The sequence below is a fragment of the Oncorhynchus gorbuscha genome, linkage group LG24, assembly GCF_021184085.1.
Source record: "Oncorhynchus gorbuscha isolate QuinsamMale2020 ecotype Even-year linkage group LG24, OgorEven_v1.0, whole genome shotgun sequence".
Taxonomy (NCBI): Eukaryota; Metazoa; Chordata; class Actinopteri; order Salmoniformes; family Salmonidae; genus Oncorhynchus; species Oncorhynchus gorbuscha.
The window spans coordinates 16,466,153-16,538,241 of NC_060196.1; the positions used below are offsets into that span (position 1 = coordinate 16,466,153).

At 43.5% G+C, this 72,089-nt stretch overlaps 2 protein-coding genes across 2 annotated transcripts; one reads left to right on the forward strand and one right to left on the reverse strand.

Moving 5' to 3' along the window:
• Positions 1 to 3,142: 3,142 nt before the first annotated feature.
• On the forward strand, positions 3,143 to 4,237 carry LOC124013329 (5-hydroxytryptamine receptor 4-like). The gene has a single exon (XM_046327603.1). It carries the CDS (start codon positions 3,143 to 3,145, stop codon positions 4,235 to 4,237), a length of 1,095 nt encoding a protein of 364 aa, XP_046183559.1.
• A 16,987-nt stretch (positions 4,238 to 21,224) lies between these two features.
• LOC124011982 (alpha-1D adrenergic receptor-like) lies at positions 21,225 to 58,872 on the reverse strand. The gene is made up of 2 exons (XM_046325283.1): positions 57,411 to 58,872; positions 21,225 to 23,129 (listed from the first exon to the last, which is right to left on the reverse strand). Exons 1-2 carry the CDS (start codon positions 58,360 to 58,362, stop codon positions 22,519 to 22,521), a joined length of 1,563 nt encoding a protein of 520 aa, XP_046181239.1. The 5' UTR covers positions 58,363 to 58,872; the 3' UTR covers positions 21,225 to 22,518.
• Between the last annotated feature and the right edge of the window lie 13,217 nt (positions 58,873 to 72,089).

Here is a 72,089-nt window from a genome sequence, read left to right on the forward strand (position 1 = left end):
ATAACATAACATATTTCTGTAATCACATCGACCCGAGATCCATCGTGGCCCTTGATCCATTGAACCAATGTCCAAAACTCCCAAAAACCCATCATGCACTGGAAAGAGCCAACACATCGAGTTTAGTGGAGATTAAACTCTCTGAAAAATGTGGAGTCTGGGACAATCCAAATCGAACTGCTTGTCCCATTAATTGTCCCACAGACATTGTCTGTCTGCATAGTAAAGGGCACCCTACACTCTTTATAGTGGTGTGGGGCCCTAGTCAAATGTGTGCACTATATAGGGAATATATTGACATTTGAGACGAGACATTCTGTGTCAGGCCGAGAATAATAATAATAATAATATATGCCATTTAGCAGACGCTTTTATCCAAAGCGACTTACAGTCAAGTGTGCATACATTCTACGTATGGGTGGTCCCGGGAATTGAACTTTGATTAGATTCTGTTTCATTGCAGAGCCGATATAAGTAGGTTATGTGGAGTTGCTTGTTTTTAAGTATAAATACGGAAAGGTGAGAACTATCTGGTAGAATCAGGTCAACTGTCATAAGATGAGAGGAATGGTGTTCCTTCCTGCTATTTGCTCTCTCGTAAAAGCGTGAATTCTGCCCATGAGAATGATGACAACGATGAGGACTAAGATGACCAGAATATGAATGACAGTGTTGTTGATGATAATGATGGTAGTAGCGGCAAGAATATTCACAAGTATCGTGACCGTGGTAAAGATGATGAGGATGACGAAGGCCTTTGTTTTGACATGTCAGTGTGACTGACAGGAGCAGGGGATATTGCTTCACGCGGCCCCCTTCCCTTTCCCCTCATTACAGCACTACAGTCCCTTTGGTGTTAATTAAAAAGCTATTCTTACTGAACCAGAACCGTTTCTCTATGCTTCCTCTGCTTTAGTCTCCCAAACAATGAACACCTCCAGCTGCTGCTTTCCTACCGCAGTCACTCGATGAGTTGCGTACCAAACGCCCATCTGAGTAATATTACGTTCACTGTGCATGATAATGCCTAGCAGATTAGACATTATCACTGCAACAGCAAAGCAGTGCTCACCCTGCTTTCAATCAGCCCCTTTCAGGAGTATAGTGGACACATTAGAACAGTTTCTGGACAGATGCTATTCTGATATGGACACCATACTTGACCACTAACAAGGTGGTATTCCAACCAGCCAGATAGGAAATCCCCAGAACACCCTGCAAGCATCAGTTATGTTCAGGAGAGAAAGGAGTATACTGCTTTGTGCCATGGTTAAATGGGTCACTCAAAGGGTTCAGTTGAAAGGTGTACAATGTTATGAATGTCTATCTGTCACAGTGTGTGATTATGTTTCCTGCTGGACAGTTCCATTCCAACAGAACTGATGACAGCTGTATCCACAGGGGAATATTCTTGCAGGTTCCACTGGGGAAAAGGGAGCCTAGGGAAGGTCAAACAAAGTGCTTTCTTTTGCATTGTGCTTGACAGTTTTCCAAAATGGCCGCCTTCGAGTCTTACATAGGCATCATCCCAGCAAACATGACCCCATTGGCCCCATGTGGGTAGATGAGCAAGGTGAGCATGGGCTAGCACACACCAAGTCCACACCAGCCAAGCTCGAGCTAGCCCCCTGCAATCCAACACCAGCCCAACGGGCTAGCCCACACCAGCCCAACAGGGGCTAGCCCACACCAGTCCAACAGGGGCTAGCCCACACCAAGCCCAACAGGGGCTAGCCCACACCAGCCCAACAGGGGCTAGCCCACACCAAGCCCAACAGTGGCTAGCCCACACCAGCCCAACAGGGGCTAGCCCACACCAGTCCAACAGGGGCTAGCCCACACCAGCCCAACAGGGGCTAGCCCACACCAAGCCCAACAGGGGCTAGCCCACACCAGCCCAACAGGGGCTAGCCCACACCAGTCCAACAGGGGCTAGCCCACACCAGCCCAACAGGGGCTAGCCCACACCAGCCCAACGGGCTAGCCCACACCAGTCCAACAGGGGCTAGCCCACACCAAGCCCAGCTAAAGGCGGGGACTCTTTAGAATAATTGGTGGGGGTGGTTTGAACACAGTTCTTTTTGAGAGTGTCATTCCAGTTTAAGTGTTCTGTTGTGTGACGGATACATTTTTAAAATTCTTGTACACTGCCCATGATGAAGTCATCTTACTTAAAAAAAACTTAAGTGCATATGGTTAGAGTGGAGGACTAGCAACCGAGAGGTTGCAAGTTCAAATCCCTGAGCTGACATGGTACAAATCTGTCGTTCTGTCCTGAACAGGCAGTTAACCCACTGTTCCTAGGCCGTCATTGAAAATAAGAATTTGTTCTTGATTGACTTGCCTAGTTAAATAAAGGTTTAAAAAAATATATATATATATGAGAAACTTATAGGTAGACTCAGCAAAATGACTTTGCCACAAGCAGCACTGCAGATATTGAGATGAGTGAGATTCAAGACTTCGCTCTCTGTGCGTGTATCTGTCCATGTGCATGGGCTCGCTTCATGCTGTTCATACCGTGGTAGCCATGGCACCAAAACAGAAGAGAAAGTTGTGCCTCGCGCTTTGACGCTCTTAGTTGTTGCGGAAAATGACCCACTGAATTGATGTATTTAATTAAGTTGTATAAAAAAAGAATGAATAATTCCTATTAAATAGCAAAGGCGCATTACATCATGCCAGTGTGAGCATGTTTACTGGGATGTGTCTCGCTGTTTGATTGTTTCGAATAAGATTTGCCAACATCGTTCATTTTTCATTTCCTTTGTGCTGGGGAGGCTGAGAGAGAGAGAGAGAGAGAGAGAGAGAAGAGAGAGAGAGAGAGAGTTGGTTTTCCTCAGATAGATCACCAGGGAGATTGCCGTCCAGATAGGAACCCGGCGCCAGTACTTTTAGCTTCTTCTGCCAGGCTAAAAACACACAATTTAAGGTTTAACTATCGATGAAGTGCCTCGGAGAGGGATGGATTTAGCAGAACCAACATAATTCTGGGTGGTTTGTTTGTGTTGATAAGATTGTTTGAGCATACGGAATGCTCACAGGGGCAGTACTTTCTGTTTTGTCTGACTATACTGCTAAATCATGCCAAAACGTTCACATCATAGATGTTGTGTGTATTTTGACAGAACAAGACCAAGCCATGGATAATACCAGTTTGGGATGGCCCGAGGATCTGGATGGTGATGCCAACCTTTCTTCTCTCCATGGCAACCTGAAGAACTTCTGTGCTACGTCGTCGAGGCACCAGGCATCCCGGGTAATCCTGTATGCCTTCTTTACGGCAGGCATCTTGTGCACGGTGGTGGGCAACTTCCTGGTGGTCTTGGCCATCGCTTACTACAAGCAGCTGCAGTCGCCCACCAACTCGTTCGTCATGTCCTTGGCGGTGGCCGACTGCCTGGTGGGGTTGGTGGTCATGCCCTACAGCATGGTGCGTACCGTGGAGGGCTGCTGGCTCTTCGGCGCCCTCTTCTGCCGGGTCCACTCCAGCCTGGACGTCATGCTGTGCACCGCATCCATCTTCCACCTCAGCTGCATTGCCTTCGACCGCTACTATGCCGTGTGTAACCCCTTGGTCTACCACCTGAAAATGTCCCAGGGCCGGGTAGCCTTCCTGATCGTGGTCTGTTGGGCCGTCCCGTTACTCATCTCCTTCGGTCCCATCATGCTGGGCCTCCACAAGGCCGGGGTGAACATGGTGCCCATGCCGCCCGAGGACGCCTGCGTCTTCCTGGTCAACCGCGTCTACGCCGTCATGGCCTCCCTGGTGGCCTTCTACTTGCCCATGGGTGTCATGCTGGCGGCCTACTGGAAGATCTACAAGGCGGCCAAGCGGCAGGCCATGCAGATCAGCGCCATGGAGAGCCAGTTTTCGGCCGGGGTGGGCAAGGACTCCAGCAAGAAGCAGAGGCACCGCAACGCCATGAGGAGGGAGAGGAAGGCAGCTAAGACCCTAGGGATCATCATGGGGGTCTTTCTACTCTTCTGGCTTCCCTTCTTCACCGTCAACATCGTGGATCCCTTCATCGACTACAGCACAGCGGTGGAGGTGTGGGAGTTTTTCCTGTGGCTGGGGTACGTTAACTCGTCGCTTAACCCGTTCTTGTATGGGTTCTTCAATAGATCCTTCCGTAGGGCGTTTATGATGATTATGGGATGTCGGATATGTCTGTCGAGCTCCTCACCGGGTATGGACTTATCAAAAGAGAGCAACGAACGCAAGGTCAACCAATAGGAGACTAGAAATGTAACACTCCACACCTGGACGTGGCATCGACCTATCACACGCCAAGAAAGAGGGCAACGGGACACACAGACAACCAATAGGAGATTGGAGACTTTTAAAATGCTTCAATACCGGTTAATTGTGTATAGGTAGAGGACAATTTAAGGGATGAAGTTGTTATTGTTATATTAGAGAGAATTAAGCCCCTGACTGATGAAGGAATTGACATTTAAAACAATATGTGCATTTCTGAGGGACAAAACTGAAATAAACACAAGATTGAACTGCAAAACACTCAAATGACAGGGTGCAAATAAACATTGTATTTTGGTAGCAGTTATACATTAAAAAAAGAGAAATAAATTATATTTAAGAAAGAAAGAAGTGAATTACTCTTCAGCAAATGTTGTTCTAGTTTGTAAATAAATACAATGTCTGGCTCTTCTTTTGTATTTCTGAAAACCTCAGCAATCCAAAATATATTGTCATGTCTGCTTGTCTGAATTGGTTACTCGATTAAGTGTTTGGGTTTTCTATGATGATTGACGTCATTATAATATATAATGATGTACATAACCAAGGTTATTGTAGTTTTTGATATTTTTCTTGTATTTCTATTAGTTTTTTGATTTTTATTTCGAATTCAGTTTAGTTTCAGTTAGCTGTGGTGATTTGGTCAAGTGTGAAATGATCTATCTAGAAACAATTGATCCTTGACTGAATGCTCAACTTGATTATCATCCAAAAATAACTTTACAAATGAAAAAGATACACTTACAGTTTTACCACAGATTTCCACAGTAGTTTCTTTTGTGTAACACAGCTTTGGGCCGACCAGTTTTTTTTTGGTTCCCTCCCACGTTTCCATTAGCTCAAAAATCCTCAGTGGGAATCTGTGTTAAAATGTATTTGTAAAATACTTTTGGGCTGATATGAAAGTAGAATTTCTGATGTTTCCATATTGAACGCAGTGATTATCAACTTGTAGGCACGGCGTCTGTACAGTTGTACATGTAGGCCCCTCTGTGTTCAATTGTTCAAATTAGAACCCTATGACTGTATATCCCTGGGTTCTTGAGAGCTAAGGTTAGGCGAAGTTTAAATTATAAAGTCAATCTTAATGTAACCTTGTCCCCAGGCTATTGCTCACAGCGCATATAAGCCTGGTACAATAACGATTCAAAGTTACCCTTAGTGGGGCTGACCATAGAATTCTATGGGATTGACCTTGAGTAAAGTATCATCAAATCACACAACTGCGAGGCATGGCTTTGTGCTTGTGCTAGTGTAAGGTGGAGGGCTAGGGGGAAAGTGTTGTGGGAGATGATTGGTTGCTAACGAAGGCCAAATTTGACATGTTGGTTCACCAGTCTCTTCGCACATTTGGGATTTATCTTAATGTGACTTGGATTTGAAAGGAATAGCGCCGAGACTGGTGCAAAAAAATATGGTGATTTTCATATAAGAATAATTCAAGTTAGCCACCTAGAGGTTTTTTGATCTTTTAGTAGGTGATCGCTAGTGACAGTGATGCACAAGCTAGGCATTTTTGAAACATCGCCATCTCCTGGCCACATTAACCCGCCAGATTCAGTTGCTTGAAAATGATCAAAAAAGCTTGAAAACCCCATTTAGAGTTTTGGCCAAATTCGAACTAAAACTAAAAATAAACATAATTCATGTTGGGTTTTATTTTATTTTAAATCAAAGGGGTTTGACAATCTGGACCCTCTCTTTCTAAAATTATCCGCAGCCATTGTTGCAAACCCTATTACCAGTCTGTTCAACCTCTCTTTTGTATCGTCCGACATCCCTAAAGATTGGAAATCTGCCGCGGTCATCCCCCTCTTCAAAGGGGGAGACACTCGAGACACAAACTGTTTCAGACCTATATCCATCATGCCCTGCCTTTCTAAAGTCTTCGAAAGCCAAGTTAATAAACAGATCACTGATCATTTCGAATCCCACCGTACCTTTTTCGCTGTGCAATCCGGTTTCTGAGCCGGTCACGGGTGCACCTCAGCCACGCTCAAGGTATTAAACGATAGCATAACCGCCATCGATAAAAGACAGTACTGTGCAGCCATCTTTATCAACCTGGCCACGGCTTTCGACTCTGTCAATCACCGTATTCTTATCGGCAGACTCAACAGCCTTGGTTTCTCAAATTACTGCTTCGCCTGGTTCACCAACTACTTCTCAAATAGAATTCAGTGTGTCAATACGGAGGGCCCGTTGTACCTCATAGGACCTCTGGCAGTCTCTATGGGGTACCACAGGGTTCAATCCTCGGGCCAACCCTTTTCTCTGAATATATAAACAATGCCGCTCTTGCTGCGGGTGATTCACTGATCCACCTCTACGCAGACGGCACCATTCGGTATACATCTGGCCCTTCTTTGGTCACTGTGTTAACAAACCTCCAACGAGTTTCAATGCCATACAACCCTCCTTCCGTGGCCTCCAACTGCTCTTAAACGCTAGTAAAACTAAATGCATGCTTTTCAAACAATCGCTGCCCGCACCCGTCCGCCCTTCTAGCATCACTATTCTGGACGGTTCTGAGTTAGAATATGTGGAGAACTACAAATACCTAGGTGTCTGGCTAGACTGTAAACTCTCCTTCCAGACTCATATTAAACAAATCCAATCCAAAATGAAATCTAGAATCGGCTTCCTATTTCACAAAAAATCCTCCTTCACTCACGTCGCCAAACATATCCTCGTAAAGCTGACTATCCTACCGATCCTCGACTTTGGCGATGTCATTTACAAAATAGCCTCCAACACTCTACTCAGTAAACTGGATGTAGTCTATCACAGTGCCATCCATTTTGTCACCATTGCCCCATATACCACCCACCACTGCGACCTGTATGCTCTCGTCGGCTGGCCCTCGCTACATATTCATCGCCAGACCCACTGGCTCCTGGTCATCTTTCAGTCTTGGCTAGGTAAAGCTCTGCCTTATCTTAATTAGCTCACTGGTCACCATAACAACACCCACCCGTAGCACGCGCTCCAGCAGGTATATCTCACTGGTCATCCCCAAAGCCAATACCCACTTTGGCCACATTTCCTTCCAGTTCTCTGCTGCCAATGACTGGAACGAATTGCAAAAATAGCTTATGTTGACTTATATCTCCCTCACTAACTTTAAATATCAGCTATCTGAGCAGCTAACCGATCGCTGCAGCCCATCTGTAAATAGCCTATCCAATCTACCTACCCCATATTGTTTTTATTAACTTTTCTGCTCTTTTGCACACCAGTATTTCTACTTGCACATCATCATCTGCACATCTATCACTCCAGTGTTAATTATCTGAATTGTAATTACTTCGCTACTATGGCCTATTTATTGCCTTACCTCCTCACGCCATTTGCACACACTGTATATAGATTTTTTTCTATTGTGTTATTGACTATACATTTATTCCATGTGTAACTCTGTGTTGTTCTTTGTCTCGCACTGCTTTGCTTTATCTTGGGCAGGTTGCAGTTGTAAATGAGAACTTGTTCTCAACTGGCCTACCTGGTTAAATGAAGGTGAAATAAAAAAATACACTTAAAAAATGTTTGTTTTTTTGGAGTCAAAGATAATAGTATAGTATAGTTTTAGTTTATTCAAAGAGGTTTGTTAATTATTTTATTTCAGTTTACTAAGTATTTTTTTCATGATTGGTTTTCGTATCAGTTTTTATTTACTATAATAACCTTGTACACAACTCTGATGAAAGTTTTAATATAGTCACCTTATAATGAGGATACTGTCCACACTCTGTTTGCATAGAGTTCTTCTCACTACCGACTATCGTGTTGATTAGAGAAGAGAGAAGCACACAGAAGTAATTTGGCGCAACTTAGTTTATAATAAGAGGATTGTCTCTCTATGACTTGGCCATGAATGTGCGATGTGTCCCCTGCCAAGTGTGGACCCATTACTAACTAGTTTCAAATTGATTGCTGTAATAAAGCAGTATGCACAGACACACACACATGCACTCACACATGCACACACACACGGTATAAACACTTGGGTTTAGATTGCCTCTCAGGACATATTTGTTCGAGGAAATAGCCGGGGCGAAAATAGAATCTGAAATATGGTTATGTTTTGATTAAATGGTGCTTATGAAATGATTACTCCCTGTGACTGGATAGACAGGGTCAAGCACTGGCACCAGCCAGGCTGGCCGTGCCAAATAAGAATAATAAGGGAGAGGATGGACTTCAGGTCCATGCCAAGGAGAGAGAAGGAGAGTGGGAGAAGAGGAGAAAAGGAGAGGGTGTAAGTGAATAACAATGTGAAGAATGAAAAGAGGGAATAGAACGAGATGAGAAAGGAAATTCCACCTGTGTACTTCTATGTACTTTGTCCAAAAACACATCTCCCAAACGTTCTCTCTATTCTAACAAAGTGAGTCTCCACTTTCTTTTAGAGACCAGATGAACCACAACTAAATCAGATCCTGACCAACATTGGAAACAGCCAAGAAAAAAAGATATCCTTCAAGCAGAATACTGAGTGATATAATTTTTGGAACATTTCGTTGAATTTTACAGGATATATATTTATGGCAGAACCAGGGGGAGTGGAGAGACAGATTGTGACTTGAAGCATAGCTTTGTCATGCTGAGTGCTTTCTGTTTACGCCCAGAGAGATTCACATCTCACACACACCTCAGGTGGATTAGTCATCTGGAGGTGCAACAGGAAGAACCCATGCACACACATGCACACACACATGCACACAGGCACATCACACACACATATTTCAGATTTGCTTCTCAATCCTTCATCTGTGGCAAAGAGTCTTGAGATCTGGCTTGTGTGAGGGAGACGAGAAGAATAGGAATACATATTTCCCATGTTAACAAATACACAACCTGACGTGTAACTGCATATGGTTTACCTTCTCACTAGAAAATGATCAAAACGTTCCATGATTCTAATGTTTCTTCCCATAACTTGCCCTGAAAAGGACCCTACCCTATTTCATCGCAGCGGGAAGCCTTTGAGAGGCGTTAAAACACGTGTCCTCCTGGACTTCCCAATCTGCCCTCGCTTGGATGATTATTGTGATAACAACAGTTCTCCCTGCATGGGATTGGTGATTTGGAAGAGGAAAAGGAAAATGAAACTTCTCTCCCTGTGAAAGGTTATATAGGCTGTTTGATGAGTCTGGCTGATATGTTCTGATAGAGGATCATTTGTTATGGCTGTTTTAGTCTGCAAGAAACATCAAAACAAGCTCTGATGGGGGATGAACCTCCTAGACTGGGTAATAGTTGATGTTATAACACAGTAGGTTACCACCCTACAGCTGTGTTGCACCAGTTAAATTAGTCAGTAAAGTCACATGTAAATCGTACTAAATCCTTAGGGATTACTAGTGAGATTATAATGAGTGGTTTACTGCATTTGGTTACACCATGGACATGCACAGTGCATTTGGAAAGTATTCAGACCCCTTGACTTTTTCCACATGTTTGTTTATGTTACAACCTTAATCTAAAATGTATTAAATTGTCCCCCCCCCTCATCAATCTACACACAATGCCCCATAACTTTTTAGAAATGTTTGCTAATTTACAAAAAATATATATATTTTAATTTAATTTCACTAGGCAAGTCAGTTAAGAACAATTTCTTATTTACAATGACAGCCTATCCCTAGCCGACTCCAAATCACAGCTGGATGTGATTCGGCCTGGATATATCACATTTACATAAGTATTCAGACCCTTTACTTACTCAGTACTTTGTTGAATCACCTTTGGCAGCGATTACAGTCTTGGGTCTTCTTGGGTATGACGCTACAAGCTTGGCACACCTGTATTTGGAGTGTTGCTGCACAGCTATTTTCAGGTCTCTCCAGAGATGTTCGATCAGGTTCAAGTCTGAGCTCTGGGCCACTCAAGGACATTCAGAGACTTGTCCAAAGCCACTCATGCGTTGTCTTGGCTGTGCACTTAGGGTCATTGACCTGTTGGAAGGTGAACCATCACCCCCACACTCAGGTCCTGAGCGCTCCGGAGCAGGTTTTCATCAAGGATTTCTCTGTACTTTATTCCGTGTATCTTTCCCTCAATTCTAACTAGTCTCCCAGACCCTGTCACTGAAAAACATCCCCACAGCATGATGCTGCCACCACCATGCTTCACCGTAGGGATGGTGCCAGGTTTCCTCCAGACGCTGTTCAGTCCAAAGAGTTCAATCTTGGTTGCATCAGACCAATGATTAGTGTTTCTCATGGTCTGAGAGTCCTTTAGGTGCATTTTGGCAAACTCCATGTGCCTTTTACTGAGGAGTGGCTTCCGTCTGGCCACTCTCCATAAAGGCCTGATTGGTGGAGTGCTGCAGAGATGGTTGTCTTTCTGGAAGGTTCTCCCATTTCCACAGAAATTCTGGAACTCTATCAGAGTGACCATCAGGTTCTTGGTCACATCCCTGACCAAAGCCCTTCTCCCCCGATTGCTCAGTTTGGCCTGGCGACCAACTCAAGGAAGATACTTGATGGTTCCAAACTTCATCCATTTAAGAATGATGGAGGGCGCTGTGTTCTTGGGGACCTTAAATGCTGCAGAAATGTTTTGGTACCCTTCCCCAGATCTGTGCCTCGACATAATCCTGTCTCTGCGCTCTGAGGAAAATTCCTTCGACCTCATGGCTTGGTTTTTGCTCTGACATGCAATGTCAACTGTGTGACCTTATATAGCAAAGGGTATGGAATATTTATGTAAATACAGTACTTCTGTTTTTTTTGTAATACATTTGCACAAGTGTCTAACACCTCTCTTTCGCTTTTCCAATATGGGGTATTGTGTGTAGATTGATGACGATTATTATTTTTTTTAATCCATTTTAGAATAAGGCTGTAATGTAACAAAATGTGGGAAAAGGGAAGGGGTCTGAATACTTTCCGAATGCACAATGTCGTAACTACAGTAGTAATGTATTATTAGTGTTAGTTGTAGTTAGTGTTAGTAATGTAGGCAATTGTTTATTAAAAATAGTATGCCGTTGTGATAACGTAGCCAATCAGTAATCAGAAGAAGACTCCTATTACCATGGTTACCAGGCAGCTAGCAAGCTATCTAGTTAGCTAGTTCAGCTAGCTAGCTGACATTTATAACCAGTCAGGGAAAAATTGGAGAACAGATGGTTTGAAAACAGAATTATGTCATTCTTTCAAGGCTGTGTGTGTGATTCAGTGTGGGACAAACTAAAATGTGTGTGTGCGTGTGTGCATTAGTGTGTGCATGCCTGTGTGCACATGCGTGCAACAAAAGGCTGCACCCTCAGCTACAGTACCACACCTCCCACTAGACAAACAAGCCACAGCTGAGACGGATCAGGGTTTGGCCGTTAGCCGGTCAATACCTTCCAGGTGTGCAGATCTCACTCGACTAGCTAGGCAGAGCAGTCCAGTGAACGTCAGTCTATGGTGAGCAGAAGTTCTTGATTCTCACTGTTGTGCTTTGCTAATGTTACTTGCTACTAATACGCTTTTTGTTTTGATGTTTAAAAGTGGAACTCTGTAGAGCTCCGACAGAGCTAGGTTTTGTTTTGCTTTGTTCAAAATGTTTGCTAACTCAGGTGGATGTCCAACTTTTTCCAAAGCAGTGGTCCAAAGAACTGCAGACTGCCTTGAAAGGCCAAGTTTCAGCTGGGGGTTAAAATTCTATTCAAAAGCCTTCTTGTTTGCACCGCGCTCCTTTTTCCTGTGGCTTATCCCCTTACTTTCCTTGGAGCCCCTGCCTATGCTTGACCACCAGACAGTGGCAAAACCCTTGCACTGTCACAGGCCATTGATTTGGATACAAAGTAACACTGGCAATCCTGTCGTCATTCCTGCAGAGATATTCACCTACATATGAAGTATGGCATGGCAACTTACAAAAAAAAGATTGTAGTTTTGAATCTGCAGTAATATTGCAGTCGACTGTGGTATTTTGGACACAGTAATTGCAGCATACTGCAGTTATACTGCACTCCAACAGTTAGAGTGCAGTGTACTGCAGTTACAGTATACTGCAGTCTGACTGCAATTAAGGGATGCGGTGATGGAGCTGACAGAGCTAAAGCGGTGGCAGAGCTAAAGCTGTGTTTGTCAGACCATGAGACATCCCGAAAATTGGTCTTCTCACAAAACCGTCTGTAGTCTCCGAACGGTTTGGCTTACAAACTATTATGACCCCTCTATGGAGAGATGAGACTCTCACAAACACAATGGTTTTTGGTCTACGACTTCCACAATGTCAGAAGACTCGCTAACTTCTGTTTGTAGTGTCTAAACCTCTTGGGCTACACACTAATATCAACCCTCTGTGCAACGGTGAGACTGTCAGGAACATGTACGGTACCAGTCATAAAATTGGACACACCTGCTCATTCAAGGGTCTTTCTTTATGTTTACTATTTTCTACATGTTAGAATAATTGTTCATACATCAAAACTATGAAATAACACATACGGAATCATGTAGTAACCAAAAAGTGTTAAACAAATCAAAATACATTTTTAGATTTGAGTCTTCAAAGTAGCCACCTTTGCCTTGATGACAGCTTTGCACACTCTTGGCATTCTCTCAACCAGCTTCACCTAGAATGCTTTTCCAACTGTCTTGAAGAAGTTCCCACATATGCTTAGCACTTGTTGGCTGCTTTTCCTTCACTTTTCTGTCCAACTCATCCCAAACCATCTCAATTGGGTTGAGGTTGGGTGGTAGTGGAGACCAGGTCATCTGATGCAATACTCCATCACTCTCCTTGTTGGTCAAATAGCCCTTACACAGCCTGGAGGTGTGTTGGGTCATTGTCCTGTTGAAAAACAAATGATAGTCCCACTAAGCCCAAACCAGATGGGATGGTGTATTGCTGCAGATTGCTGTGTTAGCCATGCTGGTTAAGTGTGCCTTGAATTCTAAATAAATCACTGACTTTGTCACCAGAAGAACACCCCCACACATCACACCTCCTCCTCCATGCTTCACGATGGGAACCACACATGCAGAGATTATACGCTCACCTCCTCTGCGTCTCGCAAAGACACGGCGGTTGGAACCAAAAATCTCCAATTTGGACTCATGGCCTGAAATCTGAGGTGCAGTTAACTCTAATGAACTTATCCTCTGCAGCAGAGGTAACTTTGGGTCTTCCTTTCCCGTGGCAGTCCTCATGAGAGCCACTTTCATCATAGCGCCTGATGGTTTTTGCGACCGTACTTGAAGAAACTTTCAAAGTCATTTTTTTCTGGATTGACTGATCTTCATGTCTTAAAGTAATGATGGACTGTCGTTTCTCTTTGCTTATTTGAGCTGTTCTTGCCATAATATAGACTTGGTCTTTTACCAAATAGGGCTATCTTCTGTATGCCACCCCTACCTTGTCACGACACAACTGATTGGCTTAAACACTTTTTTGGTTACTACATGATTCCGTATGGGTTATTTAATTGTTTTGATGTCTTCACTATTAATCCACAATGTAGAAAATAGTAAAAACAGAGGCACTTCAGAACACACTTCCTTTAGATCATTTTTTGGAACTATCTGTTGTTCCATGTAGTGAATATGTTATTCAATACGTTTGTATGGGCTAATAGCAGTAGGGACAAAAATACTTTTACATCCAATAATGTGTTGATGTTTTTTTATACTTCCTTGGTATGACCTCCTTAAAATAATTCCATATAGAAGAACCTTGTATTCATACTTACCTTTATGAAGGTGCGTAACGGGCTTTGCAGGTGTGGTTCCCTTGCTCGCTCTGAATAAATATAATTCAACCACTGAAAACCCTCCCATTTGCTGGACAACTCATTTTCTCATTCAGCAGGGTTTTCAGTACATTTATCTTAAGCCATCCCTTTAAAAACAGTGTACCTTTCATTTGAATTTGGTTGATAGACTAGAATACATCAAGACAACGGGCTCAGACGATAGGGCTCATTGAAAGAAAGACTTCTAAATATATGCATATTCATCTCCGTTTCAACACCAACAGGTAGATTTAAAAAATAATCTGATGTAGATAGTTTAGGCACATTTTGGGGTTAGAGAAGTATGTATGGAAAGCTTTTTACGCAGAAAATATATTACCCATGGTAATGTAGGACAATTCGTGTACATATAATTATAATATGGAGAATAGCGAACAATAGTAGGCTATTACTCTCCTCTATTGCCTGCACTAACCATGGAACAGTGTGATGACACAGCCAAGTATTGGGCCATGTGTCAGGTTCAAACTGTTGCTGCTTAGTCTGTGCTCATCTCCATAACATTTTAATTAGCCTACATTTCTTTATTTCATTTTAAGCACTGTTCCTCAGCAACAACCACATGTCCGCGACAGTGTATACAGAGGAAACAAATGAAGGTAAATGAAACATTACTAGGCCTACTGACGGTCAGTACTGATAGTGGCATATATTTAACATGATAGATATAGGAAACGGAGAATGTCGGGGTAGCCTATAATTAACACATTCCAGACTTAACATGCAGGAATGGGCAAAGGCTGTACAATTTAAATTCTACCTAATGGCACAGCATTTCATAGACTTTGAAACGCTTTGCTGCCATGTGACTTGTTTCACATTTGTCTCCAGAGATTATTAGGTAAAATATGGCTTATCCAAATGGATAACTCATTTACCTAGCTCTTATCAATAGTTATCATCAAGTTGTGCATGGGGAATGCTGCTATTTCTATCATTTAAAAAAATGAAGTAGATGATTTTTCCACTTGGTACCCGGTCGATTCATGAGACCTTATTCATGGTTTCCTCTCGTGTAAAGGTAGGGGAATTATGATGGAATTAAGTCAAGGTATCTGTAGACATACCTCCACCACACCTTCATTTCTTACATCTCCACCCAGAACAAATAGCAGGTGAATATCATGCTCTTCTCATGCTTACAGTATGTTCAAGGTCAGGATACACACAGAGAAAAGTGCAAAAAAAGGGGAATTAACGTTCAATTTACGCGCTAAAAACATTCACTGTCTTTGTGATATGCAACTCCGGTGTAGATTTGGCCTTGTGTTGTAGGTTATTGTCCTGATGAAAGGTGAATTCCTCTCCCAGTGTCTGGGGACAACCAGATTGAAGCAGGTTTTCCGCTAGGATTTATCCTGTGCTGAGCTCCGTTTCTTTTCATCCTACACTCCGCAGTCTCTGTCGATGTCAAGCAAACTGTTACGAAACCCATTTACTAGCCCACGGATATCGTTGCACTCGCTTTGTCTAGGGTTCCGAGGCCTAGTTACATGGCCTTTAACCTGAATGAATGTGTGCATTTTTGTGAGAAATCAGTATTTGAGGACTGTGTTGCAATTCACAGAGTTAGGGCCAGCTCCGTCTTGACCTCTTGGTCGGACAGTTCAGGCTTATGATGATTTTTTTCAGAGGATGACAAAACATAAATACAAATAAATAAAGGTACGCCAAAACTCAAAAACACTTTGACAGATTATTTTAATTGGAAACACCTGATGTGCTTATCAAGCAGGCTCAGCATTTAGACAAGATTGCTGCTGCCCCCTGGGGGAATGGAGTGTGGAAGTGTGTTTGTCTATGTCCTAACACTAACCTTCCCCCCCATATCATAACACTACCCGTACCTTGATGCATCTAACCGCCATGCTTGGAGGCAGTTACTCAGTGATGCGTTGTGTAGAATCTGCCCCAAACATAAGGCTTTACATTTATGTTGAAACGTGTATTTCTTTGCCATGTTTGTGTTGTTGTTGCCGTATTACTTTAGTGCCTTGTTTGTGTTGTTGTTGCCGTATTACTTTAGTGCCTTGTTTGTGTTGTTGTTGCCGTATTACTTTAGTGCCATGTTTGTGTTGTTGTTGCCTTATTACTTTAGTGCCTTGTTTGTGTTGTTGTTGCTGTATTACTTTAGTGCCTTGTTTGTGTTGTTGTTGCCGTATTACTTTAGTGCCTTGTTTGTGTTGTTGTTGCCGTATTACTTTAGTGCCTTGTTTGTGTTGTTGTTGCCGTATTACTTTAGTGCCTTGTTTGTGTTGTTGTTGCCGTATTACTTTAGTGCCTTGTTTGCATATAGGATGCATGTTTTGGAATGTTGATATTCTGTGTATTTGTATTGTTCTTTTCACTCTGTCACTTAGATCATTCTTGTGGTGTAACTACAATGCTGTTGATCCATCCTCAGTATTCTCCCTTCGCAGCCGTTGAACTCTGGAGCTGTTTCAACATCACCATTGGCCTCATGGTGACATCCCTGAGCAGTTTCCCTCCTGTCCTTGCAACTCGGTTCAGAAGGATGGCTGTTTATTGTGTCTGGGTGGTTTAATGCATCATCCACAGCATAGTTATTAACTTGACTATTCTTTAAGAGATATTCAATGTCTGATTTGTTATTGTTACCCATATACCTACCAATCACTGCCCTTATTGAGGCTTTCGAAAAGGTCCCTGGTCTTTGTAGTTGAATCTGTGCTTGAAATTCAATACTGACTGAAGGACCTTACAGATGATGTACGTATTGGGGACAGAGGAAGGGGTAGTCATGCTAAACTCATGTCAAACTCCAAAGTTGACTCCTGGTCTAATTTAGGCTTGCCTAAACAAAAGGGGAGAAGACTTCTGCAAGAACTCTATTTTAGTCATTTCATTTGTATTCATTTGTTGACATCGTATACTTATCTTTTCACTTTCACATGAAGGAGTATTGTGTGTGTCAATGAAGAAAATCATGATAAATCTGTTTCAACCTTGGTCATGCAACAATGTGAAACATTCCAAGGGGGGTGAATACTTATGATGCCGACTGACCCCCCCCCCTCCCCCCACGCGTAGCAAGTAGTCTGCGTACGCACACACACACAAACACACTCTCTCTCTGCCCCCCCCCCCACCCCTCTCTCTGCAACATTGAGAGAATCTTGAATGGCTGCATCACTGGTTGGTATGGCAACCGCACCACCCTTGGGCGGCCCAGTACATCACTGGGGCCGAATTTCCTGCAATCCAGGACCTCAATATCCAACCTGGTCTCATAGACTAGACGTAACGTAGTTAACGTTAATCTGGGACACTCAAATGATTATGATATGTTACGTTTGGTATGGACAGAAAGTTACTTAATTAACCCTTTAACCTTACTCCTAATCTTAACCCCTAACCCCGAGCCGAGCTAACATTAGCCACCTAGCTAATGTTAGCCACAACAAATTGCAAGTTGTAACATATCATTAATTTAACAAATTTGTAACACATTGTACATATTGCAAATTCATAACATATCACACAAATTGTAAATCGTGACATATCATATGAAATGGATGATGGACATCTGAAAATTAATAAATACCAGTGTCTCGGATTTACAAAAAGAGTAATACGAAATGATCTAAGACCAGGTTGCCATCCCAGGCGGTGTGAAAGGAAGACCCGGGAAATTGTTAAAGACTCCAGCCACCGAAGCCATAGACCAGGGATGGGCAACTTTGATGGGGATGGGGGCCACAAAAAATTGGAACTCATCATGAGGGGCTGCAGTTGCTTGCTGGTCTGGGTACCCACATCCATAGCCGTGGGCTAATTGACTAACTATCGGTGCCTGACATAACAAGAAAAAAACTGCACAACCAAATTTCTAAATTGCACCTTGTTCTATTATTCTAACTCACAACAGTAAGCCGAGACCTCGACTGAGTTCCCTCCCCCCAAAATAAAAAAATTAAGTGAATTGCGATACCCGAGTAACAAGTCTGACACCAAATGCTACTTCTATCCCTAAGTTTTAAAACGACAAAATGGCTATACAGACTATCTGCATTGACCCTTCTATTTTATTTTTGCACTGACTCTATACTCACTCACTCACTCACTCACTCACTCACTCACTCACTCACTCACTCACTCACTCACTCACTCACTCACTCACTCACTCACTCACTCACTCACTCACTCACTCACTCAACACTCACACACATACAACACACACACACATACATACATACATACATACATACATACATACATACATACATACATACATACATACATACATACATACATACATACATACATACATACATACATACATACATACATACATACATACATACATACATACATACATACAATCATCATATACTGTATGCTGCTGCTACTCTGTTTATCATATACTATATCATATCCTGATGACTAGTCACATCTGGCCCTACCACTCCAGTATTCCTGCACATTGTATATATGGTCCTGGAACTGACCCTGGAACTGACCCTGGAACTGACCCTGGAACTGACCCTGGAACTGACCCTGGCACTGACCCTGGAACTGACCCTGGAACTGACCCTGGCACTGACCCTGGAACTGACCCTGGCACTGACCCTGGCACTGACCCTGGCACTGACCCTGGAACTGACCCTGGAACTGACCCTTTATAATGCTCACTTTACTTTCTCATGTTCTTCTTTTATGTTCTGCTTTACTTTTTTTATATAGTACTACTGATATCGATTACGTCATTGTTGGGAAAGCAAGAAAGGCATTTCACTATTCTAGTGCACATGACAATTAACCTTTGAAACTCTCTCTCGCTCTCTTCTCTCTCTCTCTCTGTCTCTCTCTCTACAGCCTCTTAGCTGAAGTCTTTGTCTGGAGTAATTGCTTGTATGGCCATTTTGTTATTGTCAGCTCGGCAGAGATTTTGGCTGGGCCCCTCACTCAGCGGCTGACTCATACAGTACTTAAGGCACCCCAGCCCCCAATAAGCCCAGTAGGGTTCTGGTCAAAAGTTTTGCACTATATAAGGAATAGGGTGCTGTTTGGGACACAAATCTATAATTTATGTCTAGTGCTTTTCTTTGTCTTAATATTTATGGGGAGGGGTTACAAAACATTATGAACACCTGCTCTATCCATGACAGAGACTGATCAGGTGAATACAGGTGAAAGATATGATCCCTTATTGATGTCACTTATCAAATCTACTTCGATCAGTGTAGATCAGGGCTGTCAAACTCATTCCATGGAGGTCCTAGTGTCTGCAGGTTTTTGATTTTTCCTTTCAATTAAGACCTAGACAACCAACTCTATATTAGGAAGGTGTTCTTAATGTATAGGGTGTAGTGTCTTAGTACAGTATTAGTGTATAACACACAGAGACAAGGAACATCTTTTCTGCCCTCATCTGTGGTAGTTATACTACTCGGGTAGTGCTACTATTACTCTATTGGTGTCAGAGAAGCTATCTTTGATGTGATCATGGAAATTTGAAGTGAATTGTGATTGTGAGGGATTGCAGCTGGTAGGGCATTGCAGTAAATGGTAAATAGCAGTTTCCAATAGTGACACCTGCTGGGAATGACAGGTACAGTACAATAATAGTTCAAATGCATATTTGGTGTGCAGTGGCGACCCGTCATTCAGGACTGGTGGGGTAGAGCCCCACATGTTTTGAGCCCCACATTTTTAGCAAAAATAAATGAAATATATTAACAAAACAATTGGGGGCTTGCCTGTTAAGGCATGTTATTTTAGCATTCATACGTGTCACATATCAGTTTGCAAATCATTTAAAATATATATAATTCAGCTAACAGAGCTGCATACACACCTGGTCTCGTTTTTGTTTTCTAGAGTAAGGCACCTCCAAAATGCAGGGGCTTCAGCCTAGCTCACTGCTTTCTGTGGTGGTGGGGCAAGTCAGCAGAAAATAGGAGCTCTGCGCCGTGATTGTCGCGGTGTTCTGTCACTCACAGGGACAGTACGTCATCGGCAAGTTTAAGTCCTTAGTAAGTGTAGACATCCGACATTTCAGCCCTTTGGGTCCGGCCATAGAGTTATATTACAAGTGTCCTTACAAGAAGGCTCAAGGTCATTGGCCACAGATACAATGATGTCAACTCACGTTATATGTACAATAGCTCTGATAGTACTGATCATGTCAACATCTTACTTTTAATGTCTTAGTGAGCAGTCATCATCATGAATCAAGACCACAATCTACTGGCAAATCCCTTTTTAACCCTTGTCATATGAAGAGAAATAATGAAGAGAATTTATAGATAAAAGGTGTTCATAAAGATTACCCTACAAGTTGGAAATCGCAAATTCAACAATGGGTCGTTTGGAAGGAATCAGAGGCTAACTGCAAGCATTGCAAAGCAACCACTAACGTTAGCCTGCTATTCAATGGAGTAGTGTGGCTTTTTTTCCCCCGAGTTCCCACCATTAGTCCAGAAAATGCCAGACTTTGATGACAAAATTTGCCCACAAAGGACCACTGCGCCACCTTCACAAGGTGAGTCCAAAAATGTATTGTATGCTGCTGTATAAATGATGTAATATGCAAGGGAGATATATATATATATATACTGTAGCTAAGAAAGTAATACTAAGTGCACAATGGGCTACTAACAGCTTACTACACATGTGCCTCACCCTAATAATTTGGTCTATTGACACCAACGCTGTATTGTAAACACATCGTAAATATCATCCGCTTGTCATCCCATTATGCCATAGTTTACACACCTCAATTGTCAGTAGAAACCACATTTGTTTAAGCAAGTCAGCCATATCAGCTATGTTTTTTTAAAGGCAGTAAATGAGGCTGAATGAACTGTTTCGCTGCCAGACAAGGCTCCGCTGATAGTCAGGTGTAGCAGTGGTAAGGTGTTGGGACTGGTGTTGGGACAGCTTTATGTAGGCCATAACAGTTTGTGGGCACCCTTTGTCACTGTTATAGCGCAATGCATGTATTGTTTAGTGTTGTGATGTGTTGTTAGTGGCTTGGCTGGCTTGCATCCCACATTGTTTTTTTTGCCCCACCAAGATTCGCCACTACTGGTCTTGTGTAGTTTGTCCAAACCTCGCTACTATACAAAGTACCTGATACAGTCAGTTAAGGTTTCGCTAGTTCCTCAGTTGAATCGTTAGGCTAGAACAAAAGTCTGCACCGACCATGGCCACCCTCCAGAAATGACATAACATTTTTTAAAACGTGGTATTTTTTTTCCATTTTATTTTGCTTGACATTGACAGACGTCATTGAACCATCAGCAGATACAAACAAAACGAAAGCGTCTTTTTGGCAAAGAACAGACAAATACGATAATCAATGGGTTCAAGGCTTTGATTCTGTCAACCCTTGTCCATTCAAAAGATAAATGACCTATCTTCTCTCCGGCTCTGAATGCAGTTAAGGTAAATACACCACGATACTTATTCAACTGGTCCAAACATTGTTTCCATTCTGAACGTGACCTATCACTTTTATAATGCAATTTCACAGAGGTCTGCTCATGTCAGTTCATCACAGCTCACTTCACTCATTCACTTAGCAAAATCATCAGATGCAATTATAATTACCCATACATTACCCTATGTTTACCCATATCATCCCGAAATTGTCCTGTGCAATGGTTTCGTCAATTCAAGTCAGTGGCTGTCACTTTGTTATATGCGTTTGCTCTGTTAAGACACACACACCTGTGCCCGGCTGCATTGTGTTGAGCTGGATGGTCTGATACCCTAGAAAAGGGGTGTTTTGTCTGTAGGTTATGGTCAAAAGGAGGTTCATAGTGTCTCCATGTTCCTGCTGGTTGTAGGGGTTGAGCTGCTTGGAGTTGAGAGTGAGAATGCTCAAAGGGCACAGTGACCGGCTGCTGAAGAGCCCAGCCTATCATTGAGCAGTCAGTTTGACATCTTGCCACCTGTCCAGAAAGTGACTTTTCCATATCCACTCATTGTTCTGCATTTTGTCTTTTCAACGCAGCTCCAAGAAATAACGTTCCATTCCACTTCACTTCAATTTCCATCCAATAAAATGAAACAAACAATCATTGAAGGTTTGATATCATATTTTGGGGCAATTTGTGCTTGGATCAAAGTGGGCCATTTCCAGACAAAATGAACTCGGCCCTTTGATCGATGTCCAAACAACTCTCTGCAGACAAATGTTTTTTTTTTCGGGCCTATTTGTTTGCTGGTCAAATGTTCCCATGATAACCCCAGGTTCCGATCTTACATTTTGTGGAATTTCCGCATTCCATTCCATGGTGCAAGTGGAAAAGAGCACGTTCTTTTTCCTTTGACCTCTTTCTGGCTTGCAACGGCAAACCCCATCTAGGTGTTTTAAGGCGGAATTATATTGGTTATTCCCCATGTTGATACCCCAAAGGCAACCATCAACCGCTTTCACTTGCAGCGACACTGCAAATGTCATTGAAGAAGGTTAAGCAATTTAATGACAGTAGCCATCCACATTAGCCACTCCCTTTGTCTGTCCCTCAAGAATCTAGATGTCTGTCTCCTTCAGGCCGTAGCACTCTGTGAGGTCATAGATCTGATAGCAGCTCTGCTCGGCGACATCGTTGTAAATCCCCATGGAAACCGTGTCTATCTCAGTCCTCGCCAGGGCGGGGGCCGCGACGCCTCCCTTCCCGCCTGGACCTCCCTTAATCTTATTTGACAGATTGTTCATCTTCTCTTTGAGCTGGAACGATGACTTTTGTAGCGGCGGGAACAGGCTCCACCCTTTAAAACTCAGTGAAGGTCCTTTAGATCCCTTGTAGTAGTGCGAGCTCCCACACGACTCGTGGTTGAGGGTGTACTCTGGTTGGCAGTCTGTCACCCTGGCATTGCTGATACCCATAATATCCATTTCCCTGCCACCTATGCCCTGGTGGTGGGGTCCCTTGACGGCCGTGCGCCAGCGCTGGTTGTAGAAGCGCCGCAGGACCCGGCGGCGGCGGTGGCACTGGCAGCGGAGGAGGCGGGTGAAGGCGCGCTGGAACTCTTTGCTGGAGCACGGGTAGATGACAGGGTTAATGCAGCTGTTGAAGTAGCCCAGCCAGAAGATGACCTTAAAGACCATGTCAGATGGCTTCAGTGCCGGGAAGAAGGAGCCTGGGAGGGGACAGGGGAGAAAGGCGTTAGGATCTGTGATAATGTTTAAGATATCAAAATGCCTAGCGCATAAGTTATTTCTTTTCATTTATAAACTTGGACTTTTTGTGTGTAAGACAAGAATTGGCCTGACATGAGACATCTAGCTGGTTTTTCTATGCATCGCCAAGACCGAACGGCAGCTTCTTCGGGTAAGGTTAAGTGGGAGGTGTGTGTTTCTCTGTTAACAACAGCTGGTGCGCAATCTCTAATGTTAAGAAAGTCTCTAGGTTTTGCTCACTTGAGTTAGAATACCTAATAATAAGCTGCAGACCAAACGATTTACCTTTTGAGTTTTCATCTATATTTTTCGTAGCTGTCTATTTACTACCTCAAACCGATACTGGCACTAGGACTGCACTCGACAAGCTGTATAGGGCCATAAACAGCTGTATAGGGCCAGTGATTTTAATGCAGGGAATCTGAAACTGTTTTACTTAATTTTCCCCACCATGTCACCTGTGTTACTAGCGGGGAAATGCTCTAGATTACCTTTATTCCACACACAGAAATGCATACAAAGCTCTCCATCGTCCTCCATTTGGCAAATCTGACCATAACTCTATCCTCCTGACTTCTGCTTACAATGAAGTGGATGCTAAGCTGGATGACTGTTTAACTAACACAGAGTGGAATATGTTCCGGGATTAAACAGTTTACCACATAAATCACTGACTTCATTAATAAGTGCATCGACAACGTCGTCCCCCATAGTGACCGTACGTACGTACATATCCCAAGCAGAAGCCATGGCTTACAGGCAAAATCCACACTGAGCTAAAGGCTAGAGCGGAAACGGCGGGCCGAGGACGCCCCCATTCACATCGACAGGGCTGTAAGCGGAGTGGATCACGAGCTTCAAGTTCCTCTGTGTCCACATCACTAAGGAATTATCATGTTTCCACACACACCACCAACACAGTCGAGAATAATCAAATAAAATCGTATTTGTCACATGAGCCCGGATACAACCGGTTTAGACCGTACAGTGAAATGCCTACTTCCAAGCCCTTAACCAACAATGCAGTTTTAAGAAAGTAATTACGAAATAAGCTCAAGTAAAATAAAGTAACACAATAAAATAACAATAACGAGGTTACAGTATTTACAGGGGGTACCAGTAACGAGTCAATGTGTGGGGGTACAGGTTAGTCAATGTAATTGAGGTAATAAGTACAGTGGCTAGGCATACATAATAAACAGCGAGTAGCAGCAGACTGAAAAAAGGGTGTCAATGCAAATAGTCTGGGTAGCCATTTGATTAATTGTTCAGCAGTCTTATGGCTTGGGAGTAGAAGCTGTTAAGGAGACTTTTGGACCTAGACTTGGCGTTCTAGTACCACTTGCCATGAAGTAGTAGAGAAAAAAGTTTATGACTTGGGTGTTGCTGGAGTCTTTGACAAACTTGAGGGGCCTTCCTCTGACACCGCCTGGTAAAGAGGTCCTGGATGGCAGGAAGCTTGGCCCAGTGATGTACTGGGCCGTACGTGCTGTAGTCAATGAATAGCCGTTCATGACTACAGACGTGAGTCCTACGGGTCGGTAGTCATTTAGGCAGATTACCTTAGTGTTCATGGGCACAGGGACTATGGTGGTCTGCTTGAAACATGTAGGTATTACAGACTAGGTCTGTAAAATGTCTGTGAAGACACTTGCCAGTTGGTCCGGGTATGCTCTGAGTACACGCCCCATGACCTCTTTAAAGGTCTTACTAACAATGGCTACAGAGAGCGTGATCACACAGTTGTCTGGAACAGCTGGTGCTGTCATGCATGCTTCAATGTTGCTTGCCTCGAAAGCTAGCATAGAAGGTCGTCTGGTCGGCCTGTGTCACTGGGCAGCTTCCGGGTTTCCCTTTGTAATCCATAATAGTTTGCAAGACCTGCCACATCCGACATGCATCAGAGCCAGTGTAGTAGGATTCAATCTTAGTCCTGTATTGATGCTTTGCCTGTTTGATGGTTTGTCAGAGAGCATAGCAAAATCTCTTATAGGCGTCTGGATTAGTGTCCTGCTCCTTGAAAGTGGCAGTTCTAGCCTTTAGCTCGGTGCAGATGTTGCCTGTAATCCATGGCTTCTGCTTGGCATATTGTCACTGTGGGGATGATGTTATCTATGCACTTATTGATGAAGCCGTATAAATCCCACCATTGAATAAATCCCGGAACATATTCCAGTCTGTGCTAGCAAAACAGTCCTGTAGGATCCGTGTCATCTGACCACTTCCGTACTGGGCGAGTCATTGGTACTTCCTGCTTTAGTTTTTCCTTCTAAGCATTCAGGAGGATAGAATTATGGTCAGATTTGCCAAATGGTGGGGGAGCTTTGTACTCATCTCTGTGTGTGGAGTCAGTGGTCTAGATTTTTTTCCTCTGGTTGCACATGTAACATGCTGGTAGAAATGAAGTAAAACAGATTTAAGTTTTCCTGCATTAAAGTCCCCGGTTACTAGGAACGCCGCTTCTGGAACTGCATTTTCTTGTTTACTTTTGGCCTTATACAGCTTGTTGACTGCGGTCTTGGTGCCAGCATCGGTTTGTGGTGGTAAATGGACAGCTACAAAGAATATAAATGAAAACTCTCTTGGTAGTGATGTTTCAGTGGAGAGGAATGCTTTGTACAGCCCCCACATCCCTAATCTCATCTCATCCCCGCCACGGTGTTGACCGGCCCTCCTTTCCCTCATCTCTCCTTGCCCTGGCTTGAGCCCTCTCCCTAGGGACCTGTGGGCAGTTTAGTTTAGATTGGAGCTGACTTGGCACACATGGACACACACACACGTTTGTTTTTACTATCCTTGTGGGGAACAAACAATTGATTCCCATTCAAAGTCCAATTTTCCCTAACCCCTAACCCTGAACCAAACACTAACGCTTAACCTTAACAGGAAATTTCACAATATTTTATTTCATATTCGTCATCTCCAGCACCACCCCAACATCAACATATGTGAAAATGGCTCTTTTCTATGTTTTGTACTAAAAAATATAGAGGAAGATAAGTGTTTACAATGACATCATCAACCAATTAGTAGGCAATTAATTAGTAGGCAATGCCTACTCATAATTGGTTAAAATTACATAAGACAAACCGATGTAATTGGAAACACTTGTCTCCCTCGATCTTATTTTACTAAAAAACATAGAAACGCCCCATTTTAACATATGTTGATGTTGCGGGGGTTAAAATGTCCTTTAAACCTTAACACCAAACCCCTAACCTTAAATCCAAACTCTAAAACCTAACCCCTAACGCTAGTTCTAACCCTAACCAGGGGTGAAAGTTGAATTTATTTTTTCACGGAATGGGACCGTCTATTAGTGCACACTCTTGCATGTTTTTTATACACCAAATCATATAATTTCATATAGAATCCCTATTAATTCAAAAGGATCTCTGTGGGCCTAGTCAACATGTATTGCCTTTTATTGTGGCATAAACACAACCAGTCATGATTTCATATGATTGTCAAATAATCACTTCAAATGGCTCCTTTTCTAGGCTACCCGCGCACACGCTCATCCACTCGCAACATATCACCAGCCTCATAAACAGTGGTCAAAGGAAAGAGACATCTGCAACACAAAACACCAAGAAGTTTAATGACATTTGGCGATTGTCATTAGGCCAGAATTTACAAGTCCACTGCTGTCCGCGCACACCTTGGTGTCGGCCACTCGTCCCTGCCTTGGGCGAAATTTCAGTGTTCTCGTCAAACAACGTTCCAAGTACATTGGCGTAATAGCCCACAGTTTTCTTGTCATTTTGATGTAATTGAATTTTTTAAAAATATTTATTTTACCTTTTTATTTAACTAGGCAAGTCAGAATTCTTATTTTCAATGACGGCCTAGGAACAGTGGGTTAACTGCCTGTTCAGGGGCAGAACGACAGATTTGTACCTTGTCAGCTCGGGGGTTTGAACTTGCAACCTTCCGGTTACTAGTCCAACGCTCTAACCACTAGGCTACCCTGCCGCCCCTAATTATTGTGACCTTACAGTGAAATGCTTGCTTACGAGCACCTAACCAACAATGCCTTTAAAAAAAATACGGATAAGAATAAAAAAAAGGAACTAAGTCATTAAAGAGCAGCAGTAAAATTACAATAGCGAGACTATATACAGGGGGTACCAGTACAGAGTCAATGTGCAGGGGCACCGGTTAGTTGAGGTACTATGTACATGCAGTTAGTTATTAAAGTGACTTTGTATAGATGATAACAGAGAGTAGCAGCGGCGTAAAAGAGAGAGAGAGGGGGGGGGTGTCAATGCAAATAGTCTGGGTAGCCATTTGATTAGATGTTCAGGGGTCTTATGGCTTGGGGGTGGAAGCTGTTAGAAGCCTCTTGGACCTAGACTTGGCGCTCCAGTACAGCTTGCCGTGCGGTAGCAGAGAGAACAGTCTATGACTAGGGTGGCTGAGTCTTTGACAATTTTAGAGCCATCCTCTGACGCCGCCTGGTATATAGGTCCTGGATGGCAGGAAGCTTGGCCCCAGTGTAGTAGTGGGATGTTCGCACGTCCCTCTGTAGTGCCTTGCGGTTGGAAGCCGAGCAGTTGCCATACCAAGCAGTGATGCAACCAGTTAGCATGCTCTCGATGAACCTTTTGAGGATCTGAGGACCCATGGCAAATTTTTTCAGTCTACTGAGGGGGAATAGGTTTCGTCGTGCCCTCTTCACGACTGTCTTGGTGTGCTTGGACCATCTTAGTTTGTTGGTGATGTGGGCACCAAGGAACTTGAAGCTCTCAACCTGCTCCCCTGCAGCCCCGTCGATGAGAATGGGGGCATGCTCGGTCCTCCTTATCCTGTAGTCCACAATCATCTCCTTTGTCTTGATCACGCTGAGGGATAGGCTATTGTCCTGGCTCCACACGGCCATGTCTCTGACCTCCTCCCTATAGGCTGTCTCGTCGTTGTCATTGATCAGGCCAACCACTGTTGTGTCATCATCAAACTTAATGATGGTGTTGGAGTCGTGCTTGGCCTTGCAGTTATGAGTGAACAGAAGGTACAGGAGGGGACTGAGCACGCACCCCTGAGGGGCCCACGTGTCGAGGATCAGCGTGGCGGATGAGTTGTTACCTACCCTTACCACCTGGGGGAGGCCCGTCAGGAAGTCCAGGATCCAGTTGCAGAGGGAGGTGTTTAGTCCCAGGGTCCTTTGCTTATTGATGAATTTTGAGGGCACTATCGTGTGGAACGTTGAGCTGTAGTCAATGAATAGCATTCTCACATAGGTATTCCTTTTGTCCAGGTGGGAAAGGGCAGTTTGGAGTTGAATAGAGATTGCATCATCTGTGGATCTGTTAGGGCGGTATGCAGATTGGAGTGGGTTTAGGGTTTCTGGGATAATGGTGTTGATATGAGCCATGACCAGCCTTTCAAAGCACTTCATGGCTACAGATATGAGTGCTACGGGTTGGTAGTCATTTACACAGGTTACCTTAGTGGTCTTAGGCACATGCACTATGGTAGTCTGCTTAATTTTACATTTTTACATTTAAGTCATTTAGCAGACGCTCTTATCCAGAGCGACTTACAAATTGGTGCATTCACCTTATGACATCCAGTGGAACAGCCACTTTACAATAGTGCATCTACATATTTTAAGGGGGGGGGGGTGAGAAGGATTACTTTATCCTATCCTAGGTATTCCTTAAAGAGGTGGGGTTTCAGGTGTCTCCGGAAGGTGGTGATTGATTCCGCTGTCCTGGCGTCGTGAGGGAGTTTGTTCCACCATTGGGGAGCCAGAGCAGCGAACAGTTTTGACTGGGCTGAGCGGGAACTGTACTTCCTCAGTGGTAGGGAGGCGAGCAGGCCAGAGGTGGATGAACGCAGTGCCCTTATTTGGGTGTAGGGCCTGATCAGAGCCTGGAGGTACTGAGGTGCCGTTCCCCTCACAGCTCCGTAGGCAAGCACCATGGTCTTGTAGCGGATGCGAGCTTCAACTGGAAGCCAGTGGAGAGAGTGGAGGAGCGGGGTGACGTGAGAGAACTTGGGAAGGTTGAACACCAGACGGGCTGCGGCGTTCTGGATGAGTTGTAGGGGTTTAATGGCACAGGCAGGGAGCCCAGCCAACAGCGAGTTGCAGTAATCCAGACGGGAGATGACAAGTGCCTGGATTAGGACCTGTGCCGCTTCCTGTGTGAGGCAGGGTCGTACTCTGCTTAAAACATGTTGGTATTACAGACTAAGACAGGGAGAGTCTGAACATGTCTGTGGAGACACTTGCCAGTTGGTCAGCACATGCTCGCAGTACACATCCTGGTAATCCATCTGGTCCTGCGGTCTTGTGAATTTTGACCTGTTTTAAGGTCTTATTCATATTGGCTGCGAAGAGTGTGATCACACAGTCTTCCGCAACAGCTGGTGCTTTCATGCATGTTTCAGTGTTATTTGCCTCGAAGTGAGCATATACGTAGTTTAGCACGTCTGGTAGGCTTGTGTCACTGTGCAGCTCTCGGATGTGATTCCTTTGTAGTCTGGTTTGCAATGGTTTGCAAGCCCTGCCACATTCAATGAGCGTCAGAGCCGGTGTAGTACATTTTGATCTTAGTCCTGTATAGAAGCTTTGCCTGTTTGATGTTTTGTCCGAGGGCATAGCGGGATTTCTTATAAGCTTCCGGGATAGAGTCCCGCTCCTTTAAAGTGACAGCTCTAGCCTTTAGCTCAGTGCACGTGTTGCCTGTAATCCATGGCTTCTGGTTGGGATATGTACAGTATGTGTGGTCACTGTGGGGATGACGTCATCAATGCACTTATTGATGAAGCCAATGGCTGATGTGGTGTACTCCACAATGCAATCGGAAGAATCCCGGAACACATTCCAGTCTGTGCTAGCAAAACAGTCTGTAGCTTAGCATCTGCTTCATCTGACCATTTTTTTATTGATCTGGTCACTGGTGCTTCCTGCTTAAATTTTTGCTTGTAAGCAGTGTCATGACGTTGGCCTGGGGGTAGGTTTATGATAGTCATAAATACCTCTTCCCCACTTTTTCCTCTCTCTACCCTACTGATGTTACATTTGCAAAACCCTTGGTTAACATAGAGATTCTGTGAACATCAGAAGGTGGGGGGAAATTAACTATATTCTGGTAATCCAACCAACGGAACATATGCGGTGGTACTTAATGAATATGATGTCAGTTCGGTTGTCATCTGAGACATTCTCATCAATGATAAGATGACAAACACTACAGTGGAAAGTCTACACATCAGAGTTATCGGATTCACATGGAATTGTTGTTCAATTTAAATGTTTAAACATGAAATGATTCGTGATGGGATGAAATGTGATTTTAGCTTCTAAAATGTGAGATTTGGGTTTTCATAAGATAGGGCTCGGCTCAATCAGTGGCCCGCCCCTGTGAAGGGACATGGGCTATAAAACTGTTCAAACACGCCCTCCTCTCATTTACATTTACATTTAAGTAATTTAGCAGACGCTCTTATCCAGAGCGACTTACAAATAAAGCCTTGAAAACAATATAACCTCCTGTTCCGAGGATGTAGGACGACGGTCCGTGTCAGAATGGTTCAGATAATAACTCCAGAATGAAGCCAACATCAGCGTGAGCTTTGGTTGCGAATGGTATGAACTTTGAACTCTTATTCACTACAGAAGTGATACCTCCTAGCCGTTGAGTTAGCAACAGCAGCTGCAAACGCAGTTTAGGAAGGAACAGACAGAGTATCCCGTCTACCACACAACGACGTTACTACAACGTATCCAATTGACAACCAGAGACATTCTTCAAAGGACTCGGTTGGGCAACACGGCCTTCCATCTACCACCAACCTACTGAAGCGCAGCTCAGAGTAAATATTTATTGCATTTTCCTAATCCAAATGGGTGAAAATTTAGAATGCATAAGATACTGTATTTACGATAGCACAGCTTCGCCTTTTATTCCTCAGTCTTCCCACTCTTTCACTCAAACCCAGCCCCTTTTCTTTTGTGTAACCAGCTGTCATATCTGTTCCACCCACTAGGGACGTTTTCCTTTATGACGTAATTTGTAATCAAGTTAGGATTTGATTATGTGTATGTGTAATTCTATGTGATTAGTTAGGTATTTAGTAAATAAATGATTAAACCCAATTTTGTATTGCTGATTCAAATTGTTAGCCACGGTTCGTGCAGATAACCAAGAATTTGCAACTTTCAGATGAGACTGAATTAAGATGACGATTAATATTGACTGCTATTGATGTCAAATATTACTAGGTCTTTAAGAGTTTATTCGGAAGATAATAGCTCTATAAATATTATTTTGTGGTGCCCGACTCTCTAGTTAATTACATTTACATGATTAGCTCAATCAGGTAATATTAATTACGGAGAAATTATTTTATAGAATAGCATGTCATATCACTTAATCCGGCATAGCCAAAGACACGACAGCAGGAATCAGGAGGATAGAATTATATTCAGATTTGCCAAATGGAGGGTGAGGGAAAGCTTTGTATGCATCTTTGTGTGTGGAGTAAAGGTGGTCCAGAGTGTTTTTTTCCCTCTGGTTGCACATTTAACATGTTGATAGAAATTTGGTAAAACGGATTTCAATTTCCCTGCATTAAAGTCCCTGGCTACTAGGAGTGCCGCCTCTGGGTGGGCGTTTTCTTATTTGCTTATGGCAGAATACAGCTCATTCAATGCTGTCTTAAATGCCAGCCTCAGTCTGTGGTGGTATGTAAAACAGCTACGAAAAATACAGATGAAAACTCTCTAGGTAGATAGTGTGATCTACAGCTTATCATGAGATACTCTACCTCAGGCAAACAATAGCTCGAGACTTCCTTAGATATCGTGCACCAGCTGTTATTTACAAAAATAAATCGTCCGCCACACCTTGTCTTATCAGAAGCAACTGTTCAATCTTGCCGGTACCGCATATAATCAGCCCACTGTATGTTGATATTGTCGTCGTTCAGCCACAACTCCCTGAAGCATAACATATTACAGTTCTGAATGTCCCGTTGGTAGTTGAATATTCCGTGTCGGTCATCGGTTTTATTCTCCAAAGATTGTGCGTTTGCTAGCAGAATGGACGGAAGTGGGGGTTTATTCAATGGCCTATGAATTCTCAGAAGGCTGCCCGCTCTCTGGCCCCTTTTTCTCCGCCGCCTCTTCACGCAAATCACGGGGATCTGGGCCTGTTCCCCAGAAAGCAGTATATCATTTGCTTCCTACTCGTCAGACTCGTTAAAGGGCAAAAAAAGATTCTGCAAATCCATGGGGAGTTATCGCAGTCCTGATGTCCAGAAGTTCTTTTTGGTTATAAGTAGCAGCAACACTATGTACAAAATAAGTTACAAAATAAGTGACAAACAACGCAAATAAACAAACAAATGAACACAATCGGTTGGGGATACGTAAGACGTCAGCCTTCCTCTTCGGCGCCGTTGTTAAATTGTGTTTTACCGGTACGGCATACCCGCACTATTTATTTTGCTGGGACGCTGTACTGGACCATACCGCCTTACTTTTACCCCTGACCCTAACCCTAAATATAACCCTAAATCTAACCCCTAAGCCTAAAATAGCCTTTTTACTTGTGGGGACAGGTGAAATGTTGTCCAAATGTTACTTGTTTTTACTATCCTCATGATGAAAACTCACACACACCCTCAGACATGTGAGAAATTCTCAGATTTGCTCCGGCTTCACAGGCACAATATCCGTAGCAAAGCTATAAATAACAAAAGAGAGGGACACTTGCAAGTGGAGAGGAAGGGAGGTAGCGCAGTGAGGGAGGAGAGGAGAGGTTATTATCACCCATCGTCTTCCACTGGAGTAGCTTTAACAACCTGACATAGGGTCACAACGGGCACCGTCTCTTGGCCAGCATGGCGGTAATTTGTGGGTAATCAGGCCTCTGAGATGAAAGCGCGTTCCTTTGGACAAGATGTGTGTGTGTGTGTGTGTGTGTGTGTGTGTGTGTGTGTGTGTGCAATGGGTAATTGGTGTGTTTGCATGTGCTTGTGTGTAATGGGTAATTGGTGAGCTTGTGTTCCTCTGAGGAATCCACCACCACCAAGCAGGATGTTTGGGGCATTACTGAACATAAATATTCCTTTAAAGAACCAGAAGACCACCAGTGTGGGATCTGAATGATGACACCATTATAGACTACTGTACTGTTGTTGGATGTATGAGGCCCATTAGGCTACTACTGTACTGTTGTTAGAGAGGGCCCTACAAGGGGCCCCACAGGAAGCCACGGTATCATTAGGTGCGTGATGTAGACAGAGTGAAAGTAACTGGTGGTTCATTGTTTGAGGCGTGCTGGGTTTTTCCTCGTTGTTAGTGTTGTGTACTTTATGTAGAAGGCTGATGATGAAACAAAGATACGATTATCAGTGTGTTGTATACAGTACATCCTCTTTTCTGCCGTTTTGGGGAAATATACAATAGTTCGAAAACTATTTCAAATCTTTCAAATCTATTACTTGCTGTTATTGAGCTTGCCTGGTGCAATGGAACCAATGAAAAAGTCCCTAAAGTGTGCCCATCTGGCACTCCAGGCAGATTCAAGGGAACATTCAATGTATTTGAAAAGATTTCAGACCCAGGTCTGTTGTGTATACAGTACACACCGATGTATTATTCACATTCGCATGCACACACTATTAACTTTGCCGCAGTGGGTACGTAATCATCTAAACAACGCTATACCCTCCTTCCCCTAGTCTGCCCTCAACTGCCCAGTTTGAGATTGGCTTTCATCTGGTGTGGAGCTATGAATCGTGTTTCAAGAATGAGTCACGCCAATTTACATCTGCCAGAAGGAGAGATTTATGTCCCTTTGGTCCTGTTCTTCCCAAAGGCTTCACTGCTAACTAGTTCAACACAACAACACAGCATTAAAATGAACTATCAGACACAACGCATCATGGAAAAAGTAGTTGTGTATTGATTCTAATTGGCAAAATGACAACTGTGAGCGATGACCTCCGATTGTAGTCACAAGTCATATGCTGCTTAGGAAGTGCCTGGGTTGAATTGGCTTGTTGCCTTGACACATCGCCGCTGTTGCCATGACCACATCAGCAGCGGGAGATGATGAACTACTTTATAGTACTTTAGCTGCTTTTAGGAGATGGTGGAGTCTCTTTTATGGGGAGCTTCTCTGTCGATAAGATGTTTTGTTTTAGTCTTTTGTGAGGATATGGTTTTGAAAAGTTCAATCGTGACTGTTTAAAAGAGTTCACAGAGTCCCAGCCCTACAGTGCCTTCAGAAAGTAGTCATACTCCTTGACTTATTGCACATTTTGTCTTACAATCTGAATTCAAAATGTATTAAATATTATAATTTTACACACAATACTCCATAATAATGACAAAGTGAAAGCGCATTTATTGAAAATGAAATACAGAAATATCTAATTTGCATAAGTATTCACACCCCTGAGTCAATACATATTAGAATCAGCTTTGGTAGAGCTTTGCACACCTGGATTGTAGAAAATCTGGAAACCTCAACTGGCACAGTGTGCCATCCAGCCCTGGAGTTTCCCTGGACTTGGAGGCTTTAATTGCATCTAGAAGTTCCTCCTCTGTAATTAGGCATCGGTGAGTCTTTCCGTATAGCTGTTCATTTTTCACTATTCATTAAAAAAAAATTCCTTTCAATTAACTTCAGTTAGTGGAGATGGAGGAACTTAAATAAATAAAAATATGCTTAAAGTAAGTTGCTTCCTCTTTCAAAATATAGTTTGGTGGATCATGAATGACTCCGTCATTTGTCAATTATTTCAAAGATTTTTCAAGCTCTGTCAAGTTGGTTGTTGATCATTGCTAGACAGCCATTTTCAAGCCCATCTAAGTCGAAACTGTAACTAGGCCACTCGGGAACGTTCAAAGTCGTCTTGGGAAGCAACTCCAGTGTATATTTGGCGATGTGTTTTAGGTTATTGTCCTGCTGAAAGGTGAATTTGAATATACTTTATTGCCTTATTGCAAACAGGATGCATGTTTTGGAATATTTTTTTATTCTGTACAGGCTCCCTTCTTTTCAATCTGTCAGTTAGTGTCGTGGAGCAACTACAATGTTGTTGATCCATCCTCCGTTTTCTCCTATCACAGCCATTAAACTCTAACTGTTTTAAAATAATTTTGTAATCCCTGAGCGGTTTTCCTTCCTCCAACAGAGTTAGGAAGAATACCTGTATCTTTGTAGTGACTGGGTGTATTGATACACCATCCAAAGTGTATTTAATAACTTCACTATGCTCAAAGGGATGTATTCAATGTCTGCTTCTTTTTTATTTTTTTTTACCCATCTACGAATAGGCGCCTTCCTTTGCTTGGCATTGGATAACCTCCCTGCTCTTTGTGGTTGAATCTGTATATGAAATTCACTGCTCAACTGATGGACCTTACAGATAATTGTATGTGTTGGGGTACAGAGATGAGGTAGTCATTCAAAAATCATGTTCAACACTGTTATTGCACACAGTGAGTCCATGCAATTTATCTAACTTGTTAAGCAAATGTTTACAACTGAATTTATTTAAGCTTGCCACAACAAAGGGGTTGTATACTTACTGACTCAAGACATTTCTAAAAATATAATTCCACCTGGACATTATGGGGTAAAATGTGTAGGCCAGTGACAAAAGTAATCGCAGTTGAATCCATTTTAAATTCAGGCAGTAACACAGCAAAATGCAGAAAAAGTCAAGGGTGTGAGTACTTTCTGAAGGCACTGTATACATCAATTAAAGTGACAAGTTGAATGCTTTGAAAAATGCAGGTTGTGAGGAGCTGATGACGTCTTAGCGGTAATATTCCTACTTCCAGGAGAATCTCTGTAACACTTAGAGCCAGCAGATATAATGCATTATGATACAGTTATAATGCATTGTAAGACGTATAATGGCTCATACAGTACATGCTTATAAAAAGGTATAAAGCATTATAACAGCAGGCTTTAAGTTAAGTGTTACCGGATACTATTCTGCATGTCAGCCATTTCTAATATGCAAATGAGCTACCTGTCAATCAACTGTGGTGTAGTGTTGGGGGAGAGGATTACTTCATTGAAGATGACACTCAAAGTAAAGGTCATTGTTCTATGAATCCATGCTTTGTAATTGAAACCTTGAGTGGAGAGGGCTACAAAGGACTGTGCAGTGTTGTGTGAGTGTTGTGCAAGCTTTGACAGGCGCCACTCACTAGGGGTGAGTCACCTACAGGTCTGGCTGATGGAGCTGGCTGGGCCATATGATACTTAGATACTTTGAATACAACATTTTTGTTTTTTTAGGCGGTTGATCAGCCTGAATATTACAGATAGATTGTAGCTTCCATCAATGTAATTGTCTGCATCATTTCCAATCGCCAATATATATTTTTGCATACATACATACATACATACATACATACATACATACATACATACATACATACATACATACATACATACATACATACATACATACATACATACATACATACATACATACATACATACATACATACATACATACATACATACATACATGTACATACATATATGTAAATATCTTTAAAAAATATATGTTTCCTTTATTACCCTCCAACCCTAGTGAACAACAATGCTTAGACATGCATTTCCAGCTTATACATACTATATACATTTTATGGATAAAGTGTATTTGACGATAGTTCTACTTTGTTTGTTTTCCTTCCTCTACCCTCAACCTCTCCCATTCTATTTCTGATGTCCATCCAGTTTGATTTCTGTTTGCCATATCTTTCAAACTGTGCTCTTTCAAAAAAGTTCTTAACCTATATACGTTTTACGAGCACAGTATGTTTTATATTAGTTATCTTGTTGTTATTAGTTGTCCCAACCTTCAGATCCATTCAACCCCTACCATATATCTCTTAACATCATCCATATTGGATTTCTATTTGCCATATATTTTTCAACTGTGCTGTGATGTTTCGCAAACGTCCTGAACCTTTCTATTCTCATTTCTCTAGAGAATGTAAATTGAAAATATTTTATTTTGTTAAAAGTATTCCTATATTATTGATCGATTGACTATGACTTTTCAGAAAGCCCAGTAGTGCTATCTGCAGGGTTAGCTCCAGGTAAATGTTGCAATTCTTCAGCCATTCCTGGACCTGTGACCAAAAACAAGCTACATATGGACAGTACTAAAACAAATGATCGAATGATTCTGCCTCTTCGCAGCAAAATCTGTAGAGCTGGAAAGGTTGTATCCCCATATAAATAACATTCTATTGGTTGCAAGAATTTTGTACGACAATTTAAATTGAGTTTAAATTGTTGAATCCGCCGTCGTTTTGAATCCGGCGTCATTTTGCATATCAGTTCATACACCATGTGCCAGAGGGAGATGTTTAGTCCCAGATTCCTTAGCTATGGTGTTGAACGCTGAGATGTAGTCAATGCAGAGCATTTTCACATAGGTGTTCCTTTTGTCCAGGTGGCAAAGGGCAGTGTGGAGTGCAATAGAGATTGATTCATCTGTGGATCTGTTGGGGCGGTATGCAAATTGGAGTTTGTCTAGGGTTACTAGGATAATGGTGTTGATGTGGGCCATGACCAGCCTTTCAAAGCAAATCATGACTACAGATGTGAGTGCTACAGGTCGGTAGTCATTTAGCTAGGTTACCTTAGTGCTCTTTGGCACAGGGACTGTGGTGGTCTGCTTGAAACATGTAGGTATTATAGACTCAGACAGGGAGAGGTTGAAAATGTCAGTGAAGACACTTGCCAGTTGGTCAGTGCATGCTCGGAGTACACGTCCTGGTAATCCGTCTGGCCCTGCGGCCTTGTGAATGTTGACCTGTTTAATACATTTTCAAGTTCATAACTGTGCACTCTCCTCAAACAATAGCATGGTCTTCTTTCACTGTAATAGCTACTGTAAATTGGACAGTGCAGTTAGATTAACAAGAATTTAAGCTTTCTGCGCATATCAGATAGGTCTATGTCCTGGGAAATGTTCTTGTTATCTACAGCCTCATGCTAATCACATTAGCCTATCGTCCCGCGGGGGGACCGATCCTGTAGAGATCAAAGGTCTTACTCACATCGGCTACGAAGAGCATGATCACACAGTCGTCCGGACAAAACTCCACCAGTCCTATTTCTGATAGAATTTATGAAGATTATGCATTTTTTTATTACATTTTTTATCAATTAGTATATTTGATTTTAACCACAATATTTGTTGTAGTATTTGTTCTGTCTTTTCTGGTGGATTAAATTGAAATTGCAACCAACTTTCTGTCTTGTTTTTAAAATAGCAATATTTGGGAGATTAATTCCTTTTCAAATAACGGAAAGTAAAAGGGCCTTTCTTGAACATAGGGTGAGACATTCTTACTAATTTGCTAGAGAACCAGTTTGGGTTTTAAGTATAACTTTTGTATGACTGAAGCTGTTATGCAGGTGAATGAGGACCCAAAAGCGACTTAACGAAAACAGAGTCTTTATTCCAGTTATAGACAAAAGTGATAATCCTGATATTAACTAGGTGAAAGCAAAACAGGAAAACTGAAATCCACTCATCAGTAGAGAGGAAAGACTGGAGACTCGACCACAGACTGCAGGTCGCTTCGGGAAGGCACCGGCCGTAGCTGACACTGACACCTGCTCACACGCAGCATCTGAAGAAGGTAAATCACGACAGGGCGAAACAAGGACACAGAACAGCGAACATCATACAAGGATCCGACAAGGACAGAAGCGGAAAACAGAGGGAGAAATAGGGGCTCTAATCAGAGGGCAAAATAGGGGACAGGTGTGAAAAGAGTAAATGAGGTAGTTAGGAGAATGAGGAACAGCTGGGAGCAGGAACGGAACGATAGAGAGAGAGAGCGAGAGAGGGAGAGAGGGAGAGGGATAGAAAGAGGGAAAGAACCTAATAAGACCAGCAGAGGGAAACGAATAGAAGGGAAGCACAGAGACAAGACATGATAACCAATGACAAAACATGACAGAAGCCTTTAGTGAGAGGTCTAATTCTGTAATATTTTATCATTTCCGCCCTCCAAATTCATATTCATTATATAAATAGGCCCGTTTAATTTTGTCTGGCTTGCCATTGCAAATAAAAGTGAATATTTTTTTCTCATATAATTTTTAAAAACGGTTTGCTAGTTTTAGGCAAGCCCATTAGCAAATAGATCAACTGGGATATGACTAAAAAGTTAATCAGGGTGATTTTTACACACATATAAAGGTATTTACCTTTCCATGGTAGCCATGATAGTGTATGGTATCTTATATATTTTTTCTAACTTTCTATTAAAATGTATAGGAGTGAGATTATCTATCTATTTCTGGATATGTATACCGGGTATATCCACATCACCATCAGACCATTTTATTGGTAAACTACATGGCAATGTAAAAGTTGTATTTTTTAGTGATCCAATACATAATATAGTACACTTCTCATAATTTGGTAATCCAGAGAAGATAGAACAATTAACTAGATCCTATATGAGGCTGTGGAGGAATCCAAATTTTGTATTTAAAAGAATACATGAATCATCAGCATACAATTATACCTTTGTTTTTAAGCCCTGTATTTCTAAATCCCTTGATATTATTGTTGGATCTGATTTTAATAGCTAACATTTCGATGGCCATAAAAAAATGCATATGCTGATAGTGGACAACCTTGTTTTACTCCTCTTGACAGTTTAAAACTTTATGAGAAATAGCCATTATTTACGATTTTACACCTAGGGTTACTATACATGATTTTAACACATTTTATAAGAGATTCTCCAAAATTGAAATGTTCCAGACATTTACACCACCATTCAAAAGATTGGGGTCACTTAGAAATGTCCTTGTTTTCCATAAAAACATGCATGAAATGAGTTGCACAAAATGAATAGGAAATACAGTCAAGATGTTGACAAAGTTATAAAATAATGATTTTTAATTGAAATAATAATTGTGTCCTTCAAACTTTGCTTTCGTCAAAGAATCCTCCATTTGCAGCAATTGCAGCCTTGCAGACATTTGGCATTCTATTTGTCAATTTGTTGAGGGATTCTGAAGTGATTTCACCCCATGCTTCCTGAAACACCTCCCACAATTTGGATTGGCTTGATGGGCACTTCTACATACCACAAGGTCAAGCTGCTCCCACAACAGCTCAATAGGGTTGAGATCCGGTGACTGTGCTGGGCACTCCATTATAGACAGAATACCAGCTGACTGCATCTTCCCTAAATAGTTATTGCATAGTTTGGAGCTGTGCTTTGGGTCATTGTCCTGTTGTAGGTGGAAATTGGCTCCAATTAAGTACCGTCCACAGGGTACGGCATGGCCTTGCAAAATGGAGTGATAGCCTTCCTTCTTCAAGATCCCCTTTACCCTGTAAAAATCTCCCACTCTACCACCACCAAAGCACCCCCAGAACTGCACATTGCCTCCACCATGCTTGAAAGATGGTGTCAAGAAACTCCTTTAACATCTTAATTTTTTCTGCGTCTCACGAATGTTCTTCTGTGTGATCCGAACACCTCAAACTTAGATTTGTCTGTCCATAACACTTTTTTCCAATCTTCCTCTGTCCAGTATCTGTGTTCTTTTGCCCATCTTAACGTTTTCTTTTTATTGGCCAGTCTGAGATATGGCTTTTTCTTTGCAACTCTGCCTAGAAGGCCAGGATCCCGAAGTCGCCTCTTCACTGTTGACGTTGTTACTGGTGTTTTGCAGGTACTATTTAATGAAGCTGCCAGTTGAGGACTTGTGAGGCATCTGTTTCTCAAACTAGACACTAATGTACTTTTCTTCTTGCTCAGTTGTGCACCGGAGCCTCCCTTTCCTCTTTCTATTCTGGTTAGAGCCAGTTTGCGCTGTTCTGGGAAGGGAGTAGTACACAGTGTTGTACGAGATTATCAGTTTCTTGGAAATTTCTCTCATGGAAAAGCCTTAATTTCTCAGAAAAATAATAGACTGATGAGTTTCAGAAGAAAGTTTTTTATTTCTGGTCATTTTGAGCCTGTAATCAAACCCACAAATGCTGATGCTCCAGATACTCAAATAGTCTAAAGAAGGCCAGTTTTATTGCTTCTTTAATCAGGACAACAGTTTTCAGCTGTGCTAACATAATTGTAAAAGGGTTTTCTAATGATCAATTAGCATTTTTAAATGATAAACTTGGATTAGCTAACACAACGTGCCATTGGAACACAGGAGTGATGGTTGCTGATAATGGGCCTTTGTACACCTATGTAGGTATTCCATGAAAAATCTTACATTTCCAGATACAATAGTCATGTAGAACATTAACAATGTCTACACTGTATTTCTGCTCAATTTTATATTATTTTAATGGACAAAACATTTGCTTTTCTTTCAAAAACAAGGAAATGTCAAAATGACCCCAAACTTTTGAACGGTAGTGTATATTTAAACTTCAGTCGTGCTTTTTCAAAGTCAACACGGATTTGCTGTACCTATGTCACAAAAAAAATTCAGGTGTACCTTTCTCTGTCCTAGTTAAAAGTTATCATCCAACAGCCAATTATCTGATGGTCCAACCGCATTCTGTCCCCTATCAACACTTTTTAAAAACGTTTTGTGCCAAAGAGAATGACATGAGAAAGAAGCCAAGACGACCACCTTGATTGAGCCTCCTGCCATGCGTTTCTCACTAACATCCTGTATTTACTTACAGCTTCTGTAAGCCTTTATAGGGTATGCGTTTTCAAGAGAGCATTACAGGTATAGTTCAACCCCAGACGCAGAAACCAATGTGTCATTTCGTCATTTGGATGAAGGATCCATTTAGGTCTGCCTTAGGTTGTGTACAAGGTGAGTTATAAGATGCTTGGTCCAGACTAATGACTTTGGATGTCCTATAGAGATGTGGCTGAGAAAAGTACAGGAGGACATGGTGGGACACACTCTGATTCAACATTCTCTTTTCACTCTGATGGTTTCTGGCAATAGAATCGGAGTGAACGGATCAGTGCAACGGAGAAAGGAGTTGATTGCAAAAGTGCTTAGAAGTCCTAAGAAGATATCCTTCTCTGTACAAACGGACAGATATCCTCTTTAAGTGTAAACGTACAAAACATTTGGCTGTACAAAAGAAATGTACGTAGGAATCATTGTTATTGCGTCTGATAGGCCTACAGCAGGTTGAAAATACGACCAACATTGACCACTATATATATAGCCACGGGGGAAGGGTGAAACTATGCTTACAGAGGTCGTCTATTGGTGGACACAACCTGCTAAATTGGACAAACCCTCACAATCTGTCTTCTTTCAAATAGATGATGAGAGAAACAAATGGCAAAGCCCCTCCCGCTATTGGCCAAATTCTTCTCAAGACCTATCAAGAATGTGAAATAAATAAAAATCCCCTCAAAGATCATATCGGACAGGCCTGTTTTTCCTGAGCTAATTATTTCCTTTGGCAAAGCAGAGCTCCCCTTGCCCCCTCCCACCTCTCCCCCATCACGGTTATGGGGATATTCTCAGTGGCATCATGGGAAAAAAGCACAACAACATATTAGTCATGGGGTATGTCCCAAATTGCACCCTATTCCCTATATAGCGTACTACGTTTGACCCATATGGCTCTGGACAAAGTAATGCACTATGTAGGAAACGGGGTGTCATTTGGGACAAATCTATACAGCAGTCTCGTTTTGCTTGGAGTCAAAGGCCTCCTTCCTTACAACATCAGTGTCCTCAATAACATTTTGATAGTGGTGTTGAGGCCATCATCAGATGCCTTTGTAACAATCAGAACCGATACGTAGCTACAGTTGCAGATTACGTACAACGTGTCTGTTCAGTTTGTAAAAGTATTGAGTTTGGATATCTACAGAATATGGTTAGAGTTGTAATACTAATGTTTGTAATGTGTATCCTTTATCAAGGTTTCTGTCACATTACTGTACACATTGGATACTGAATACAGTATATCACTAGTTTATCTCCTTAAGGTAGAGACATTTGGCCTCAAAATGTCTTGTTTGTTTTGTTCCTCGACTTTAACAGCACACGGCCCCAAAGTTGATATTTTCTCCGTTTTAGATTAGACCTATGGACAGCACTGACATTTGGTTTATAGGAAGAAGTCAAATGTTGGGCTGACTGTATTCCATTATTTTTCTCTTGCTGTCAGTCTGTCTCAGTTTCTCCACCACATTAACACTGACATTCCTACAGCGATAAGGCTCGTGGATGAAGTGTAAAACGTGATCTCTTTTGAACTGCTCTCTATTCCGAGAATTCGAGGGTCACTCAACATTTGAGTGGTGAGGTGATGACATTTGAAAGACTTTGGTAACTAAGGGTGTGTGTGTGTGTGTGTGTGTGTGTATATGCGTGTGCATATGTGTTTGTGTTTGTGTGCATGTTTGTGTGCGTGTTTGTGTGCGTTTGTGTGTTCAGACAAATTCTGAAGCTTGTGTTCCAACACAAATAGATGTGTCATGTGGACTGGAGCCACAGAAACGTAGTTATGAGCATCATCAGTGTCACATTTCTTTAGCCTAAGATAACGACAATGCCTTCAGTGGTTGCTTATTGTGGATTTATTGTTGCGCCCTGTCTTGGTCGCTGCCTTCCTCGCTCTGTGCACTATCAAGAGGTTACCAAGCCATGTTTCTCACTTCAGTCTACCAAGCCATTGCATGCAAAGGATAGCTCCGAGACATGGAGAGGAAAGGCAGAGAGGAGAGGCATGTTTTGAGAGAGAAGGGGGGAGAGAACAAAAAAACGAGAGGGGTATTATTGTACGTGTGGAATGGTGCCATCTTTACCTCCTCCCTTCCCCCCCATCCTTTTTCTTCCCCCCATCCTGGCTGTTGGGCGTGTGAGGAAGAGGGGGGGAGGCAAACCCCCCCCCACTCTAATGAAGTTCAATTACAGCTGTCCTAATGGCAGTGGACCGTTAAGTTCCTGGAGTCAGCGGCCTGAATACCACAATTAGAGTTACCCATCTCTCTTAATATTTCACTGTCTAAATAGTGCTCTTGGAATACGTAAACATAAGCACAGTGAAAGAGATCTGTAACTTAAATGTAATTGAATCAGGGTTGGGGAGCTGGGGACTGAGGGACTGGAAGTTGGAGGGCTGGAGGACTGAGAAGCTGGGAGGTTGAAAGGCTGGTGCTGGGAGGCACAGCTAGCCTGGCACAAGTAGCAGAGCGTGCTGGTTGGGTCTGAGCCAACAGATGCTATCAGCCAACCAACAGCAAAGTATGCACAATAACATTCCGGGGGATTGGATGAAATTAAATCTAAGGAAATCATGTTGATTAGTAGGCATAGCATGTTATGTGTAGGCTTACACAAAACAAGGCTGTGGTGGCTTGCTCTATATGAGAAGAATGTTACAAACAATGGTCCATTGACACGGAAATCCCCAATGGTTTTAAACACACTTTTCTGGTTAAACCTAACACCTGTGGTGCGAAAAGGATTTCCCATTAAAAGAAAGCCCTATTGCAAAGTTAGTAGCTGTCCTCTAAAAGATGCCTCCCTCTCTAAACTATATGGTGCCTGACTAAACTCCCCCATTGTTCCAAAAGCAATGCTTGCCAGAATATTGCTATTAGAATTGCCCATCTCTAAAACATTTTGTTGGTCTTGGGGGCACAGTCCATTTGTGTCATGTTTTGTCATTAATTATCATGTCTTGTCCCTGTGCTTCCCCTTCTATTCGTTTCCCTCTGCTGGTCTTATTAGGTTCGTTCCCTCTTTTTATCCCTCTCTCTCCCCCTCCCTCTCTCACTCTCTCGCTCTCTCTTCTCTCTATCGTTCCGTTCCTGCTCCCAGCTGTTCCTATTCCCCTAATCATCATTTAGTCTTCCCACACCTGTTCCCGATCCTTTTCCCTGATTAGAGTCCCTATTTCTCTCCTTGTTTTCCGTACCTGCCCTGTCGGATCCTCATCTATAATTCACCGTGCTGTGTCTATGTTTTGCCCTGTCGTGTCGTGTTTCCCTCAGATGCTGCGTGGTGAGCAGGTGTCTGAGTCTGCTAGGTTCAAGTGCCTTCCCGAGGCAACCTGCAGTTCTCGATCAAGTCTCCAGTCTGTTCTCGTCTTTACGAGTAGTATTATGCTTTTTGTTTTGTAAAGTTTCTTACTGGATTAAAAACTCTGTTTTCGCCAAGTCGCTGTTGGGTCCTCATTCACCTGCATAACAGAAGGATCCGACCAAGGAATGGACCCAGCGACTACAGACGCTCGTAACACTGCCGTCGAGATCCAAGGAGCCATGCTCGGCAGACACGAGCAGGAATTGTCTGCTGCTCGCCATGCCGTGGAGAACCTGGCCGCTCAGGTTTCCGACCTCTCTGGACAGTTCCAGAGTCTTCGTCTCGTGCCACCTGTTACTTCCTGGCCTGCCGAGCCTCCAGAACCTAGGGTTAATAACCCACCTTGCTACTCCGGGCAGCCCACTGAGTGCCGCTCCTTTCTCACCCAGTGTGAGATTGTGTTCTCTCTCCAACCCAACACATACTCTAGAGAGAGAGCTCGGGTTGCTTACGTCATTTCACTCCTTACTGGCCGGGCTCGAGAGTGGGGCACAGCTATCTGGGAGGCAAGGGCTGATTGTTCTAACAATTACCAGAACTTTAAAGAGGAGATGATTCGGGTTTTTGACCGTTCAGTTTTTGGTGGGGAGGCTTCTAGGGCCCTGGCTTCCCTATGCCAAGGTGATCGATCCATAACGGATTACTCTATAGAGTTTCGTACTCTTGCTGCCTCTAGTGACTGGAACGAGCCGGCGCTGCTCGCTCGTTTTCTGGAGGGACTCCACACAGTGGTCAAAGATGAGATTCTCTCTCGGGAGGTTCCCTCCAGTGTGGACTCTTTGATTGCTCTCGCCATCCGCATAGAACGACGGGTAGATCTTCGTCACCAGGCTCGTGGAAGAGAGCTCGCATCAACGGTGTTTCCCTGCTCCGCATCGCAACCATCTCCCTCCTCTGGCTCTGAGACTGAGCCCATGCAGCTGGGAGGGATTCGCATCTCGACTAAGGAGAGGGAACGGAGGATCACCAACCGCCTGTGCCTCTATTGCGGATTTGATGGACATTTTGTTAATTCATGTCCAGTAAGAGGCCAGAGCCCATCAGTAAGCGGAGGGCTACTGGTGAGCGCTACTACTCAGGTCTCTTCATCTAGATCCTGTACTACTATGTCGTTCCATCTACGCTGGACCGGTTCGGGTGCTACATGCAGTGCCTTGATTGACTCTGGGGCTGAGGGTTGTTTCATGGACGAAGCATGGGTTCGGAAACATAACATTCCTTTCAGACAGTTAGACAAGCCTACGCCCATGTTTGCCTTAGATGGTAGTCATCTTCCCAGTATCAGATTTGAGACACTACCTTTAACTCTCACAGTATCTGGTAACCACAGTGAGACTATTTATTTTTTGATTTTTCGTTCACCTTTCACACCTGTTGTTTTGGGTCATCCCTGGCTAGTATGTCATAATCCTTCTATTAATTGGTCTTGTAATTCTATCCTATCCTGGAACGTATCTTGTCATGTGAAGTGCTTAATGTCTGCCATCCCTCCCATTTCTTCTGTCCCCACTTCTCAGGAGGAACCTGGCGATTTGACAGGAGTGCCGGAGGAATATCATGATCTGCGCACGGTCTTCAGTCGGTCCCGAGCCAACTCCCTTCCTCCTCACCGGTCGTATGATTGTAGTATTGATCTCCTTCCGGGGACCACTCCTCCTCGGGGTAGACTATACTCTCTGTCGGCTCCCGAACGTAAGGCTCTCGAGGATTATTTATCTGTGTCTCTTGACGCCGGTACCATAGTGCCTTCTTCCTCTCCGGCCGGGGCGGGGTTCTTTTTGTTAAGAAGAAGGACGGTACTCTGCGCCCCTGCGTGGATTATCGAGGGCTGAATGACATAACGGTTAAGAATCGTTATCCGCTTCCCCTTATGTCATCAGCCTTCGAGATTCTGCAGGGAGCCAGGTGCTTTACTAAGTTGGACCTTCGTAACGCTTACCATCTCGTGCGCATCAGAGAGGGGGACGAGTGGAAAACGGCGTTTAACACTCCGTTAGGGCATTTTGAGTACCGGGTTCTGCCGTTTGGTCTCGCCAATGCGCCAGCTGTTTTTCAGGCATTAGTTAATGATGTTCTGAGAGACATGCTGAACATCTTTGTTTTTGTCTATCTTGACGATATCCTGATTTTTTCACCGTCACTCGAGATTCATGTTCAGCACGTTCGACGTGTTCTACAGCGCCTTTTAGAGAATTGTCTCTACGTAAAGGCTGAGAAGTGCTCTTTCATGTCTCCTCCGTTACTTTTCTCGGTTCCGTTATTTCCGCTGAAGGCATTCAGATGGATTCCGCTAAGGTCCAAGCTGTCAGTGATTGGCCCGTTCCAAGGTCACGTGTCGAGTTGCAGCGCTTTTTAGGTTTCGCTAATTTCTATCGGCGTTTCATTCGTAATTTCGGTCAAGTTGCTGCCCCTCTCACAGCTCTTACTTCTGTCAAGACGTGTTTTAAGTGGTCCGGTTCCGCCCAGGGAGCTTTTGATCTTCTAAAAGAACGTTTTACGTCCGCTCCTATCCTCGTTACTCCTGACGTCACTAGACAATTCATTGTCGAGGTTGACGCTTCAGAGGTAGGCGTGGGAGCCATTCTATCCCAGCGCTTCCAGTCTGACGATAAGGTTCATCCTTGCGCTTATTTTTCTCATCGCCTGTCGCCATCTGAGCGCAACTATGATGTGGATAACCGTGAACTGCTCGCCATCCGCTTAGCCCTAGGCGAATGGCGACAGTGGTTGGAGGGGGCGACCGTTCCTTTTGTCGTTTGGACAGACCATAAGAACCTTGAGTACATCCGTTCTGCCAAACGACTTAATGCCCGTCAAGCTCGTTGGGCGTTGTTTTTCGCTCGTTTCGAGTTTGTGATTTCTTACCGTCCGGGTAGCAAGAACACCAAGCCTGATGCCTTATCCCGTCTGTTTAGTTCTTCTGTGGCTTCTACTGATCCCGAGGGGATTCTTCCTTATGGGCGTGTTGTCGGGTTGACAGTCTGGGGAATTGAAAGACAGGTTAAGCAAGCACTCACGCACACTGCGTCGCCGCGCGCTTGTCCTAGTAACCTCCTTTTCGTTCCTGTTTCCACTCGTCTGGCTGTTCTTCAGTGGGCTCACTCTGCCAAGTTAGCTGGTCATCCCGGTGTTCGAGGCACTCTTGCGTCTATTCGCCAGCGCTTTTGGTGGCCGACTCAGGAGCGTGACACGCGCCGTTTCGTGGCTGCTTGTTCGGACTGCGCGCAGACTAAGTCGGGTAACTCTCCTCCTGCCGGTCGTCTCAGACCGCTCCCCATTCCTTCTCGACCATGGTCTCACATCGCCCTAGACTTCATTACCGGTCTGCCTTTGTCTGCGGGGAAGACTGTGATTCTTACGGTTGTCGATAGGTTCTCTAAGGCGGCACATTTCATTCCCCTCGCTAAACTTCCTTCCGCTAAGGAGACGGCACAAATCATTATCGAGAATGTGTTCAGAATTCATGGCCTCCCGTTAGACGCCGTTTCAGACAGAGGCCCGCAATTCACGTCACAGTTTTGGAGGGAGTTCTGTCGTTTGATTGGTGCGTCCGTCAGTCTCTCTTCCGGGTTTCATCCCCAGTCTAACGGTCAAGCAGAGAGGGCCAATCAGACGATTGGTCGCATACTACGCAGCCTTTCTTTCAGAAACCCTGCGTCTTGGGCAGAACAGCTCCCCTGGGCAGAATACGCTCACAACTCGCTTCCTTCGTCTGCTACCGGGTTATCTCCGTTTCAGAGTAGTCTGGGTTACCAGCCTCCTCTGTTCTCATCCCAGCTTGCCGAGTCCAGCGTTCCCTCCGCTCAAGCGTTTGTCCAACGTTGTGAGCGCACCTGGAGGAGGGTGAGGTCTGCACTTTGCTGCTACAGGGCACAGACTGTGAGAGCCGCCAATAAACGCAGGATTAAGAGTCCAAGGTATTGTTGCGGCCAGAGAGTGTGGCTTTCCACTCGCAACCTTCCTCTTACGACAGCTTCTCGTAAGTTGACTCCGCGGTTCATTGGTCCGTTCCGTGTCTCCCAGGTCGTCAATCCTGTCGCTGTGCGACTGCTTCTTCCGCGACATCTTCGTCGCGTCCATCCTGTCTTCCATGTCTCCTGTGTCAAGCCCTTTCTTCGCACCCCGTTCGTCTTCCCTCCCCCTCCCGTCCTTGTCGAGAGCGCACCTATTTACAAGGTACATAAGATCATGGACATGCGTTCTCGGGGACGGGGTCACCAATACTTAGTGGATTGGGAGGGTTACGGTCCTGAGGAGAGGAGTTGGGTTCCGTCTCGGGACGTGCTGGACCGTTCACTCATTGATGATTTCCTCCGTTGCCGCCAGGATTCCTCCTCGAGTGCGCCAGGAGGCGCTCGGTGAGTGGGGGGTACTGTCATGTTTTGTCATTAATTATCATGTCTTGTCCCTGTGCTTCCCCTTCTATTCGTTTCCCTCTGCTGGTCTTATTAGGTTCTTTCCCTCTTTTTATCCCTCTCTCCCCTCCCTCTCTCACTCTCTCGCTCTCTCTTCTCTCTATCGTTCCGTTCCTGCTCCCAGCTGTTCCTATTCCCCTAATCATCATTTAGTCTTCCCACACCTGTTCCCGATCCTTTTCCCTGATTAGAGTCCCTATTTCTCTCCTTGTTTTCCGTACCTGCCCTGTCGGATCCTCATCTATAATTCACCGTGCTGTGTCTATGTTTTGCCCTGTCGTGTCGTGTTTCCCTCAGATGCTGCGTGGTGAGCAGGTGTCTGAGTCTGCTAGGTTCAAGTGCCTTCCCGAGGCAACCTGCAGTTCTCGATCAAGTCTCCAGTCTGTTCTCGTCTTTACGAGTAGTATTATGCTTTTTGTTTTGTAAAGTTTCTTACTGGATTAAAAACTCTGTTTTCGCCAAGTCGCTGTTGGGTCCTCATTCACCTGCATAACAATTTGTTCTATTGTTCTGTTGTTAAGAGTTTAGAACTGAGGGCAAAAAATTGAGCGCTGGGTGGAACTGGTTTTCTAATGAAGTGCTTGGAATCATTTTCCTGATACATACTGTAAACAATGGATGAGAAAGGATGATGTATAGAGTGTGTGTGTGTGTGGTGTGTGTGTGTGTCAGTGGAGGCTCCGCCTCCGAGGAGGACCATGCTACTCAGTGAATTTCATAAAAATGAAAATGTTAAAACATTTTTAAAGTTTTGTTTTTTAGGTTAAACTATACGAAATATATTCACATCAAATAATTGATGAAAATACACTGCTTTGCAATGAAGGTCTACAGTAGCCTCAACTGCACTCAGTAGTACGGTAGCACCATGGTGTACCCGGAGGACAGCTAGCTTCTGTCCTCTTCTGGGTATATTGACTTAAATTCAAAACCTAGGAGGCTCATGGTTCTCACCCCCTTCCATAGACTTACACAGTAATTATGACAACTTCCGGAGGACATCCTCCAACCTATAGCTCTTGCAGCATGAACTGACATGTTTTCCACCCAATCAAAGGATCAGAGAATGAATGAGATAAAGGCCAGAGCTGCCGCTTTCAAGGGCGGGAATCTAACCCGGAAGCTTAAAAGAAATCCTGCTATGCCCTCCGACGAACCATCAAATAGGCAAAGCATCAATACAGAACTAAGATCGAGTCGTACTACACCGGCTCTGACGCTCGTCGGAGTGACACGAGCCTACCAGACGAGCTAAACTACTTCTATCCTCACTTCGAGGCAAATAACACTGAAACATGCATGAAAGCACCAGCTGGAGGACTGTGTGATCACGCTCTCCGCAGCCGATGAGAGTAAGATCTTTAGACAAGGCCGCAGGTCCAAACGGATTACCAGAACGTTTACTGACGGATTACTTACGTTTACTGACCAACTAGCAAGTGTCTTCACTGATATTTTCAAGCTCTCCCTATCCGAGTCTGTAATACCAACATGTTTTAAGCAGACCACTGTAGTGCCTGTGCCCAAGAACACTAAGGTAACCGCCCTAAATGACTACCGACCCATAGCACTCACGTCTGTAGCCATGAAGTGCTTTGAAAGGCTGGTCATGGTTCACATCAACACCATTATCCCAGAAATCCTAGACCCACTACAATCTGCATACAGCCCCAACAGATCCACAGATGATGCAGTCTCTATTGTATTGCACTCTACACTGCCCTTTCCCACCCTGACAAAAGGAACACCGATGTGAGAATGCTATTCATTGACTACAGCTCAGCGTTCAACATCATAGTGCCCTCAAAGCTCATCAATAAGACGAGGACCCTGGGACTAAACACCTCACTCTGCAACTGGATCCTGGACTTCCTGACGGGCCGCCCCCAGTTGGTAAGGGTAGGTAACAACACATCCGCCATGCTGATCCTCAACATGTGGGCCCCTCAGGGGTGCGTGCCCAGTCCCCTCCTGTACTCCCTGTTCACTCATGACTGCACGACCAGGCACAACTCGAACACCGTCATTAAGTTTGCTGTTTACACAACAGTGGTAGGCCTGATCATCGACAACGACGAGACAGCCTATAGGGAGGAGGTCAGAGACATGGCCGTGTGGAGCCAGGACAACAACCTCTCTCTCAGCATGATCAAGACAAAGGAGTTGATTGTGGACTACAGGAGAAAGATAACCGAGCACGCCCCCATTCTCATCGACGGGGCTGCAAGGGAGCAGGTTGAGAGCTTCAAGATCCTTGTTGTCCACATCACCAACAAACTAACATGGTCCAAGCACACCATGACAGTCGTGAAGCGGGAACGACAAAACCTATTCCCCCTCAGGATACGGAAAAGATTTGGCATGGGTCCTCAGATCCTCAAAAGGTTTCTACAACTGCACCATCGAGAGCATCCTGACTGGTTGCATCACTGCCTGGTATGGAAAACTGCTCGGCCTCCGACCGTAAGGCACTACAGAGGGTAGTGGGAACAGCCCAGTATATCACTGGGGCCAAGCTTCCTGCCATCCTCTCTGCTACCACACGGCAAGCGGTAACGTAGCGCCAGGTCTAGGTCCAAGAGGCTTCTAACAGCTTCTACCCCCAAGCCATAAGACTTCTGTACCACTAGTCAAATGGCATTGCCCCCCCCCCCCTCACACTGCCCCGCTCTGTTGTCATCTATGCATAGTCACTTTACTTAACTCTACCTACATGTACATACTACCTCAACTAACCTGTGCCCCCGCACATCGCATCTGTACCGTCACCCCCCTGTATTTATTGTTATTTTTTACTGCTGCTCTTTAATTACTTGTTACCTTTATCTCTTATTCGTATCCATATTTTTTAACTGCCCTGTCGGTTAGGGGCTTGTAAGTAAGCATTTCACTTTAAGGTCTGAACCTTTTGTATGCGGCGCATGTGACTAATAAGATTTGATTTGAATCTTGTACTGAAAGAATAAGCTACTGCTAGCTAGCACTGCAGTGCATAACATGTGGTGAGTAGTTGACTCAAAGAGAGAGAAACACAATAGTTGACCAGTTTCGAACACATACATTACATTTAATCTTTTCTATTTATTTTTCATTTTCAATTTCAATTACTTTGCAAGCTAATGCAGTTAGCTAGTTTAACCTACTCAAACACCCTGCTCAAACAGAGGGATGCTGTATTAGCTATCTGGTTACACTGGAACTCTTCAAAGTCAAAGTAAGCTTGGTTTTACTAATATAATGCCTCCGGGGCATTAAGTGCTGAACTGCTGACTGACGATACACTGTAACGTTACTGCAGGATTGTAGCGGGTTTACAAACGCGTTAGTTCTAATAACTATGTTTACTATGACTTTACTTTGGTTCATTTAAGTGATAATGCCCGAGAAGCCAGTGTTTGGAAGATATATTGGAACGGTGTTAGACCCGAGACAAAGTCGAGATCCAACAACTGGCTTCAAGGGCATTATCACTTTTATACAACAAGTTACCAACATATTCAATTAATGATTGACATATTTTTCTTTAAAACGTTATTTTAATGAATTTATTCATACTATTTCATCCTTCCAAAAGATATAGTCCCGACACAAATCTAAGGTTGCTACCCAAGCCGGTTGGTCGTACGTTCTATCGGTTCGGTTGCCAGAGACACAACCCAGTTGTTTCGTCTTTTTGTTGTGTCTATGGACGCGAGACCCAGTCGTTCGTTCTAAATGTTCCACTTCCATACCGGCTGGCAGCGTTCTTATCCCTTGCTTGCTAGCAAGCTAACTATGGCTAACTTACAGGTTTAGCATATGTCTTGTGTAATTGTGAGTAATTGTGAATTTGCTCAGTCTGCTACGTTTATCTTCCAGAGACAATAGTGGTCATCTCCGTACATTTACTGTAAGGGAAAAACATTTAAATAAAAACCTCAAAATTCCAGATATAAAAATTGTGTTTTGTATTGGCAGTTTGCACGCTGCCGGCAACCTTCTCATAATAATTATGCACTTGGAGGAAACTTGGCATCATCATGCTGCAGGGAGGTTTTTCAGCGGCAGGGACTGGGAGACTAGTCAGGATCGAGGGAACGATGAATAGAGAAAAGTATCAAGAGATCCTTGATGAAAACTTGCTCCAGAGCGCTCAGGACCTCAGACTGGGGTGGTTTACTTTCCAACAGGACAACAACCCTAAGCACGCAGCCAAGACAACGTGGGGAAAAGACTCTCAATGTCATTGAGTGGCCCAGCCAGAACCTGGACTTAAACCAGATCGAACATCTCCGGAAAGACTTGAAAATAGCTGGGCAGCGACGCTCCCCACCCAACCTGACAGATTTTGAGAGGCTCTGCAGAGAAGAATGGGAGAAACTCCCCAAATACAGGTGTGCCACGCTTGTAGCATCCTACCGAAGAAGACTTGAGGCTGTAATCGCTGCCAAAGGTGCTTTAACAAAGTGCCGACTTAAGGGTCTGAATACTTATGTAAATGTAATATTTGTTTTTTGGGGGGATACATTTGCAAAAATGTTTAAAAACCTGTTTTTGCTATGTCATTATGGGGTATTGTGTGTAGATTGATGAGGGGGAACAACTATTTAATCCATTTTAAAATAAGGCTGTAGCATTACAAAATGTGGGAAAAGTGTGGTCTGAATACTTTCCGAATGCACTGTACATCCATAAAAATGATGCTGGCTGATTCATGATTTTCACTGGCTGAGAAATGCTGCCTGCCTGTCTGTCTCGTCCCGACTCCCGACACGTTCCTTACTATGGGGCAGCTGGAGATCGAATTTGAATATTGAAACAGTGTTGCAAATGTCATAGACAGACAACAAGGTTCATACAAATTTCCGACGTTGAAAACTAATTGTTAGTCTAAAAGATATGTGAGATAATGTCTAGATGCTTTTTATAGTGGAGATCAAATTCATACATTCCCTGGCTGGGCTGATGAGACAATGGATTGCGCAGTCAGATGGAACAGAGTAAATAGGCATTCTAATGTCTTAGATTTTGCCGGTGTGTTGTGGATTGGAGTCCACAAGCGAAGTGAAAAGGTAAGAAGAGGAGAGCGCATAGATGCGAGAAGGAATACAACGTGGCTGCTATGAAAGGGAACTGTGTTTACGTGTGATCAGGGGTGTATTCATTTAGCAAAATTCAGTTGAAAAATGTTTCTTAAAACAGAAGCAAACAGAACAACAGGGACAAACTTTCCTGAATTTGTCCAATAGAAACACTCTGTTTGCAACTGTTGGACTAATGATTACACCCTAGATCAGCTAGATGCAGGCTAGTGTGTAAGGCAGTATTGAATGCGTCACTGTCTGTCCATGTGTCACTTTCTGTCACCTTAAAATGTTCTCTCGACCAGTGTGCACCTACGTTGTAAACTTTCATTCCTAGGCTAGGTTGTAGCAACCTCATGATGGGTATAGGGAAAATTTGAGTATCATGTAGAAACCTAAAACTATCAATGTTACATTGAACTGGGTGAACGGAATGTGAATGACAGCCATCCAATATGCTGTAAGAGAAATAAGGCCGTGCTCATGAAAAGAAAGGTGTGTCCTCCCTCATCTTAAATGGCACTGACTGCCATTGGTGTGTACAATGTGTCTTTCTTACTTGACATCACACTGGGCAGAGACGCCAGATCAACATCTAGTTAAGATTTTTTTTAATGTAATTGTTTTTTAAATGGATGTAACCTTTATTTAATTAGGCAAGTCAGTTAAAGAACAAATATGTATTTACAACGACAGCCTACCCCAGTCGATGCTGGGCCAATTGTGCACAGCCCTACGGGACTCCCAACCACAGCCAGATGTGATACAGCCTGGATTTGAACCAGGGACTGTAGTGACACCCCTTGCATTGAGATGCAGTGTCTTTATACCACTGCGCCACTCAGTTCTCAATTAACGTGAATTCAACAAAAAATGTCACCATGTCATTGGATTTCGGTAAGAATTTGGGTGAAAAAAATATGAAATGCTTTTAAGTTGATCCAATCAGTTTCCCATGTTGATTCAATGTCATCACATCATTTTGTGGGGTTGAAATTACGTGGAAACAATGTTGATTCTACTAGTTTTTGCCCAGTGGGATGTTATCCTAAATGGCTCCGCTATTCCCCAGTCTTTCCCATTGATGCTCCTAATAAAACCTATTACCTGACATAATCAGTGGCATTTGATTTCCTCCTGTTATGCCTCATCTCTACACCCGACCCCATTTCACCATTAAATCACCTTTCTATTCGTTAGCATTTTATTGACCGTCTGCTGCTCTGTGAACAAGTCACCTGTTTGTTTCTCAAATCATCATCAGCCAAAGGTTCTAACACTTACTCTTACACATGGCTTTTATTGCTGTTTGATTATCTGTGTAGTATATAGTGTTGTGTATCTATGCGTTACATTTTTACACCTTCTACTCCCTTTCGACTCCTTTTTCTATTGAGCTGTTGTTGTAGATAAATTCACTGTAAAAAAACAACAACACAACTCTAGTTATTTCAACGAATTATTCCAAGTTTTCCGCTCAAGTGTTACCTGAACAAAAATCATTTAGTTGGTCCAAACCAAGCTCCAACTTGGGAAAACTTTGTCAAACATTCGGTCAATTTAAAATGACGTTTGCTCAACTCATACATTCATTCGACTAGAAACTACTATTTGGGAATCTTAACTGAAAAGGGTCGTGCAACTGATTACTCACAGCTTAAAACATGAAATGTTTTCAATTTAGTTGATTTAAATGGTGCATGTTCATTTATATAGTCATTATGATTCAACATGTCCTCACAACCGCTTGCTTGGTTCATGACGTGCCCATCTTCCTGCTACATCACCATGTCTGTGTCAGCTGTCAGTTCATCTGACTATTCTCTCGTCATTGATTTCATTGACTTCTTTACGCAATTTGAGTTTTTCTGTATAGTTGTCTAATGTTGGTGGAGCATATTATATATTTGAATGTGACTCCTTAATCACTATGATAAATAAAATTGTTTTTCTTGAGTGTACTTTTATGTCTGGACAGAATTACAATGGCTTGTTTTTGCTCTTCAACATACTGCTACAAAACAGTAGGGCTTTAAGCACAACTGATGACGCCATTGAATGATATTTTATGTCTATGGACTGCGAACAATAAATCGATGAATTGCACATGTATATACAATATCGGACTTGAAGTTATGTTTGATGATGCCACAATTAGAACTATTCCTGATTGGTTTAAGTACAGTATTACAGAGCATATGTCGTGCGTAATTGTGCGTCATTGTGATCTACCAGAGACAATAGTGGTCATCTCTGTACGTTTACAGTAGGGGCAAAAAATAAAACCCCAAACTTCACAATTCCAGATATCAAAAGATTGTATTGTATTGGCAGTTTGCACGCTGCCCGCAAACCTTCTCATAATAATTATGCACTTGGAGGAATTTTAAACATCATTGTTTCACGTTTCATGTTCTAAATAGTGTACTTCAATATGTAAACATAAGCATAGTGAACAAGATATAACTTCAAAGTAATTGAATCGTATTTGAGTAATATGGACACGTTGGATCGGCTCCATCCAAGCAGCATTGAAGTGAACACTCGTCAATCATTACAGGGAATCCTACTGATTACACACGCGAGCGCGCACACATATTTGCAGATTCTGGGACACATATTTTACATACGTTAAAAAAAACACAACCAATTCAACTGTAGCCTCAATAAATAGCAATTTAAATGTTGATAATCAATCCAACACTTACCCAGTGGTAAAACAAAGAAAAACGGTAGCCAACACAGGATGAACATCCCGACGACAATCGCCAGGGTTTTGGCAGCCTTCTTCTCCCGGGAGAACTTCATCAAGCGCACGGACAGCGAACTCCGGAACGGGTGGTTTTTACTCTTGGAAGTATCCTCCAGCATGCTCCGACAGTGAATCCTAAGCACCACTTCTATCGACTTATTTCTTTCCCGTTTGACCCCCGCTTCTAAACTCTTGGTAGTCCTCCGAGCCACCACGTAGACCCTGAAATACATCACTAGGATGACCATAAGCGGGAGGTAGAAGGAAAAGAGCGAGGAGAAGAGGGCATAGCCCGGTTCTTCGGTGATGCTGCAGACGCTCTCGTCGGTCGGCGGCGGTTCCTTCCATCCCAGCAGCGGTCCTATGGAGATGACCATGGAGGAGACCCAGACCAACACCAGAATGACGGCGGCTTTCTTCTCCGTCATGATGGTGGGGTATTTGAGGCAGTGTTTGACCCCGATGTACCTGTCTATGGAGATGATGCAGAGGCTGAGGATGGACGCGGTGCAGCAGAGAACATCCACCGCTGCCCAGACGTTGCAGAAGATCCGGCCGAACACCCAGCATCCCAGCACTTCCAAAGACGCGGAGAAAGGAAGCACAATAATGCTCAATAGCAAGTCCGCTATGGCCAGGTTGACTATAAAGAAGTTCGTGACGGTCTGTAAGTGTCTATTGCATAGCACCGAGAGGATAACCAAAATGTTTCCAACGATAGCCACCAAGATGAACACGGATAGAAAGACCCCGACCGCAATGACCTGGGGGTCCAGTGTGATGTTCTTGCAGCTGGTGGAGTTGGTGCTGTTGTCTGTGAATAAGATTTGATCCAGGAAAGATTCGTTGAGAGCTTTTTCAAAATATATTCCGACATTGCTTTCGTTCATCAAATTAGAATATGTCATTTTGAAACTCCATAAAGAAAACTTTATAGTTGGATCCCAAGGCAAAACAAAGTGGTATTCGTAATGTTTTTGTTGTTGTTCAGTGTTGTTTGTTTCCCATATTAAAAGAGAACGAGATGAAATTGAACATTCTTCTCACATATGTGAATTGTCTTCAATTTATGAAAAGCTCCATTGGTATCTAGATCGTTTCATCTATTAAATGCGTATTTTTTCCCCCAAAACAAAATACAACTGGTGCGCAATAACAGCACATTCCCTCTGTCTGAAAATGCAGGATCAACTATTCCTTCTTTTTTTAAACTGAAGACTTCCCCAGCCAAGGATATTCTTGGAGATCTTTGAGGTAGCAAAAATGTCACAAAATCTCAAATGAAGTATCAGTAAATATATTTTTGTAGCTCAATAGCACCGGATGGTCCGATTCTATTCCACTGGCGGCATTCTTTTAGTGAGAAGTCCAAACCAAACCACAGAGTCGCAGCCTGCCTAGGACCCCAGCATCTGAGCCCTGCGCTCCTCCCTAGCAAGTGGATTAAGTGAGGCGTCGCATAATAACTGCGACGCCACAAGAGGGAGTCGCGCCCGTATCTACACACTCAACAGGCATTCCAGTGTAGCCAATAGTGTATAGATTTGACCCATAGCCTAATATTCAGTTGATGTTTAGACTACTTCAGTATTACATCACTGACATATACAACCCGAAGCCAGACTACATGCAAACTAAACCCTTCAGTAGAATATAATACACTACATCTCATTCAAAAACCTTTGCATTAATATGGAGTTGGTCTGCCCTTTGCTGCTATAACAGCCTCCACTCTTCTGCGGGGACTTGCTTCCATTCATGCACAAGAGCATTAGCGAGGTCGGGCACTGATGTTGGGAGATTAGGCCTGGCTCGCAGTTGGCATTCCAATTCATCCCAAAGGTGTTCGATGGGGTTGAAGTCAGGGCTCTGTGCAGGCCAGTCAAGTTATTTCACACTGATCTCAACAAACCATTTCTGCACGGACCTTGCTTTGTGCACAGGGTCTTTGTCATGCTGAAACAGGAAGGGCCTTCCCCAAACTGTTGCCACAAAGTTAGAAGCACATAATCGTCTAGAATGTCATTGTATGCTGTAGCGTTAGGATTTCCCTTCACTGGAACTAAGAGGCCTAGCCTGAAAAACAGCCCCAGACCATTCCTCTTCCATCAAACTTTACAGTTGGCAGTATACATTGGGGCAGATAGCGTTCTCCTGGCATCCGCCAAACCCAGATTCATCCGTTGGACTGCCAGATGATGAAGCGTGATTCATCACTCCAGAGAACGCGTTTCCACTGCTCCAGAGGCCAATGGCTGCAAGCTTTACACCACTCCAGCCAACGCTTGGCATTGCGCATGATGATATTAGGCTGCTCGGCCATGGAAACCCATTTCATGAAGCTCCCGACGAACAGTTCTTGGGCTGAATGTTGCTTCCAGAGGCAGTTTGGAACTCGGTAGTGAGTGTTGCAACCGGGGACAGACAATGTCTACACTATACGTTTCCACTTCACAATAACAGCACTTCGAGTAGACCGGAGCAGCTCTAGCAGGGCAGAAATGTGAAGAACTGACTTGTTGGAAAGGTAGTATCCTATGATGGTGCCACAATGAAAGTCATTGAGCTCTTCAGTACGCGCCATTCTACTGCCAATGTTTGTCTATGGAGATTGCATGGCTGTGTCCCCTTTTTTCATACACCTGTCAGCAACGGGTGTGGCTGAAATATTTGAATCCACTAATTTGAAGGGGGGGGTTCACATTCTTTTGGTCTTGTAGTGTACACAATATAATAGAATGGAATCGATACTTAATTGTGCATTTTGTGACTCTGGTACATAATGCTAAATGTGTTTGTATTAATTTAAATTTTGTTGTCAGAGATGTTTGAAACAGAGCAAAAATCAAAACCACAAGTGAGTTGAAATGACCACTGCAACAATAACACTGTCAGTCATGGCCCCAACCCAGAGCTGTTGGTTTGAGTGAAAATGGCCTCATGGGTCCGAGCTGTAAAGTTCCAAGTCCCCAGTGACTCTGTGCAGCTGCTGCCGTCCCCCAGGGAGGGGCGGAGGGGGCGATTGGTCGTTACGAGTCACCAGGGAGCTCAGGGGGAGAGCAGCGGAGGGGACACAAGCTCTGGGAAAATGGTGCGAGGCAGAATGCAGAGTCGTAGCCCGACTCACAAGGGGGCAACACACATGCTGCGCTTCAATCTGCACTCCCTCTTCTTCTTTGCGGTTGCATTTCAAAAGATACCTAAATGGAGAAAACACACAAAAGCATAGAGCAGGATGCTTGGCAGAGGAGTATAGGCTAACCTTCAAAAGAGGATTGAATGATATATTTCTATGCACATTGCATGGGGACGTATGACAAGTATGTCAGAGGAGGAGCTGAATGAGCACAGGCCTGCAATCTAATTTTTATCACCACTGGTCATGGTTTAATAATACCTGATTCAGAATAATCACTTGGTAGGCTGCACATTCTGGGTTAATCCTCAAAACAAGTCTAAAATATTTCCCTTTCCGTTCCTTTCTGATTCGTTGTGTCGTACGGGTGAGAAGGGGGTGTGATATTTTGTGTGTGCAAATTACAATGTGCATGGTTATTCCCCCCCCTTCTCCCCCGTATGACAATTGTATGTTTAGTAACTATTCACTGAGTAATAACTCTCATAACCGCGCCACCTCATCAACCTTTTCCATACGCCAGCAATCAATAGTCAAAATGCCAAGAGTTGGGGCACCGTCTGATTGGGTGCAGCCCCCTGTTTTTGTGAGCAGATGACTCGATGATGCCTGTTATCCAATCCAACATACTACCCCCCCCCCCATGTTTATTATTCCACTTTTGGACACCTGACACAAACAGACGTTTAATTTTCTTGTTGCCTTATGAATGTATGAACTTATATGGACAAATGTGTACCTTTTCTGTGAGGTGCTTTAAGGAATAATGAGTCTAGTCTCCTTCGGTGACAAACAGCTTTAAAACGAGGATATTAATTAACATGGTCTGTGATGTGACTGTGTAGTGCAATTGACAGGTCTAGGTGAAACCAACCTCCATCATTGTTCTGCTTTTTGCAGTAGGGATGACCAAGGATGTTAGGACATGAATAGGACATGAATAGGACAATTTCCCTGTCCTGTTAAGCATTCAAAATGTAAACAGTACTTTTGGGTGTCGGGAAAATGCATGGAGTGAAAAGTACATTATTTTCTTTAGGAATGTAAGTGAAGTAAAAGTTGTAAAAAAAAATATCAATTGTAAAGTAAGTACAGATACCAACAAAAATGACTTAAGCAGTACTTTAAAGTATTTTTTTACTTAAGAAAGTGTTGCACTTGTGTGCTGTGTGAACGAGAGCACTATGGACGTTTGCATGTTTAGGTAACCATATCGTGAAGCTGCTGTTACCACTGACGTTCCTGGACATGTGATAGTATTTAAACCCAGGTCTGAGTGGGAAGGAATGGGAAGGGACAGAACCTTTTAACAGGACAGGAGCCCGTGTTGCACATACAGGTTTCTGACTGGGAACTGTAACGAGGCAGTGTGCTGCGACAGCTGAGCGTCCTCAACGCTACATTGGAAAGTGCTGGACTCACGGTTCAATTTCAGACACTCTTACCAGTTTGGACAGGGTGGGATATCCACTATCCAGCGTGTATTTAACATCTAAAAAGTCAGAACAGTTGATTGTATGGGAAATGTACCTCATCTGTTTTTCATTCCTCTTTTACATGTTTCAAAAGTAGTGCAGTGTTAAGATATACCGAAGCGAGTCGGCTCGATAATTGGATTTGGATATAGACTGTACTACTGTGGCCTTGGGCCAAGGAGTTCTACTAAATCGCATTAGTCTCTATCCTCCTTGAATAATGGATAATATGTCAAATATGAACTTTGTAAGTCCCTTGTACGGTCAAGGGTGTCTGCAACAGTACTGCCTCTGATCTGGCCGATTCACTAAACACAAATGCGTCATTTGTAAATGATGTCTGAGTGTTGGAGTGTGCCCCTGGCTATCCGTCTGGTTTGCTTATTTTAAGGAACGTGAAATGATTTAAACTTTTACTTTTGATACTTAAGTATATTTGAGCAATTACATTTACTTATGATACTTAAGTACGTTTAAAACGAAATGCCTATACACTTTTAGAGATTTCTTTCCCTTTTACTTGAGTCATTTTCTATTAAGGTATCTTCACGTTTAGACAAGTATGACAATTCCATACTTTTTTCACCTCTGGTTCTCGGGTCACGTTTACATTACAATAACAACATACTGCCAGACATAGTATTGTAGATACCAGGGAACCATTGCTATAGGAATGACTTTGATGCATCTGGTTTGGTCATTTTCGGACTCATAATAACCGGAAAATAGGATGGCGTGTAGAATTAAGTTATGAAGTGTCCTTTCTATTCACTGACATGTGAATTGGCCAGCAGCATACCACCCTGTATATCACTGCTGGCTTTCTTCTGAAGCTAAGCAGGGTTGGTCTTGGTCAGTTCCTGGATGGGAGACCAGATGCTGCTGGAAGTGGTGTTGGAGGGCTAGAGGCACTCTTTCCTCTGGTCTAATATCCCAATTCCCCAGGGCAGTGATTGGGGACACTGTCCTGTGTAGGGTGCTGTCTTTCGGGAGGGAAGTTAAACGGGTGTCCTGATTCTCTGAGGTCATTAAAGATCCCATGGCAGTTATCGTACGAGTAGGGGTCCTGGCTAAATTCCCAATCTGGCCCTCAAACCATCACGGTCTCCTAATAATCCCCAGTTTACAATTGGCTCATTCATCCCCCATATCTCCCCTGTAACTATTCCCCAGGTTGTTGCTGCAAATGAGAATGTGTTCTCAGTCAACTTACCTGGTAAAATAACAGAAAAAATGTATAACATCACGTGTCATTTCCTGTGTTGGCTGGCTGTGTTTCACCAGCCCTTCATAAATTGTACTCTGGTCTGTCCCCTTTGTGTTCTGTAATAAATGTCTGGTATTTCCTTTGATAACCTGCTTTGACATACACCAAAGGAAATAAGAATCTCAGCAATTTGGATTTCATTTCTGTGTATGAAGAGTCCTCAACCTGCCTGCCCTGTGGAGCTCTGGACATTGTATTCGATTACAGACAATGTGTCCTCGTGGTTTGATATATGTCGGTCAGAAAACAGAAACACTTGGCAGATATTTTTGTTGTCATGCTTTGATCGTCATTTGAAAAATGGCAGTTGTTTTATTTTTAGTTTTGATCTATTCTAGGGGTAAGGAGGTGTTGCAGGGCGGACTGGCACAGGCAGATAAAGAACATCGAAAGCTCTTTGTTTCCTTTTCAAAGCACCTCGCTCCACGATTGATGTTTCCTATTTCTCACAGCTATTACAAAGACAATTGAAACGGCATGCTTTAATTGGCAACTGGTTTCAATGCTGTTACCATAACTCTGGTGTTGGGAGGAAAGGACCCACTCATGGGCTGCGTCCCAAATGGAACCACCCCCCCCCTTTGGGCCCTTGTCAAAAGTAGTGCACTATATAGGGAAGAGGGTGCCATTTGGGACGAAGTGGTCCATTCACCGCAACCCTGTCCTCGTGTGAAAACACTAATTTTGTCTGCCTGCCATGAAGATATCTGTAGCGGCACAGTGCCCCTGTCTGTGCCACTGTTCAGCTGAAACAATAGTCTGGTTAAACAAGCGCCACACTCCATATCGGACCTGGGTTCACATTTAGCTGGGGTTGATTGAGCCTGGCGCCTTGGAACCAAGGGAATAGTTCCACATTTTCAAATCCGGCACCACATCTGGCACTCCGGGCAGGCTCAATCTAACGCTTACATTCCAAATACCTTTTGAACCCAGGTCTGATTCGCACAGATCACGAGGTTGTACTTAACCCACGCCACTCAATACGAATGACTGTGGCGCAATACAACATTTACACACAATACAATGTTTCTTTCTGCACAATGGCATGTGTACGTCATGGCAACAGAGGCAATAGCAAGTGGCCTATTGAAAGTATAAATCGTTTCACGTCCCGTATATTTATTAAACCAGATGGCATGATTTTTGTGTTTTTTTTAATTTATGGCTGGCTGGGGGGGGCACACTTAGGGCGACGCTCAGACATCATTTACAAACGAAGCATGTGTGTTTAGTGACTCTGCCAGATCAGAGGCATTACACCAGGGACCAGGGATGTTCTCTTGATACGTGTGTGAATTGGACACTTTTGCCGTCCTGCTAAGCATTTGAAATGGAACAAGTACGTTTGGATGTCAGGGAAAACGTATGGAGTAAAAGTACATCATTTTCTTTAGGAATGTAGTGAAGTAAAAGTAAAAGTAGTCAAAAATATAAATAGTAAAGTGAAGTACAGATACCCCAAAAATGACTAAACTAGTACTTTACATCACTGCACACACCCTCAGACTGTCTCTCACCATGGCTTTCTCTGCTCCAGCCTCCATGTTTGAGTATCTCCGGTCTTATCAGCTTCTCTGCAGGGTGCAGGTTAGGGCTTCCGCTGGACACATATCACGTGTGCGTGCGTGCGTGCGTGCGTGCGTGCGTGTGTGTGTGTGTGCGTGCGCTGTGGTGACATCACTCGGCAGGGTTGTCATCTTCTCTTCAGATGTGCAGCTGGCTGTCTCCTGTCTCTCAGGGGGTTGGTGGGGAAGCTCTCCATAGAATGTTGTGGTCCACAGGGTCAGGCTTTTCACAGATCTGCCTCTGGCCTATCATATCCGCTGGTCTGCAGCATGTTTGTGTGCACGAGTTAGAGGCGGAGTTGGGCTTCACACTTCAAATCACACACAAACACACACACCACTGTTGCTTCCGCCCCTCTCTCTTCCCCAACCTGGGCTCAAACCAGGGACTCTCTGAACACTTCGACAACAGTCACCCTCGAAGCATCATTACCTATCGCTCTACAAAAGCCACGCTCAACCAGTGACCTCAGAGCAACCGGGTGTCACTGATTCAAACGCTACTAACGCCCAGCCCTAACTAGCTAGCCATTTTACACCGGTTACACACACACACTCACACGGATTTTAAACAATCTTTTCTCAGCTGCATCCGAATATACAGACATGCACACACGCATGTACAGTACGCACGCATGCGCATGCACACGTGCACTCTTGTACGCACAAACACACGCTTTGAAGACTTTGAATTTTGAGCCACATTTCATCTTCAATGACCTTGCTGATGGAAAGGAGGTTTTCACTCAAAATCTCACGATACATGGCCCCATTCATTCTTTCCTTTACACGGATCAGTCGTCCTGGTCCCTTTGCAGAAAAACAGCCCCAAAGCATGATGTTTCCATCCCCATGCTTCACAGTAGGTATGGTGTTCTTTGGATGCAACTCAGCATTCTTTGTCCTCCAAACACTTTTTTTTTACCAAAAAGTTATATTTTGGTCCATCTGACCATATGACATTCTCCCAATCTTCTTCTGGATCATCCAAATGCTCTCTAGCAAACTTCAGACGGGCCTGGACATGTACTGCCTTAAGCAGGGGGACACATCTGGCACTGCAGGATTTGAGTCCCTGGCGGCGTAGTGTGTTACTGATGGTAGGCTTTGTTACTTTGGTCCCAGCTCTCTGCAGGTCATTCACTAGGTCCCCCCGTGTGGTTCTGGGTGAGATCTTGCGTGGAGCCCCAGATCGAGGGAGATTATCAGTGGTCTTGTATGTCTTCCATTTCCTAATAATTGCTCCCACAGTTGATTTCTTCAAACCAAGCTGCTTACCTATTGCAGATTCAGTCTTCCCAGCCTGGTGCAGCTCTACAATTTTGTTTCTGGTGTCCTTTGACAGCTCTTTGGTCATGGCCATAGTGGAGTTTGGAGTGTGACTGTTTGAGGTTGTGGACAGGTGTCTTTAATACTGATAACAAGTTCAAACAGGTGCCATTAATACAGGTAACTGTCACGAATATTACCGAAGGTGACTCCCCTTCTTGTTCGGGTGGCGCTCGGCGGTCGTCGTCGCCGGTCTACTAGCTATCGCCGATCCGTTGTTCTGTGTTCGTTTAGTTTTGTCTAATTGGTAGCACCTGTTTCTAGTTTGGTTGTTAGGATAGGGTTATATATAGTCTGTTCAGCCCGCTTCTGTTTCATGCGGGCTTGTTCTCCTGTTTCCTTGTTTGAGTGTATTTTTGTTGGCATTTTGGGTTTCATGCTGTCCGTTTATATTTCTGTTCATTTGTGTTTCCACTTTTGGTCATGTTATGTTTCCAGGACATTAAAGCGTGTTGTTTTTCCCACATCCTTTGCTCTCTGCGCCTGACTCCACACCTCTTCACTCATTTAATCTTAACAGTAACGAGTGGAGGACAGAGGAGCCTCTTAAAGAAGAAGTTACAGGTCTGTGAGAGACAGAAATCTTGCTTGTTTGTAGGTGACCAAATACTTATTTTCCACCATAATTTGTAAATAAGTTCATAAAAAATCCTACAATGTGATTTTCTGGATTTTCTTTTCTCATTTTGTCTGTCATGGTTGAAGTGTACCTATGATGAAAATTACAGGCCTCTCTCATCTTTTTAAGTGGGAGAACTTGCACAATTGGTGGCTGACTAAATACTTTTTTGCCCCACTGTATGCCTATTCAAACATGTTGTACCATTCTTGATATTATTAGCATATTTTCCAGACTCTTCTTGCAGGAAGAGCACATCCCCTTTAAGGAAAGGTTAGCTCGCTTGGAAGCAGAAATGGGGGAAAGTAAATTACGCTTGTTGATTATTTAACGCAAATGTTTATTTGAACATCAGTCTTAAGAGAAGGTGCTTGAGGCAGCATCATCAGCACTGTGAAAGCATTTAAAAAAAAAAAATCAAAATGGCACCTAATTCCCTATATAGTGGACTACCTTTAACCAAAAGTAGTGCACTATACAGGGAATAGGGTTTCATTTGGGACGCGCCCATTGATTTATGGCTCGGCCATCTTCTCCCTCTAAGAGCACTCGTTACTCTAAGTACCGTCTTATCAAGGGAGAAAAGCTGTTTGTATTAACGGCCCTGGCCATGCTTTATACCTGTGCAAATGAATGCATATATCACTCGTTTCTCCGGTGCGCCATTAACGCCTGTGATCTAGTGGTGGAGTGGACAACAAAGGTGTGTGTATGTGTACAGTACATCATTACTGTTTGTACATAACTATTAGAATGCAGGCCCACTGTAATGTACACCTAATGTATTTGTCCAAACCTGGAATATCCACATTTAATACATGCATAGGACATCTTCATGCATAACGAACTGACATGAGTAACTAGCATGATCACGTAGCCCATTGTTGTAAACCTTCTTGTAAAACCTTCTATGCCTGGCGTTCAGATGTTTTTTTGTTTGTTATGGTATCTTGTGCCTTGTTATGGTAGGCTTGAAACTCAGCAACCAAAAAATAAGCATTTGCTCATAATGGCGCCTGAAGAATGTAAACCATGTTGATGTTGTTTGGGCTGGATTGGCACGTTCCTAGATTATTGTGTTTGTGTAAGGAGCTTTAGGAGTTTAGGGCTGGCTTGAGACATGCCAGAAGTAGTTTATTCCAGGTCTGTCTGGGTGACCAGCATAGATAACACACAGTGGAGAATTAGAAGAGGTATGTATAAGACGGCAGCCCCTGCCACATGTCATGTTTGAGCCAAAATGGCTACAGAGGCTGGTAGGAACAGACACGTACCTTTCCCCCCCAGGAGCCCACCAGTAACAGTCAGGTGGGAGCTGAGAGATAAGGTGTTGGGAGGTTGATGCAGAGTTTGGAGAGAGAAGGTTTGGGGAGAGAGAGGAGAGAACAGGGGAGAAAGAGGATGTTGGCGCAAATTTCCTTTTCACCCAGAGACAACACAGAGCTGAGATGATGGTGATTGTTGTTGAGCGATTGAGATGTAGAGGATCTCTGACGGAGACAGGTGGCCAGGGAATCAGTGTGTGCTTGTTACACTTTATTAGAACACGCTGTTTATGGAAGCACACTATTTATGGGAGCACACTGTTTATTACAGCACACTGTTTTTATTACAGCACACTGTTTATTACAGCACACTGTTTATTACAGCACACTGTTTATTACAGCACACTGTTTATTACAGCACACTGTTTTTATTACAGCACACTGTTTTTATTACAGCACACTGTTTTTATTACAGCACACTGTTTTTATTACAGCACACTGTTTTTATTACAGCACACTGTTTTTACACAACACAACACGGAGTGCTAAGACACGGCCCTTAGCCGTGGTATATTGGCAATATATCACAAACCCTGAGGTGCCTTATTTATATTATGAATTGGTTACCAACATAATTAGAGTAATACAAATACATGTTTTGTCATATTCTTGATATACAGTCTGTTATAAACTGATTGGCTGACAGCCATGGTATATCAGACCGTATACCACGGGTATGCCAAATCATGTATTTTTACTGCTCTAATTACGTATGTTGGTAACCAGTTTATAACAGCAACAAGGCACCTCTGGGGGTTTGAGGTATATGTACCACGGCTCCGCGTTGCGTCGTCCTTAAGAACAGCCCTTAGCCATGTTGTATTGGACATATACCACACCCCCTCTGGCTTTATTGCTTAAATATACCACGACTTTCAGTCCATCAGCATTCAGGGCTTGAACCACCCAGTTTATAATCTTCATTAGAACACACTATTTATTAGAACACACTGTCTCTCTCTCTCTCTCTCTCTCTCTCTCTCTCTCTCTCTCTCTCTCTCACACACACACACATACTGTCACACACACACACATACTGTCACACACACACACATACTGTCACACACACACACACACACACACACACACACACACACACACACACACACACACACACACACACACACACACACACACACACACACACACACACACACACACACACACACACACACACACACACACACACACACACACACACACACACACACACACACACACACACAACTCACAGACTCTCTCATTCTCACACACACTACACTCACATCAGATAATGACCTGCCAAAATACACATACACACAGATTCCTAAGGGGCGATACGGTGCAGGTGGACAGCTACGGAAAACTCACTGTTTCCCTGGCCACCAACAACATTTATGGAGTAAGTCCCTACTCCTATAGCCCTCAGTTGGAATGAGAGTTTCAGTTGTGGATAGGAAGTGCCAGCAGTGCCAGCAGTTGTGGATAGGAAGTGCCAGCTGTGAGCCTGCCTATACCCACACACACAGCAGCCACTGAGAGAGAGCGAAAAAGAGAGCGAGTCCGAGACAGGAGTGAGGGAGAGGGAGACAGAGCGAGCGAGACAGTGAGAGGAGAGAGAGAGACAAAGAGAGAGACAGAGACAGAGACAGAGACAAAGACAAAGACAAAGACAGACAAAGAGAGAGACAGAGACAAAGACAAAGACAGACAAAGACAGACAAAGAGAGAGACAAAGACAGAGAGAGACAAAGACAGAGAGAGACAAAGACAGAGAGAGACAAAGACAGAGAGAGACAAAGACAGAGACAGAGAGACAGAGAGACAGAGAGACAGAGAGACAGAGAGACAGAGAGACAGAGAGACAGAGAGACAGAGAGAGAGAGAGAGAGAGAGAGAGAGAGAGAGAGAGAGAGAAGAAGGTAGAGAGTGAGAGACACGGAGAGACGGAGAGAGTGAGAGTGAGAGTGACGGAGAGAGTGAGAGAGACGGAGAGAGTGAGAGTGAGAGAGAGAGTGACGGAGAGAGTGAGAGAGAGAGAGAGAGTGACGGAGAGAGTGAGAGAGACGGAGAGAGTGAGAGAGACGGAGAGAGTGAGAGAGACGGAGAGAGTGAGAGAGACGGAGAGAGTGAGAGAGACGGAGAGAGTGAGAGAGACGGAGAAAGTGAGAGAGACGGAGAGAGTGAGAGTGAGAGAGACGGAGAGAGTGGGAGAGAAGGAGGGAGAGAGTGGGAGAGAAGGAGGGAGAGAGTGGGAGAGAAGGAGGGAGAGAGTGGGAGAGAAGGAGGGAGAGAGTGGGAGAGAGATAGAAGAAGGGAGAGAGATAGAAGAAGGGAGAGAGTGGGAGAGAAGGAGGGAGAGAGATAGAAGAAGGGAGAGAGTGGGAGAGAAGGAGGGAGAGAGTGGGAGAGAAGGAGAGAGTGGGAGAGAAGGAGGGAGAGAGTGGGAGAGAAGGAGAGAGTGGGAGAGAAGAAGGGAGTGGGAGAGAAGAAGGGAGAGAGTGGGAGAGAAGGAGGGAGAGAGATAGAAGAAGGGAGAGAGATAGAAGAAGGGAGAGAGTGGGAGAGAAGGAGGGAGAGAGATAGAAGAAGGGAGAGAGTGGGAGAGAAGGAGGGAGAGAGATAGAAGAAGGGAGAGAGACAGAGGTGACTTGTGTTTGGGCAGTGGAAAAGGCAGACATGCTAAAGGGGGTTAGTTAGTTAAGCAGGCAGCAGCACTGGCTATTTACTGGGCCCTCCTACTTCCACAAAAAGAGAGAATCCCCCTGCTAGAACAACACTCTGAGGAGGGAGTGTGGTGGAAGCAGGCTGATATTCACGGTCAAATTTAGACTTTTTGGTCTAAATTTACGGTTAGAGTTAGGCAGCATGGTTAAGGTTAAGGATAGGTTTAAAATCAGATTATATGACTTTGTGGCTGTGCCAGCTAGTGACCACTAGCAGAGCAGAGCTCCCTCCAGAACAAGACTCATGACAAAAACAAAATGCTAACCTGCCATACATGGACAAAAACAAAATGCTAACCTGCCATACATGGACAAAAACAAAATGCTAACCTGCCATACATGGACAAAAACAAAATGCTAACCTGCCATACATGGACAAAAACAAAATGCTAACCTGCCATACATGGACAAAAACAAAATGCTAACCTGCCATACATGGACAAAAACAAAATGCTAACCTGCCATACATGGACAAAAACAAAATGCTAACCTGCCATACATGGACAAAAACAAAATGCTAACCTGCCATACATGGACAAAAACAAAATGCTAACCTGCCATACATGGACAAAAACAAAATGCTAACCTGCCATACATGGACAAAAACAAAATGCTAACCTGCCATACATGGACAAAAACAAAATGCTAACCTGCCATACATGGACAAAAACTAAATGCTAACCTGCCATACATGGACAAAAACAAAATGCTAACCTGCCATACATGGACAAAAACAAAATGCTAACCTGCCATACATGGACAAAAACAAAATGCTAACCTGCCATACATGGACAAAAACAAAATGCTAACCTGCCATACATCGATGAGGAAAGGTTGCAGCACAATAATAATAAGTTGTTTACAAAATATGACCTTGCACACAGTGACATTTGGGATGACATTTGTTGGGGGAAATGTGTACAAATTGCAGCACATCTTATAACAACAATTAGGTGTTTAAATAACAGAATTGGCACACAGAGGCATTTGGCTCGACGTTGATTGAGGTTGGTGGATTAGAAAATGACTAAGGTTGGGCTTTGCACTCTTTCTCTTACATGCAGACACAGGCAAACCGATTTCTTTAAAACATCACATCACAATTGAAAAATATACGGCACATGGAAACCAAACGAGGGTGGTCTATGGTGATAGGGGAGATGGGCTGAGAGTGGTTATTGTTATGTGACTGCTTTATATAAAAGTACCAT

Excerpts from the sequence above, each read along its gene's own strand:
- LOC124013329 (XM_046327603.1), top strand. The coding sequence starts at position 3,143 with ATGGATAATACCAGTTTGGGATGGCCCGAGGATCTGGATGGTGATGCC.
- LOC124011982 (XM_046325283.1), bottom strand. The coding sequence starts at position 58,362 with ATGACATATTCTAATTTGATGAACGAAAGCAATGTCGGAATATATTTT. Across the intron at positions 23,130-57,410 it reads TTTCTTTGTTTTACCACTGG|GCTCCTTCTTCCCGGCACTG; the intron begins GTAAGTGTTGGA and ends GTCCCCTCCCAG.